At 47.8% G+C, this 61,943-nt stretch overlaps 2 protein-coding genes and 1 pseudogene across 2 annotated transcripts; 1 reads left to right on the forward strand and 2 right to left on the reverse strand.

The window, feature by feature from the left end:
* Window positions 1–37,884: 37,884 nt before the first annotated feature.
* On the reverse strand, window positions 37,885–44,238 carry LOC123044275 (nuclear transport factor 2). Its single transcript, XM_044466975.1, has 10 exons — window positions 44,103–44,238; window positions 41,738–41,778; window positions 41,521–41,658; window positions 40,559–40,865; window positions 40,178–40,494; window positions 39,865–40,045; window positions 39,660–39,781; window positions 39,519–39,584; window positions 39,212–39,275; window positions 37,885–38,766 (listed from the first exon to the last, which is right to left on the reverse strand). Exons 2-10 carry the CDS (start codon window positions 41,774–41,776, stop codon window positions 38,117–38,119), a joined length of 1,884 nt encoding a protein of 627 aa, XP_044322910.1. The 5' UTR covers window positions 41,777–41,778; window positions 44,103–44,238; the 3' UTR covers window positions 37,885–38,116.
* Window positions 44,239–44,321: 83 nt separating this feature from the next.
* LOC123044276 (U3 small nucleolar RNA-associated protein 18 homolog) lies at window positions 44,322–46,926 on the forward strand (annotated as a pseudogene).
* A 1,509-nt stretch (window positions 46,927–48,435) lies between these two features.
* Window positions 48,436–53,649, reverse strand: LOC123044277 (protein LONGIFOLIA 1). The gene is made up of 5 exons (XM_044466977.1): window positions 53,085–53,649; window positions 51,981–52,048; window positions 50,191–51,894; window positions 49,963–50,080; window positions 48,436–49,338 (listed from the first exon to the last, which is right to left on the reverse strand). Exons 1-5 carry the CDS (start codon window positions 53,257–53,259, stop codon window positions 48,551–48,553), a joined length of 2,853 nt encoding a protein of 950 aa, XP_044322912.1. The 5' UTR covers window positions 53,260–53,649; the 3' UTR covers window positions 48,436–48,550.
* Window positions 53,650–61,943: the final 8,294 nt, after the last annotated feature.

Genomic DNA, 61,943 nt, shown 5'->3' on the forward strand with positions numbered 1-61,943 from the left:
GCTCGCTCTGCTCCTTCTCTAGCCACCTGCCACCCGCCCCGCGCTTGCTCTGCTCCTGCTCCAGCCGCCCGTCGCCCGTTGGGGAAGTACTTCTCCGGCCCGTTCCTCGCCGTCTTCGCTTCATCGACCTCTGGGGGAGCTCCGCGGCGCACAAGCAGCAGCTGCCGAAGGAGCTTGGCGGGCTCAGCAGCGATCTGGAAGAGCTCCACGGGCGCCTAGCGAGCACGTCCAGCATGGCCGGAGCATGAGCACGTCAAGCACGGCCAGGGGCGGTGCGTGCGCATTGGCGAGCTCATGGCGCGGGGGCGGGGGAGCTCGGGGCGAGGCGGCGGGGCACGTTGCTGCGACCTCGGGCCAAAGTTGTGGCGCGTGCGAACGACACGACGAGCTCAGGACGGGGCAGCGGCACGCTCGGGGTGGGGCGGGACGGCGGCGAGCGTGGGTTGAGGCAGGGGTGCGCACAGCAAGTTCGGCGCGCGGATGTGGCACGCGCGAGCGGTGCAGTGGCCAGGTCGGGACAGGGCTGGGGTGCACGCGCGGGGCGGGGCCACGGTGAGCTCGGGTCGAGGCAGGGGCGTGCACGGCGAGCACGAGGCGGCGGCGCGCGCCAGGCCTGCGCGGCGAGGGAGCTGTGCTGTGGGGCGTCCGCGTTGGCGAGCTTGGCGGCGGGGCGTGCGCACAGCAAGCTCGGTGGCAGGGCCGGGCACGGGCGTCTTGCTTTGGCGAGCGTTGGGCGGTGGTGAGTTCGGGGTGGACAGTTTGGGGTCAAGGCTACGCGTGCCGCATTGGGCGCGGATGCGTCGACCGACCGTCCGCCCCCGGACCTCCGCCCTTTTCGATACCCAAACAGACGCGGTGGAGTTGGCCTAAAGGAACGAATGAAGTCGCTGTCATTTGATTTGACACTCTGGGACAAGGAGGTCTTTGGGAATGTAAAAAGAGAGATTCAAAAATTACAAAACGACCTGGCTATCTTACGCGCGATCCCAAGCAGGACGGGACCTTCACAAGCGGTGACGAAAATCTATGACAGATTGGTTGCATTATTTCATAGAGAGGAAATTTTATGGCGACAAAGGGCCCTGAATGGTTGGCAAGCGGCAACAAAAATACATACTATTTCCACATGCGGGCCAGCCGGCGACGGAGAAAGAATCAAATCAAAGCTCTCCAACTTCCTGATGGTTGGGTAACGGAGGATGTACATGAAATGGAAGTGTTAGCGACTAATTTTTATAAAACCTTGTACAAGTCTGAGGGAGTGATTGATATGAATCGGGTTTTGAGTACGGTCGCGCCCAGAGTGACACCAGATATGAATGAATTGCTTAATGCACCATATACACAGGAGGAGGTAAAAACAACATTGTTTCAAATGTTCCCGACTAAGGCTCCGGGGCTAGATGGGTTCCCAGCCCATTTTTTCTAGAGACATTGGGAGGTTTGTGGTGCTGATGTCACTACGGTAGTCCTTCGTATTATTAATGGTGAGGAATCAACAAAAAGCTTCAACGATACAGTTTTGGAACTAATAGCAAAGGTAAAAAAACACTTTATTGTCGCAATTCAGACCAATCTCTCTATGTAACGTACAGTACAAGATTGCTTCAAAGGTCATATCAAATAGGTTGAAGTTGGTTTTGCCTGACATAATATCAGAGGAGCAGTCTCCTTTTGTCCCAGGTAGACTCATCACTGATAACATCATTGTGGCATATGAGTGCCTGCATTTCATGAAGAGGAATACTGTAAAGAGAAATAGAAGTTGTGCTCTAAACTAGATATGGTGAAAGCTTATGACAGGGTCGAGTGGGACTATTTACAAGCAATAATGTTGAAACTTGGTTTTTCAGAGCAATGGCTCCATATTGTCATGAGCATGGTAAGATCAATAAATTTTTATGTATTGTTCAATGGCAAGAAACTAGAAGAGTTCAAACCATCATGTGGCATTCGACAAGGTGATCCGATATCCCCATGTCTTTTTTTGATAGCAGCAGAGGGAATTTCGTTCCTCCTAAAATATATTGATGAGTCATCTAATTTGAGTGGTCTTAAAGGTGGCCCCTTCATCTCCACCTATAAACCATTTACTCTTTGCAGATGACAGCCTGCTGTTTTTCAGATGGGGCACACGAGATCAGCCAATTGCTGACCACTTATTGTCAGGCGTCTGGGCACAGAATAAACTATGATAAATTCTCAATATTCTTTAGCAAAGGATGTCCAGATAGCATTCGAGGTGAAGTTAAAGATATATTACAGGTGCCAAATGAAACTCTTAGTGCAAAATATCTGGGCATGCCTTCTGATGTTGGCTACTCAAAAAATGGCGCTTTCAAATATTTGAAGGATTATTTGTGGAGCAAAGTACAAGGATGGATTGAACAAACAATGTCCAGTGCAGGAAAGGAGGTTCTGGTAAAGTCAGTGGCCCAGGTGGTTCCGATTTACTCAATGTCTTGTTTCAAACTGCCACGCAGTCTATGTGAACATCTAAATATGTTGATAAGAAAATTTTGGTGGGGCTGCAAGGATGGAAAATGTAAGCCCAGTTGGGTCTCCTGGGAGGCGATGACCCAGCCAAAGAGCATGGGGGGCCTAGGCTTAAGGACTTCAAGGTATTTAATCTAACCTTATTAGATAAACAGGCATGGCATATTTTACAGACTCTAGAAGCTTTGAGCGCAAGAATCCTAAAGAGCGTTTACTTTCCTAACAACAATATCTTAATGGCTGAACTGGGTGGCCATCCAAGCCAAATTTGGTGCTCTATTCTTGAGGGAAGAGACATCTTGGCGCGGGGTTTGATTAGGAGAATTGGCAATGGTGAGTCAACAAATATTTGGTCTGACAACTGGATACCTAGGGACGTGATGATGAGGCCATTTGGGCAAGGGATGAACAACCCCCTGTGCTAGTTTCCTCTCTTGTTGACCACACGACAACAACATGGAATCTGTCCATGCTGGAGGAAGTTTGTCTACCGATCAATATTGCAGCCATCATCAAAATCCCTCAATGTGCTGCCAATTCGCGCGATAGCTGGGCTTGAAACTTTGAAAAAGTTGGCTCTTTTTCAGTTAGGTTGGCTTACAGAATGATGGTTCATACCAAAATGAGGAGAGGCGCATGGGTTGACAAGAGAGTCGGCTCACCTAGTTCCGATAGAGATGAGCAATCATGGAAACTCTTGTGGAAGATACAAGTTCCAGGAAAAATCCACATGATTTTATGGAGGTTAGCCCGCCATTCTATACCAACAGAGGACGTAAGGGCCAACAGAAATATGTCCAATTCGAGCATTTGCAGTCTTTGTGGAACGGAGGACTCATGGCGGCACTCTATGCTTGAGTGCTCGATGGCAAGGTGCGTCTGGGCTCTAACAGATGGAGAACTTGCAGAACACTTGTGCGAGACAATGGAACCTAGTGCGAGGCAGTGGCTCTTCTCTATGATTGATACACTGTCGCGCACTGCTTTTATGAAGCTATCGGTTACACTTTGGGCAATATGGTGGGCCGGAAGGAAAGCTATCCACGAGATATTCCAGAGTCCGGTCTCAACTCACCAGTTTGTTTGTAACTTCATAAGGAAGCTTAATTATATGGCGGTTAGGAGTGTAAAATCTCCAATAATGGGCAATACTGGGTCCGCGCGACCAAGGGCACCACCAGTAGAATTCATGAAAATCCATGTGGATGCCGGTATCACTAAAAATCGGGATAAGGGAGCTGCATTAGCCGTTTATAGGGATGAGGATGGCAACTTCATGGGGAGTTCTTCCTTAGTGATATAGGGAGTTAGTGATGCTGCAATGATGGAAGCCATTGCTTGTCGTGAAGCCCTCTCGTTAGCCGAGGATTTGATGATACAAAGCTTCATGGTAACTTCAGACTTGAAGCAAATTGTGAATGACATTCACAAGGGGACAAACGGCACCTACGGCAAGATCATTGCTGAGATTGAGAATAGGGCTCAAATGTTTAATTGTAGTTTTACCTTTGAAGGCCGAGCGGCGAACAACGACGCCGATAGGTTAGCCAAGTTTTCCAATTCTCTTGATCAGGGGAGACACATGTGGATGATCCAACCCCATGATCCTTTTGTAATACCACTTTGAGTGTACTATGAGCAATAAAACTTGGTTATACCCCTAAAAAAGCTAGGGAATGTAACTATAATCCCTAAAAATTTCAGGTCCAAACTTGAAATGGGGATTGAGGAAAAAAGTGAAATCTAGCATGAATAGTGTAAGAAAAAAAGACAAAAGCAACATTGACACTATTCACAACTGGATTTTACTTTTTTATTTCTCAATGTGCATTTCAAGTTTGGATATGATACTTTTAGGAGTTGTAGTCACATACCTTGTGAACATTCATATTTTTTTGAATTTTTTTGATACATTTAAGAATGATTTTTTTGAATTTGGCGCACCGGGAGTACCCCAAGGATGGGAATACCTGATACTTTTCCCGATGTAACCTATGCCAACATAATAGCACAGACACGCAGGGGTGCCGGCGCCCGGGCAACCAGTGTGCGGTATTGTAGCGGTGTCATGGGGAGGAGCACCCGTAGTCAGGCCCCGGGACGTAGCCATATCGGTGAACCTCGTTAACAAATCTCGGTGTCATGCTCATGTGATTGCTTGGTCCTTGGTAGGTCGACTTTCGTCTCAAATTAATTCTAGCAAGGGTTTGGCTCCATCTTTTTTTTTCGAGTTTCACTCGTGTATTTCTTTGGATCTTTGACTAATGATGTTGGTAACTGGCAACTATTTCCCCCTCCATCGTGGAGATATGCCCCACAATATACTAGCCAACAATGATGCAGAAGGAGGTGTAGTGTTGGCAAGCTCCTGTTGAGCAGTGGCGTAGCCAGGATTTTCGGACAGGGTGGTCCAATTGATATATAAAATATTTACATCAAAATATAACATACCAATATATTTAGCAGAGGTAGAGCTATGTGTGTTATGATGAGGGGGGAAATGCCCCCACCCCCAGCTTTGAATTTATTTTTGAAAAAAAAGGGAGGGCTTGGATGGGAAATTTTGTAGCCTTTGCCCCCCCCCCCCCTGTTGGGGAACTTTCAAATTTTTCCTATGATCACGCAAGATCTATCTAGGTGATGCATAGCAACGAGAGGGGAGAATGTGTCCACATACCTGATGTCTACTACACAACCTTCTTCTTGTAGACGTTGTTGGGACTCCAAGTGCAGAGGTTTGTAGGACAGTAGCAAATTTCCCTCAAGTGGATGACCTAAGGTTTATCAATCTGTGGGAGGCGTAGGATGAAGATGGTCTCTCTCAAACAACATTGCAACCAAATAACAAAGAGACTCTTGTGTCCCCAACACACCCAGTACAATGGTAAATTGTATAGGTGCACTAGTTCGGTGAAGAGATGGTGATACAAGTGCAATATGGATGATAGATATAGGTTTTTGTAATCTGAAAATATAAAAACAGCAAGGTAACAAGTGGTAAAAGTGAGCGTAAATGGTATTGCAATGCTACGAAACAAGGCCTAAGGTTCATACTTTCACTAGTGCAAGTTCTCTCAACAATAATAATATAACTGGATCATATAACTATCCCTCAACATGCAACAAAGAGTCACTCCAAAGTCACTAATAGCGGAGAACAAACGAAGAGATTATTGTAGGGTACAAAACCACCTCAAAGTAATCCTTTCTGATCGATCTATTCAAGAGTCCGTAGTAAAATAAAATGAAGCTATTCTTTCCGTTCGATCTATCATAGAGTTCGTACTAGAATAACACCTTAAGACACAAATCAACCAAAACCCTAATGTCACCTAGATACTCCAATGTCACCTCAAGTATCCGTGGGCATGATTATACGATATGCATCACACAATCTCAGATTCATCTATTCAACCAACACAAAGTACTTCAAAGAGTGCCCCAAAGTTTCTACCGAAGAGTCAAGACGAAAACGTGTGCCAACCCTGTCGACGTTCTGGGAACGGGGGTCCCCAGACTTGCCAGGTGGCGGCCGCTCGTACCAGGGCCGCGACGACCTCTGCAAACGACCACGTCGCGGAGACCGGGGATAGGCCGCTTCTTCGGTGGAAGCGGGTCAGGACCCTCTCGGGGGGCCTTTCCCTTCTCTTCCGTAGAAAACCAGCGGATCGGCACCATTGGCGTATGGTGGAGCAAGGGCGAGGAAGAAGAAGAAAGAAAGTAGCAGGAAGGGATGGACTATGGAGGCTCTCGCCCGCCCGTACTTATAGTCCGGAGGAGGCCAACCGTCGGCCACCATGATCTCAGGTAATCATGACCCGTTTTTGCATGCAGGGACTTGTCAAGTCGAGCGGTTGCCGAGGCAACGTGGGGAAGTGGAGACGGCCACGTCCAATCAACCGCCACGCAGCGCCCAAGGCCGCAGGCTGATGGGGCCCGCGGCGCTCCGTACTTGCCCCTTCGCTTCTCCGCTAAGCCAAGTCCGAGCGCGCCTTGGGCCCGGGGGCTACTATTGGCGTTCTGGGAACGGGGGTCCCCAGACTTGCCTGCCTGCGGCCTGCGACGTGTCTCAAGTGGAGGCCCAATATGGCCCATCTTCATCAGCACAAAACTCAAGACCCTTGCGAGGGGCCAAGCCTCGCGGGGCGGTCGACACAAGGCTTTCCTCAGGAGCAGCCTCGCCAAGCAGGCTCGCGAAGAGGCAGAAAGATCAAGGCAGGGTACCTCACGAGGTGTTCATGACCCAAGCCAGGACGATCGAGACCAGGGCGCCAGGCGGACGCCGGCCTGCGCAGTGTCCTTGTTTCCTCTTTGGTGCAAAGGGGGCAAGCATAGGCACGGAGTACCGAGGCATCAAGCAAAGGTTGTCGTTTCAGTGCAACGAGACCAAGACCAGCAGAGCGGCAGGATGGAGGTCACCATGGAGCCCAAGACGGCGTCATCACCAGTGCTTTTGGCAGCCGAAGACCAACTTTAGTCAGGATAACTTGTACTAGATGTTCCCCTTCAAAATGGCCGTTGTTGGCGCCCTTCCCTGTCAATATTTGGGAAGAGGACTAGGGCCTCTATAAGTAGAGCTAGCCACCACAGGGTAGAGGGGGTGGAAGATTTAGGAAAGACAGAGAGAGAGGCGATCAAACTCACCCAAGCAGTTCATCGCACCAGCTCAAGAACTCTTCTCACGAGGCAGCTCTTCCCTTGTACTGTTCATCATCAGCCCCTGAGGCAATCCACCACACCACATATTGTAGTAGGGTATTACACCACAACGGTGGCCCGAACCAGTATAAATCTTGTATCCCTCGTGTTGTTCATTGTTTTTAGCCTAGATCTCATGAGATGATCGGGCATAGGTCAGTAGGGGAGAGATCTTCGTCCGCACCCCAGAGTTCGAACCTTAAGGGTCTACCGGAACCCGACATTCGACATTTAGCGCGCCAGGTAGGGGTGCGCCGGAATCTTTCTTCCGCTGCTTCGTGTTCGATCTTCCGTCGTGTACATGGCTGACGCTCGTCGGGCTCGCGCCGAGCGTCGGGCTGCTCTCGCCGCCCGCGTCGCCCAGACGTCCCCTGTCGATGGGCGTCCCCGTTGTTCCCTGTCGCCCGCCGCCAATGCCACCACCGGCCCGGCGGGGAACGAGCAGCAGGCCTCGTCGCTGCATCCCTTGGTGCGGCAGGAAGGCCGCACCGCCACCCCGTCGCTGACTCCAGCTGGTTCGTCCTCCCACGCCCGTCGCACCCCCACGGACGCGCACGCCGCGTTGCTCCTGGCACGTGAGCTCCTGCACTACCGCCCCGTCGACGACATCTACGAGGAGTGGCTCGCTCGCATCATCGAGATCGTCAGTGCTGCAGGGGGCTCCCCTGCGCCGTCCCTCTCGCTGCCTCGCCCTCCGTCCTATGCAGGAGGCACAGATCAGGAGGTGCCTCCGCCACCTCCTCCCCAAGAAGGCGCCCTGGCCCCGAGGCGCGCGGCCCCACGACGAGACCCACCGCATCCGGCGCCGGCACGTCAAGAAAGGAGCTGCCAAGAAATCCCTCGTCCCCAAGAAGGTGCGCGCGTGCTCCAGGCACCAGCGCGCCACGACCGCGTCCCTGCACCAGCACGTCAAGACCCCGCGCTGCTTCAGGCAGCGGCACATGGGAATCTCCATGAGCAAGCCCTGTATCAGCAGAGAGTTTCGGTGGTTACCCCAGGCTGCCGCGCCTTCACCACCGAGCTGCACAGCATCGCCTGGCCGGGCGAGTTCAAACCTGACCTACCTCCCCGCTACGACGGCACTGCAGACCCCATGGAGTTTCTACAACTCTACGAGTTGGGGATCGAAGCCGCCAACGGGGACGAAAAGGTCATGGCGAACTGGTTTCCCATGGCGCTCAAGGACGGCGCCCGCACCTGGCTCCTGAACCTGCCTCCTGGCACAATCTCCTCCTGGGACGAGATGTGCACTCGCTTCATCGCCAACTTCCAGGGCACTTGCGACCGTCCACCGGCCGTGGGTGACCTGCGCCGCATCAGGCAGCACCCCGGAGAGACCTTGCAAAAGTACATCCAGCGCTTCAACAATGCTCGCCTCAAGATCCCCAAGGTGACTGAGGAGGCCATCATTTCTGCGTTCTCTGATGGCGTCCGTGACGTCAAGATGAAGGAGGAGCTGGCGATCCACGAAGACCTGTGTACGTCTTTGGAGCTGTTCAACCTGGCGACCAAGTGTGCAAGGGCTGAGGAAGGATGCCTCTCCCTTCTCGAGCTCCCAGCGGCAGACCCAGAAGAGAAAAAAGCCAAGGCCAAGGATGTGAAGCGCAAGGGAGTAGCTGTGCTCGCGGCAGAGCCGGACACAAAGCACAGCAGGGACTAGCCAGAGTCGTCCAAAGGCAGTCGGTATTGTGTGTATCACGATCTCCACACCCACAACACCAATGAATGCCAAGAGCTCAGGGCCGTGCGAGAAGGCCGTGTCGGTCGACGCCCCGAGCGCAACGATCGGGGCTATGGCCGAGGCGGAGCAAGAGGTGGAGGACGATGGGACGACCGTGGTCCTCTCCAAGGGTGGCGTGACCGGCCTCGAGAGGACCGCTGGCATGACCAGCCTCGTGAGGGAGCTTGGAGAGACTAGCCTTGTGAGGATCACCCGCAAGGCAACGCAGGGCTCCCTCCTCTGCCGCCACCACCAAGGAATGAAGACCATCATCAGGACGAGGGGGCTGGGGGCTTCCAGGAGCCTCGTGCAATCGCTTGCATCTTGGGCGGCGCCCAGGCCCCAGCCTCTCAGTGCATCTTCAAGCAGTTTGCTCACGAGGTGAATGCAGTCCTCCCCAAGCTCGAGGCCACGCGCCCTCTCAGGTGGTCAGCATGCGCCATCATGTTCAGCTCAGCGGATCAGCTCAAGTGCGCGGCAATGTCCGATGCTCTGCTCCCCAGTCATCAGCAATGTGCAAGTCATCAGGACCATCATCGACGGCGGGGCAGGGCTCAACGTCTTGTCCGTCGAGACGTTCAACAATCTCCAAGTGCCATATGATCAGCTTTAGCCAACCAAGCCTTTCTCAGGAGTCACTGATGGTTCCACTGTGCCGATAGGGCAAGTCCGCCTTCCTGTCACCTTTGGATAGTGCAACAACTACCGCACTGAGCTCGTTGATTTTGACGTCGCCCACATTCGTCTGCCATACAATGCCATCCTTGGGTATCCGGCCCTAGCCAAGTTCATGGCAGTGACTCACCATGGCTACAACGTCCTCAAGATGCCAGGAAGTGGCAGGGTCATCACGGTCCCCTATGAAGAGAAGGACGCGGTGTGCTCCCTCAAGCGCACCTTCCAAGCCGCGTCAATCGAAGACCCAAACAGCAAGAATGGAAACCTCCCTGGAGCAGCTCCCAAGAAGAAGAATACATCACCTGGCTCAAGGCCTCAGGAGGAAGGCCCCTCCGGAGGCGTCATGTCCGGACCTGCGCCCATCCAAGGGGCGCCACCCTCCATCGCATAGGAAGGCACGCTTGGCGCCCTCCTCGGGCAGGGCTCGGGGGCTCTCTCCTAGGGAGCCACCGACTTTGCCAAGATCACGAGGGAGGCGCTCGGGCACCACTTGGAGGCGTGCTTCGCGGCACGTTTCCCTCAGGAAGGCGTAAGACAAGGAGGGCCCAACCCTCAGGAGTTCATCACCAAGGCCGCTCAGGAGTTGGAGGAATCGAGAGTCATGCACGGCAACCGCCGCCTGCCCAGAGTAGCTCCCCATCCAGGCACGGATGGCGGGCTGCGTGTCTGCATCGACTACCCAGGGCTCAATCGAGTCGCATCTCATGAATGCTTCTGGCCTTCTCGCATGGGGCGTTGCACGGGTCCACCGCACAGCTACGTTCGCATGCGCTTCGGCTTGTCGAACACGGCTGCAGCCCACCAGCACTTGATGAGAAGCATTCTTGAAGCTCAGGTGGCCAAGCATCGCGTGTTTCAGGAGGAGATGGAGATGGACCTCACCGAGTCACCCGGACCTCGCGAGCCTCCCTAGGCTCAGAGCCCCGAGGGCTCGTGAGGATTGGCTTCCTCACCTTGCATCATCAGCTACTCTGACACTCGCTCTGCAATGGTATCAGGTGACTTCTTTCAAGTTTCATTTCAGCTGGGAGCGCCCTCAGGGTCGCATCATTCCTAGGTCGTGTGGGTCCGTCCCTGCGGCATGTATCCGTTTTGCTTGTGCCTTCTATTTACCTTGTGGGGGGCGCCCCTCGGGCTGCATCATCCCCAAGCCGCTCGGGCCAGACCCAGTGGCATTTGCTTTTCTCTGCATCTATCTAAGTTGATTTACTGCTTCATACTTAACCTGCTTGAGATAATCGCCTGCTCGATTGACATCTACCCTTGAAGCTGCTCGCTCTGGCATGGCGCTTGCGCATGGGTCCGTCCCTGCAATGTTGACAAACCTGAGTGGTCGAGCTCTGGCCACGGCAGCCCCGCAAATGCGCTACCTCACCAGGCCCTCAGTGCTGCAATCACTCCTTCGGAGCAACCAACGGCTGGTTGGCAACCGTAATGGCAGGCCTCGCTTTCCTCGTATTGGTGTGCAGGATCTACTCAAGGGATAAACGTGGGGAGGGGTGTCGTGAGCTCCCTCCCTCTCTCTCCTGCGCAATCCGCTTGCACGTTAAAAGGGGGGCGCCTGAGGATCGCGACTCACGGTCTCTTACTGGCTCTCCAGCCCTCACCCCCTGGCCTTGACCCACGGCATCGCGACCTGTCATACCAGCGGTGGCTGAGCTCGCTCGAGGGCCGGGACCTGAGGACGTAGAGTGCGAAGGAAAGTGCGGGGAAGAGGGGAGAAGATCACAAGGAACCGACCCATCAACACCCTAGCTGCCGACGCGCAGGCCCGGCACCTCGCTGGAGAACTACTCCAAGCTCATGATATAAGTCACGCTTCAGAAAAAGCTAAATCAACGCGATGCTAATCCCACGACTAGTGCAGCTCTGTCACGGCGACGCTGCCTTCCTTTCTCTCCCAGCGGAGGCTGCTTGAGCGCTAAGAGGGACCTCCTGAGCATCGCGACTCAGGGGCTCTTACTGGACCTCAGGCCGCTCACCTCCTGGCCTTGACCACGGCATCGCGACCTGGCATACCAGCGACGGCTGAAGCCTGCCTGGGGACCGGGACCTGTCAGCATAGAGCGCCAAGCCCTTGTGAGGAAAGAAAGGGGGGGCCAAGCCGGAACAGGATACGCACCTCGCATCAATTCATAATAAGGACATAATATTCACAAAAGACATGGCAGGCGCCTTACATACCCCCGTGGGGTGTCACTTCGATTCCTCACAGGGAACAAAAGGTGCTAACCTAAGGAGCGCTAACTGTGCACGCATCCGGAGGAGACGCCATCATCAACAGTGGGCCGCCAGGCGTCGGTGCCAACTCCATCAAGATCAGCTGCGTCGATGGCCAGATGCAGCCGCCCTGCTCCGAGCACGATGCGAGCTCGGGGGCTCATAGCTATCGTCGCTCATCTCCGGGGTCACGTGAAGCTCGGCGGAGTCGCTGGATTCTCCATCTCCTCCGTTGCTGCTTGTGGAACTGCTGGGGAAGCGATGGGCGGGCCCGGACCTCACCACATCGACCCCCCGGCAGCCTTCCTTGGGGCAGCACTCCAGCCGGCGTCCTTCCGTGTCGAAGACCTTCAAGAACATCAAGGAGGCGCCGTCGTATTCAAGAAGAATTACGAGGGCACCCCCTGTCCGGCAGACCCGGGCGATCTCGCCCCAGCCTCGGGTCATGTAGACCTTGCCCGGAGCGACGACCGCAACCTCTGCTCCGGTCGCAAGGGTGCTGCAGTCAGCGTGCTGCAGCCAGAGCTCCAGAGATCCACTCGGCGGCATCTCGAAGGCAAAGGAGGGAGGAAGGCGAATCCAAGAACGAGGAGGCATGGCGGTGTGGAGAACGAGCTCGCGAGAAGAGCTCTCGACATGGACTTCGGGGGTTACTATGCGTACTGCCGTGACTCGCCGGCGATGTTGCTCGGCGGCTTCTTCTCCGGGGCCCTCAATTCGGGCATACAAGGGCAAAGGAAACCCAGGCGGCAGCCACTCGTACCAGGGCTGCGACGACCTCTGCCAAACGACCACGTCGCGGCGACCGGGGATAGGCCGCTTCTTTGGCGGAAGCGGGTCAGGACCCTCTCGGGGGGCCTTTCCCTTCTCTTCTGCAGAAAACCGGCGCATCGGCGCCATTGGCGTATGGTGGAGCAAGGGTGAGGAAGAAGAAGAAAGAAAGTAGCAGGAAGGGACGGACTACGAAGGCTCTCGCCCGCCCGTACTTATAGTCCGGAGGAGGCCAACTGTCGGCCACCATGATCTCAGGTAATCATGACCCGTTTTTGCATGCAGGGACTTGTCAAGTCGAGCGGTTGCCGAGGCAGCATGGGGAAGCAGAGACGCCCACGTCCAATCAACCGTCATGCGGTGCCCAAGGCCGCAGGCTGATGGGGCCCGTGGCACTCCGCACTTGCCCCTTCACTTCTCCGCTAAGCCAAGTCCGAGCACGCCTTGGGCCCGGGGGCTACTGTCGGCGTTCTGGGAACGGGGGTCCCCATACTTGCCTGCCTGCGGCCTGCGGCGTGGCTCAAGTGGAGGCCCAGTATGGCCCATCTTCATCAGCACAAAACTCAAGACCCTTGCGAGGGGCCAAGCCTCGTTGGGCGGTCGACACAAGGCTTTCCTCAGGAGCAGCCTCGCCAAGCAGGCTCGCAAGGAGGCGGAGAGATCAAGGAAGGGTACCCCATGAGGTGCTCGTGGCCCAAGCCATGACGATCGATACTAGGCGGGCGCCAAGCAGGCGCCGGCCTGTGCAGTGTCCTTGTTTCCTCTTTGGTGCAAAGGGGGCAAGCACAAGCGCGGAGTACCGAGGCATCAGGCAAAGGTTGCCATTTCAGTGCAACAAGACCAAGACTAGCGGAGCGGCAGGATGGAGGTCACCATGGAGCCCAAGACGGCGTCATCACCAGTGCTTTTGGCAGTCGAAGACCAACTTTAGTCAGGATAACTTGTACTAGATGTTCCCCTTCAAAATGGCCTTTGTTGGCGCCCTTCCCGCTCAATATTTGGGAAGAGGACCAGGGCCTCTATAAATAGAGCTAGCCACCACAGGGTAGAGGGGGTGGAAGATTTAGGAAAGACAGAGAGAGAGAGGCGATCGAACTCACCCAAGCAGTTCATCGCACCAGCTCAAGAACTCCTCTCGCGAGGCAGTTCTTCCCTTGTACTATTCATCATCATCCTCTAAGGCAATCCACCACACCACACACTGGAGTAGGGTATTACACCACAACGGTGGCCCGAACCAGTATAAATCTTGTGTCCCTCGTGTTGTTCATCATTTTTAGCCTAGATCTCACAAGACGATCAGACGTAGGTCAGTAGGGGAGAGATCTTCGTGCACACCCCAGAGTTCGAACCTTAAGGGTCTGCTGGAACCTGACATCTGACAAACCCCTATGCATAAGTTCACAAGGTCACTGAATCAGCAAGTTGATCACCAAAACATACATCAAGTACATCACGTGAATATCCCATTGTCACCATAAGCACATGCAAGACATACATCAAGTGTTCTCAAATCCTTAAAGACTCAATCCGATAAGATAACTTCAAATGGAAAACTCAATCCGTTACAAGAGAGTAGAGGGCGGGAAACATCATAAGATCCAACTATAATAGCAAAGCTCGTGGTACATCAAGATCGTGCCATATCAAGAACACAAGAGAGAGAGAGAGAGAGATAAAACACATAGCTACTAGTACATACCCTCACCCCCGAGGGTGAACTACTCCTTCCTCGTCATGGAAAGCGCCGCGATGATGAAGATGGCCACCGGTGAGGGATCCCCCTCCGGCAGGGTGCCGGAACAGGGTCTCGATTGGTTTTTGGTGGCTACGGAGGCTTGCGGCGACGGAACTCCCGATCTAGGTTATTTTCTGGAGGTTTCTGTATTTATAGGAATTTTTGGCGTAGGTCTCATGTCAGGGGGGGTCTCCGAGTCGTCCACGAGATAGGGGCCCACGCCCAGGGGGGTAGGGTGCCCCCCCCTCGTGGACGGCTCGGGACTCTTCTCGCCCAACTCTTTTACTCCGGAGGCTTCTTTTGGTCCATAAAAAATTGGCACGTCAATTGAACTCCGTTTGGTATTCCTTTTCTATAAAACTCAAAAACAAGGAAAAAACAGAAACTGGCACTGGGCTCTAGGTTAATAGGTTAGTCCCAAAAATCATATAAAATAGCAATAAATGCATATAAAACATCCAACATGGACAATATAATAGCATGGAACAATCAAAAATTATAGATACGTTGGAGACGTATCAGTACCCTCGTAGACCGAAAGCGGAAGCGTTTAGTTAACGCGGTTGATGTAGTCGAACGTCTTCGCGATCCAACCAATCCAAGCACTGAACGTACGGCACCTCCGCGTTCAGCACACATTCAGCTCAGAGACGTCCCACGTACTCTTGATCCAGTTGAGACCGAGGGAGAGTTGCGTCAGCATGACGGTGTGGTGACGGTGATGATGAAGTTATCGGTGCAGGGCTTCGCCTAAGCACTACGACGATATGACTGAGGTGTGTAACTATGGAGGGGGGCACCGCACACGGCTACAAAATTGTCAAATTGTGTGTTCTAGGGTGCCCCCTACCCCCGTATATAAAGGAGAAAGGGGGGAGGCCGGCCGGCCCCTGTAGGGCGCGCCCCAAGTAGGATTCCTACTAGGAATCCTATTCCTAGTAGGTTTCCAACTTGGGGAAGGGAGGGGGAAGGAAGGAGACGGAGAGAGGGAAGGCAAGGGGGGCGCCTCCCCCTTCCTTATCCTATTCGGACTCAGGGTGAGGGGGCGCGCAGCCTGACCTGGCCGGCCCCTCCCTCTTTCCACTAGGGCCCATCGAGACCCATTAGTTCCCCGGGGGGTTTCGGTAACCCTCCGGCACTCCCTTTTTATCCGAAACTTCTCCGGAACACTTCCGGTGTCTGAATATAGCCGTCCAATATATCAATATTTATGTCTCGACCATTTTGAGACTCCTCGTCATGTCCGTGATCACATACGGGACTCCGAACAAGATTCTTCGGTACAACATATCACATAAACTCATAATACCAATCGTCATCAAACGTAAAGCGTGCGGACCCTACGGGTTTGAGAACTATGTAGACATGACCGAGACACATCTCCGGTCAATAACAAATAGCGGAACCTAGATGCTCATATTAGTTCCTACATATTCTACGAAGATCTTTATCGATCAAACCGCATAACAATATACGTTATTCCCTTTGTCATTGGTATGTTACTTGCCCGAGATTCGATCGTCGGTATCTCAATACCTAGTTCAATCTCGTTACCGGCAAGTCTCTTTACTTGTTCCGTAATACTTCATCTCGCAACTAACTCATTAGTCACAATGCTTGCAAGGCTTATAGTGATGAGTATTACCGAGAGGGCCCAGAGATACATCTCCGAAACATGGAGTGACAAATCCTAATCTTGATCTATGCCAACTCAACAAACACCTTCGGAGACACCTTTAGAGCACCTTTATAATCACCCTTTTACGTTGTGACGTTTGGTAGCACACAAAGTGTTCCTCCGGTATCCGGGAGTTGCATAATCTCATAGTTTGAGGAACTTGTATAAGTCATGAAGAAAGCAGTAGCAATGAAACTAACACGATCATAATACTAAGCTAACGGATGGGTCATGTCCATCACATCATTCTCCTAATGATGTGATCCCGCTCATCAAATGACAACACATGTCTATGCTTAGGGAACATAACCATCTTTGATTAACGAGCTAGTCAAGTAGAGGCATACTAGGGACTATATGTTTTGTCTATGTATTCACACATGTACTAAGTTTCCGGTTAATACAATTCTAGCATGAATAATAAACATTTATCATGAATTAAGGAAATAAATAATAACTTTATTATTGCCTCTAGGGCATATTTCCTTCACCCCCCCCCCCAAACACTCATGGTTTGTCTTTTTCCCTCTGCGGGAAGATATAGGGTCTGTTTGGTTTGGCACTCCGAGCAATCCAGCAAAAAAATTGGCATTGACTTTAGTGTTGGCCTCTATTTGGATCTCGTCTAATTTTTTGGTTCGTCCTAGCCCCAAAAGCTTTCCCTATTGGTTTTCTTCGCCAATGACTGGCGGCAGAATCCCCCGCCAATTATTTGACATGCCAATATTGGCATATAGCGAGCACAGGAAGGATCCAAACTAACCCATCGTCTTGCTCCGCCATTGCATGCTAGTATAGACTTTATCAATAGAATGTATGAGTAAGTTTAATTTTTGCAACAATTCTACAATAAAAACCCCTCATATTTAAACCTTGAAGGCAAAATCAAACTTTGAATTGAAAATGGAAATCATACTTTAAATTGGAAAGGTGTGAACTCAGTAGAGTTCCTGCCTCAGTGTTTAGCTCTCTGCCTCGTTGACACACTCCTCTAGCTTATGCCTACATGGCGCAATGCGTCATCGGCTTCTGCCACGCTGGACGCTAGAGTTCGCTGTCGTGGTGTGGTCAGTTGGAGACTTTGAGTGGTCAAGTTCATCCTCTAACATACAAGAAAACTTGCTTTAAGAATACGAGGGAACGTTTCTTGGGTAAAGTGTACACCTAGGGCGTGTTTGGTTGGCGTAGTCTACAGTAGCTGCATTGCATAGCCTTCTTAACTTAGCCTGGTTATGTTAATGCAGCCTCAAATGCACCATCCGCAAGTTGTTTGGTTGCCTGCATGCCTTCTTGCCTGCATGGACTGAACCACACTGCCTTGTGTTTGGTTGCCTGCATGTTAGCGGACAAACCCAAGGCATGGTGTTTGGTTGTATGCAACGCCTGGTGTGTGGTAACCTCTTTGGCTAGTTGGTGAGGTTACCAGCACACTTCGACACAACCATGTAGCACACATCATAAGCAGAGCAGAGTATAAACAGAGGATCGACTACTTAACAACATATTTCAGATAAGCAGTACCACACTTCAAAATAGTTCAACGCATAAACCATAAACAGTTCAAAGCAGACTCGATAGTACTTAGGAAGGAGGTGCCCGGGCCCTAGTCCTTGGTGGTAAAGGCTTCGTCATGCTTCCCGCACTTGTTGACGACCTCAATGCCATCATCGTCGAAGATGATGACCTTGAGGGTGTCGGGAGTGAGGAGTTTGAACGTCACCATGCAGCCGATCTTGATGTGATGAACGGCTGCGTAGGTGGTCCATCCCTGATTCAAGGTCACCCTGCCGTTCATCAGCTTCACCGTCACCTTCCAGGAGCAGCCGGTGTTGTTCCTGAGCTTGAACTTCGTTGGCATCGCGACGAAGTGCTTGGTGAAGTCCAGGGGCATGGGGATGCACTCAAGCTTCGGTGTAAGGATGACCTTGCAGAAGTGAGTTGGACCATCCTCCTCATGATAGTGGTCGTAGTTGCAGCGCTTGTTGCTAGGCGGCTCCTCCATGCGCTCATCGTCGCCAACCTCAGGCGTCTTCGGGTCTTCCTCGACGGGTGGGCGGCAGCACAACCTCCTCAGGAATTGGATGAAGGGGCTACTTTCCCTTGTTGTCAACGGCCGGGAGCACATCCGTGCCCATCTCATTGCTCTCCTCGATCTGCACACAATTCATGGAGTCAAGCACAACACAGAGTTCGTGGCTTATTGAAGAGCATGTAGTTAAAACGGCATGACTGTCACTCTTCTCCTCCTCTCCATCGTCCCTATATTTACTCATCCTTCCCACCACTACTTACCCACCCCCTCTCTTCTCTCACTGTCAACCTTCCTCCTCTCCATCGCCATGAGCTCTAGATCCAGCTCCAACGCCAACCCCTTCCCTTGGGGTATTGGCTGGAGGGCCTTCTTCCTCGGGTGGTCTGTTCGTGACAGCACCAAGTTCGAGAACACCATGGAGGTGTGCTCGAACTTCGGCTCCATGCCTGACATGCAGAAGGAATATGATGCAGTGCTCATGAGGGGCACTGCACAAGAGCTGAAGACTGTAGGACCTTGAGAAGAGGTGTCTAGAGGGGGCTGTAGACACTAAGTATCAAAGTTGCAGTTTTTAGGTTCTTTAAGTTTAAGTGGACTCCTTGCTCTTGTGCTTCAAATGATAGTCTCCCCAACACTCAACTCTCTCTCATAGGATTTGGATCTGGTGGAAAGAAGATTTGAGTGGAAAGCAACTTGGGGAAGGCTAGAGATCAAGATTCATATGGTAGGAATGGAATATCTTAGCCTCAACACATGAGTAGGTAGTTCTCTCTCAGAAAATGTATGTTGGAAGTGTAGGTTCAGTCTGATGGCTCTCTCCACGAATGAAGAGGAGGTGGAGGGGTATATATAGCCTCCACACAAAATCTAATAGTTACACACAATTTACCAAACTCGATGGGACCGAATCAACAAACTCGGTCGGACCGATTTAGTAAATCTAGTGACCGTTAGGATTTTCGGTGGGACTGACATGCAACTCGGTAGGACCGATATGGTTAGGGTTAGGGCATAACGTATTCTCGGTGAGACCGATTACACAAACTCGGTGAGACCGATTTTGGTAATTAGCTAACCAGAGAGTTGGTCAGGCAAACTCGGTGGAACCGATTACTCAAACTCGGTGGGACCGATTTTGGTAATAAGTTAACGAGAGAGTTTGCATTGTAATCTCGGTAGTACCGATTGCTCAAACTTGGTGAGACCGATTTTGGTAATGGACATACATAGAGAGATTACAATCCCATCTCGGTGAGACCGAGATCCCTATCGGTAAGACCGATTTGTCTAGGGTTTGTGGCAGTGGCTATGACATCTGAACTCGGTGGCGCCGGATAGAAAGAATCGGTGGGGCCAAGTTTGACTTTAGGTTTAGGTCATATGTATGGAAGTGGGGAAGTAGTTGAGGGTTTTGGAGCATATCACTAAGCACTTGAAGCAAGAGGCTCATTAAGCAACACCTCATCCCTTATTGATAGTATTGGCTTTTCCTATAGACTCAATGTGATCTTGGACCACTAAAATGTAAAATGAAGAGTCTTGAGCTTGAAGCTTGAGCCAATCATTTGTCCTTAGCATCTTGAAGGAGTTCCCACATCCTTTAGTCCATGCCACTCCATTGTTGAACTTATCTGAAACATACTAGATAAAAGGTTAGTCCAACAAGAGATATGTTGACATTAATTACCAAAACCACCTAGGGAGCACTTGTGCTTTCAATCTCCCCCTTTTTGGTAATTGATGACAACATACATCAAAGCTTTAGATAAATATATAAAGAATAGCAAGTAAAGCTTTGGAAAGACATGTAACAAGCATAGGCTCCCCCTACATGTATGCAATCATGTGAATATGGAATATAGAGTCATGTGAGAGCATAACCATGATAGAGCAGGCAATGTGTTACATGTATCTTGGCCATATGCATCAGAGCAAAGAATATTAAAGAAAATACCTTCATGCCCATGAGTCCTTCTTGCAAACAGTATGTACATCATCAAGAATTCCTCATACACATGATTGTGATGCATATACTTACCTTGTAGTCTTGAGTTGGCTTAGGATGGAATGAACCTGTGAAAATAAGGTTAGATAACACAGATGCATCTACTAGCCAGAGCAAACAGAAGAAACCACAAGAATACCAATACTGGGATGACATGTAGAGATTGAGTACTAAGTACCACAATGGATTAGACATGTCCCCAAGAGTAAAGATATGCAATGAATTTAAATGATTTCTTTCCCTTATATGTCTTGCTCCCCCTGACTCTAGCATGGGATACTGGGAGAAGATAGGGAACAGAAAATCGGAGCTAAAAGATATAAATGAACAGAGCTAATGCAAATAAGCACATATGAACATGTCTTTCCCCTCAAGAAGACATGTGGCATCTCTCCTCTTGAACACCAAGCATCTGGGATCCTTGAGAAATACTTTCTACTTGAGTATTCTCTCCCCCTGGAGATCTCTTTCTCCCCCTGTGGAGGTGATACTCTCTCTCTCTCTCTCTGATGTGATCTCTCTAAGTGATAAGCTTTGATGTGATCTCTCTCTCCCCCTTTGACATCAATTTCCAAGAAGGGTTTGATCCTTGAGACACAGTACAAAGCATTTATATAAATGTAATGCTTGTAGAGGACAAGATTCATTGAGTGGAGCTGGATCAGAAGAAACACAGAATAAGTGGCAAACTGTTTTTCCTATTGTGAAATCGGTGGCACCGAGTGGTATGCTTCGGTTGTACCGAAAGGATTCGGTTGGACCGAAAACAACAAATCGGTGAAACCGAGTTCATCGCAGAGAAAACACTTGTCACCTCAGCTCACTAGACTAGTAAGATCTCACAAGGATTTGCAAGGAATTTACGGAATGATATGCAATGAATTGGATGCAGAAAATGCAGAGCAAACAGAAAGAAATCTAGATGAAGTTTTTTTTTGAAAGAGGAAACAAATATGCATGAGACAAATGCAAAAAACTCAGAAAAGAACACAAGAGAACTTCATCTAGAGATGGTCGGCGACAAAGTCACCTATGTTAGAGTATATTGACTTAGGAGTCAAGTGAAATCACTTGACCATAGGTCATACTCATCGTTTAAGCTAAAAATGGGGTTGCCATTTTTCGTTTAAGCATCTTGATGTATTCACATCTTGTCGAGTTGCTTTAGCCCATGACTTGGAGTAAAGCTTCTCTAAGATGGAATAACATACCTTGGTTGGTGGTGTTGTCCATGTAGTTGAACTTGTGTGGGTTGCTCAAGGTTGGTGTAGCTCATCAAGAGTTGGGAGCACCACTTGGAATTTGAGTCCATCTACCTACATGGGTTAGTTCTTGCAAGGATGAGCACTTGTGTATCCAAAAATGACAATCATGAAGCTCAACGTAGAATTTGTCAAAGGATATGTTTGAATGGTTCCGTGCTTCCTTGTCTTCAACCACCATAGTGTAGAAACTTGGTGATGTAGAGATTGCTCAAGATGTGAGTAGATTACAATCTCATGGAGTTTGATCCAACCAAGTACCTACATGGGTTATATAACATGCAAGATGCAAATATATCCAAGACATAAGATTTTCATCATAAGAGAAATATCAAGGATTAGTCATAAGCTCATGTCTTGCATGTATCCAATGGAGTTTCTACTCCAAGTTTGAAGCATCTATGATGTTCAATTCTCCTCTTAACCTGCAAAACACTTTCTCATCAAGAGGTTTAGTGAATATATCCGCTAATTGCTTTTCGGTGCGAACATGCTTAAGATTAATGTCACCCTTAGCAACATGATCTCGAATGAAATGATGACGAACTTCAATATGCTTAATTCGAGAATATTGTACGGGATTATGACCAATTTTGATAGTACTTTCATTGTCACAAAGCAATGGAACATGTTTCACATAAATCCCATAATCTTTAAGAATTTAGGTCATCCAAAGTAATTGAGCACAACATGAACCAGCGGCAATGTATTCCGCTTCGGCGGTGGATAAGGATACCGAGTTTTGTTTCTTGGAGTACCAAGACACAAGAGATCTACCAAGAAATTGACAAGTACCCAAAGTGGACTTTCTATCAACCTTGTCTCCGGCATAGTCCGAGTCGGAGTAGCCAACAATATTGAAAGAGGCCCTCTTAGGATACCAAATGCCAAAATTTGGTGTATGGATTAAGTATCTCACTATCCTTTTCACGGCCTTAAGATGACATTCTTTGGAGCAGCTTGATATCGTGCACACATGCACACACTTCGCATGATATCGGGACGTGAAGCACATAGATATAACAATGAACCAATCATAGAGCGATAAACCTTTTGCTCAACCGGTTCACCATTTTTGGTCAAGTCAAGATGTCCACTAGTAGGCATGGGTGTAGACATACCTTTCCACTCTTGCATATTGAACTTCTTGAATAAGTCCTTGGTGTACTTCGTTTGAGAAACAAAAGTACCTTCCTTAGTTTGCTTGATTTGCAACCCAAGAAAGAATTTGAGTTCACTCATCATAGACATCTCAAACTTCTCCGACATTAGCTTCCCAAACTTTTCACTAAAATGAGGGTTAGTTGTGAAGGAAATATGCCCTAGAGGCAATAATAAAGTTATTATTTATTTCCTTATTTCATGATAAATGTTTATTATTCATGCTAGAATTGTATTAACTGGAAACATAATACATGTGTGAATACATAGACAAACATAGTGTCACTAGTATGCCTCTACTTGACTAGCTCGTGAATCAAAGATGGTTAAGTTTCCTAGCCATGGACATGAGTTGTCATTTGATTAACGGGATCACATCATAGGAGAATGATGTGATTGATTCGACCCATTCCGTTAGCTTAGCACTTGATCATTTAGTATGTTGCTATTGCTTTCTTCATGACTTATACATGTTCCTATGACTATGAGATTATGCAACTCCCGTTTACCGGAGGAACACTTTGTGTGCTACCAAACATCACAACGTAACTGGGTGATTATAAAGGAGCTCTACAGGTGTCTCCAAAGGTACATGTTGGGTTGGCGTATTTCGAGATTAGGATTTGTCACTGCGATTATCGGGGAGGTATCTCTGGGCCCTCTCGGTAATGCACATCACTATAAGCCTTGCAAGCAATGTAACTAATGAGTTAGTTACAGAATGATACATTACGTAACGAGTAAAGAGACTTGCCGGTAACGAGATTGAACTAGGTATTGGATACCGACGATCTAATCTTGGGTAAGTAACATGCCGATGACAAAGGGAACAACGTATGTTGTTATTCGGTTTGACCGATAAAGATCTTCGTAGAATATGTGGGAGCCAATATGAGCATCCAGGTTCCGCTATTGGTTATTGACCGGAGACGTGTCTCGGTCATGTCTACATTGTTCTCGAACCCGTAGGGTCCGCACGCTTAAGGTTTCGATGACAGTTATATTATGAGTTTATGAGTTTTGATGTACCGAAGGAGTTCGGAGTCCCAGATGAGATCAGGGACATGACGAGGAGTCTCGAAATGGTCGAGACGTAAAGATCGATATATTGGACAACTATATTCAGAGTTCGGAAAGGTTTCGAGTGATTCGGGTATTTTTCGGAGTACCGGAGAGTTACGGGAATTCGCTGGGGAGTATATGGGCCTTATTGGGCTTTAGGGGAAAGAGAGAGGAGAAGTTGGGCGCCCCCCCCCCCCAAGGCCTAGTCCGAATTGGACTGGGGGGAGGGGCTGCGCCCCATCCTTCCTTCTCTTCTCTTCCCCCTTTCCTTGACTCCTACTCCTACTACTTGGAAGGGGGGAATCCTACTCCCGGTGGGAGTAGGACTCCTCCTTGGCGCGCCTCCTCCTGGCCGGCCGCCCCCTCCCCCTTGCTCCTTTATATACGGGGGCAGGGGGCACCCCATGACACACAAGTTGATCTTCGTGATCGTTCCTTAGCCGTGTGCGGTGCCCCCCTCCACCATATTCCACCTCGGTCATATCGTTGCGGTGCTTAGGCAAAGCCCTACGTCGGTAGAACATCATCATGGTCACCACGCTGTCGTGCTGACGGAACTCATCCCCAATAATTTGCTGGATCGGAGTCCGGGGATCGTCATCGAGCTGAACGTGTGCTGAACTCGGAGGTGCCGTACGTTCGGTACTTGGATCGGTCGGACCGTGAAGACGTATGACTACATCAACCGCGTTGTCATAACGCTTCCGCTTTCGGTCTACGAGGGTACGTGGACAACACTCTCCCCTCTCGTTGCTATGCATCACCATGATCTTGCGTGTGCGTAGGATTTTTTTTTGAAATTACTACGTTCCTCAACAGTGGCATCCGAGCCTAGGTTTTATGCGTTGATGTTATATGCACGAGTAGAACACAAGTGAGTTGTGGGCGATACAAGTCATACTGCTTACCAGCATGTCATACTTTGGTTCGGCGGTATTGTTGGATGAAGCGGCCCGGACCGACATTACGCGTATGCTTACGCGAGACTGGTTCTACCGACGTGCTTTGCACACAGGTGGCTGGCGGGTGTCAGTTTCTCCAACTTTAGTCGAACCGAGTGTGGCTACGCCCGGTCCTTGCGAAGGTTAAAACAGCACCAACTTGACAAACTATCGTTGTTGTTTTGATGCGTAGGTAAGAACGGTTCTTGCTCAGCCCGTAGCAGCCACGTAAAACTTGCAACAACAAAGTAGAGGACATCTAACTTGTTTTTGCAGGGCATGTAGTGATGTGATATGGTCAAGACATGATGAGATATAAGTTATTGTATGAGATGATCATGTTTTGTTGAAGTTATCGGCAACTGGCAGAAGCCCTATGGTTGTCTCTTTGTTGCATAAGATGAAAGTGCCAAATAATTGCTTTACTTTATCGTTATGCGATAGCAATAGTTGCAAAAGCAATAGTTGGTGAGACGACCATGTGACGACACATTGATATAGATCAAGATGATGAAGATCATGGTGTCATGCCAGTGATGATAGAGATCATGACAGTACTTTGGAGATGGAGATCAAAGGCGCAAGATGATCATGGCCATATCATGTCACATATTTTGATTGCATATGATGTTTATCTGTTATACATCTTATTCTGCTTTGATTGACGGTAGCATTTTAAGATGATCTCTCACTAATTATCAAGAAGTGTTCTCCCTGAGTATGCACCGTTGCCAAAGTTCGTCGTGCCCAGACACCACGTGATGATCGGGTGTGATAAGCTCAACGTCCATCTACAACGGGTGCAAGCCAGTTTTGCACATGCGGAATACTCAGGTTAAACTTGACGAGCCTAGCATATAACAGATATGGCCTCGGAACACGGAGACCGAAAGGTCGAACGTGAACCATATAGTAGATATGATCAACATAGTGATGTTCACCATTGAAAACTACTCCATCTCACGAGATGATCGGACATGGTTTAGTTGATTTGGATCACGTGATCACTTAGAGGATTAGAGGGATGTCTATCTAAGTGGGAGTTCTTTAGTAATATGATTAAATGAACTTAAATTTATCATGAACTTAGTCCTGGTAGTATTTTGCAAATTATGTTGTAGATCAATAGCTTGCGTTGTTGCTTTCATATGTTTATTTTGATATGTTCCTAGAGAAAACTGTGTTGAAAGATGTTAGTAGCAATGATGCGGATTGGATCCGTGATCTGAGGTTTATCCTCATTGCTGCACAGAAGAATTATGTCCTTAATGCACCGCTAGGTGACAGACCTATTGCAGGAGCAGATGCAGATGTTATGAACGTTTGGCTAGCTCAATATGATGACTACTTGATAGTTTAGTGCATCATGCTTAACGGCTTAGAATCGGGACTTCAAAGACGTTTTGAACGTCATGGACCATATGAGATGTTCCAGGAGTTGAAGTTAATATTTACAACAAATACCCGAGTTGAGAGATATGAAGTCTCCAACAAGTTCTATAGCTAAAAGATGGAGGAGAATCACTCAACTAGTGAGCATGTGCCCAGATTGTCTGGGTACTTCAATCGCTTGAATCAAGTGGGAGTTAATCTTCCAGATAAGATAGTGATTGACAGAGTTCTCTAGTCACCATCACCAAGTTAGTAGAACTTCGTGATGAACTATAGTATGCAAAGGATGACAAAAATGATTCCCGAGCTCTTCGTGATGTTGAAATCGACGAAGGTAGAAATCAAGAAAGAGCATCAAGTGTTGATGATTGACAAGACTACTAGTTTCAAGAAAAGGGCAAAGGGAAAGAAAGGGAAACTTCAAGTAGAATGGCAAACAAGTTTTCACTCCCGTGAAGAAGACCAAAGCTGGACCAAAGCCTGAAACTGAGTGCTTACACTGCAAAGGAAATGGTCACTGGAAGAGGAAATGCCCTGAATATTTGGTGGATAAGAAGGATGGCAAAGTGAACAAGGGTATATTTGATATACAGGTTATTGATGTATGCCTTACTAGTGTTTATAGGAGCCCCTGAGTATTTGATACTTGTTCGGTTGCTAAGATTAGTAACTCGAAACAGGAGTTACAGAATAAACAGAGATTAGTTGAAGGGGAAGTGACGATGGGTGTTGGAAGTAGTTCCAAGATTGATATGATAATCATCGCACACTCCCTATACTTTCGGGATTAGTGTTAAACCTAAATAAATGTTATTTGGCGTTTGCGTTGAGCATGAACATGATTTGATCGTGTTTATTGCGATACGGTTATTCATTTAAAGTTAGAGAATAATTGTTATTCTGTTTACATGAATAAGACCTTCAATGGTCATACACCCAATGAACATAGTTTGTTGGATCTCGATCGTAGTGATACACATATTCATAATATTGATGCCAAAAGAAGCAAAGTTAATAATGATAGTGCAACTTATTTGTGGCACTGCCGTTTGGGTCATATCGGTGTAAAGCGCATGAAGAAACTCCATAAAGATGGATTTTTGGAATCACTTGGTTATGAATCATTTGATGCTTGCGAACCGTGCCTTTTGGGCAAGATGACTAAAACTCCGTTCTCCGGAACAATGGAATAAGCTACTGACTTATTGGAAATAATACATACCGATGTATGCGATCCAATGAGTGTTGATGCTCGTGGCAAGTATCGTTATTTACTGACCTTCACAAGATGATTTGAGCAGATATGGGTATATCTACTTGATGAAACATAAGTCTGAAATAGTTGAAAGGTTCAAAGAATTTCAGAGTGAAGTGGAAAAATCATGTAACAAGAAAATAAAGTTTCTACGATCTGATCGCGGAGACAAATATTTGAGTTACGAGTTTGGTCTTCAATTAAAACAATGTGGAATAGTTTCATAGCTCACGCCACCTAGAACACCACAACGTTATGGTGTGTCCGAATGTCGTAACCGCACTTTATTGGATATGGTGCGATCTATGATGTCTGTTACTGATTTACCATTATCGTTTTGGGGTTATGTATTAGAGACAGCTGCATTCACGTTAAAAGGGCACCATCTAAATCCGTTGAGACGACACCGTATGAACTATGGTTTAGCAGTAAACCTAAGCTGTCATTTCTTAAAGTTTGGAGTTGCGATGCTTATACGAAAAAGGTTCTCAACCTAATAAGCTGGAACCCAAATCGGAGAAGTGCGTCTTCATAGAATACCCAAAGGAAACTGTTGGGTACACCTTCTATCACAGATCCGAAGGCAAGATATTCGTTGCTAAAAATGGATCCTTTCTAGAGAAGGAGTTTCTCTCAAAAGAAGTGAGTGGGAGGAAAGTAGAACTTGATGAGGTAACTGTACCTTCTCCCGAATTGGAAAATAGTTCATCACTGAAATCAGTTCCAGTGATTCCTACACCAATTAGTGAGGAAGCTAATGATGATGATCATGAAACTTCAGATCAAGTTACTACAGAACCTCGTAGGTCTTCCAGAGTACGGTCCGCACCAAAGTGGTACGGTAATCCTGTTCTGAAAGTCATGTTACTAGACCATGATAAACCTATGAACTATGAGGAAGCGATGATGAGCCCAGATTCCGTGAAATGGCTGGAGGCCATGAAATCTGAGATGGGATCCATGTATGAGAACAAAGTGTGGACTTTGGTGGACTTGCCCGATGATCGGCAAGCCATAGAAAATAAATGGATCTTCAAGAGGAAGACGGACGTTGATAGTAGTGTTACTATCTACAAAGCTCAACTTGTCACAAAAAGGTTTTTCGACAAGTTCAAGGTGTTGAATATAATGAGATTTTCTCACTCGTATCGATGCTTAAGTCTGTCCGAATCATGTTAGCAATTGCCACATTTTATGAAATCTGGCAAATGGATGTCAAAACTGCATTCCTTAATAGTTTTCCTAAAGAAGAGTTGTATATGATGCAACCAGAAGGTTTTGTCAATCCTAAAGATGCTAACAAAATGTGCAAGCTCCAGAAATCCATCTATGGACTGGTGCAAGCATCTCGGAGTTGCAATATACGCTTTGATAAGTTGATCAAAGCATATAGTTTTATACAGACTTGCGGTGAAGCCTGTATTTACAAGAAAGTGAGTGGGAGCACTACAGCATTTCTGATAAGTATATGTGAATGACATATTGTTGGTCGGAAATAACGTAGAATTATTCTGCAAAGCATAAAGGAGTGTCTGAAAGGAGTTTTTTTTCAAAGAAAGACCTCGGTAAAGCTACTTACATATTGAGCATCAAGATCTATTGAGATAGATCAAGACGCTTGATAAGATTTTCAATGAGTACATACCTTGACAAGATTTTGAAGTAGTTCAAAATGGAACAGTCACAGAAAGAGTTCTTGCCTGTGTTGTAAAGGTATGAAATTGAGTAAGACTCAAATCCCGACCACGGCAAAAAATAGAAAGAGAATGAAAGTCATTCCCTATGCCCCAGTCATAGGTTCTATAAAGTATGCTATGCTATGTACCAGACCTATTGTACACCTTGCTCTGTTGGCAAGGGAGTGCAATAGTGATCTAGGAGTAGATCACTGGACATTGGTCAAGAATATCCTTAGTGAGGACTAAGGAAATATTTCTCGATTATGGAGGTGATAAAAGAGCCTGTCGTAAAGAGTTACATCGGTGCAAGCTTTTACACCAATCCAGATGACTCTATGTCTCAATCTGGATACATATTGAAAGTGGGAGCAATTAGCTAGAGTAGCTCCGTGCAGAGCATTGTACACATAGAATATTTGCAAAATACACACGGCTCTGAATGTGACAGACCTGTTGACTAAGCTTCTCTCACGAGCAAAACATGATCACACCTTAGTACTCTTTGGGTGTTAATCACATAGCGATGTGTACTAGATTATTGACTCTAGTAAACCCTTTGGCTGATGGTCACATGACGATGTGAACAATGGGTGTTAATCATATACATATGTGAATATTGGTGTTAAATCACATGGCGATGTGAACTAGATTATTGACTCTAGTGCAATTGGGAGACTGAAGGAAATATGCCCTAGAGGCAATAATAAAGTTATTATTTATTTCCTTATTTCATGATAAATGTTTATTATTCATGCTAGAATTGTATTAACCGGAAACATAATACATGTGTGAATACATAGACAAACATAGTGTCACTAGTATGCCTCTACTTGACTAGCTCGTGAATCAAAGATGGTTAAGTTTCCTAGCCATGGACATGAGTTGTCATTTGATTAATGGGATCACATCATAGGAGAATGATGTGATTGACTCGACCCATTCCGTTAGCTTAGCACTTGATCGTTTAGTATGTTGCTATTGCTTTCTTCATGACTTATACATGTTCCTATGACTATGAGATTATGCAACTCCCGTTTATCGGAGGAACACTTTGTGTGCTACCAAACATCACAACGTAACTGGGTGATTATAAAGGAGCTCTACAGGTGTCTCCAAAGGTACATGTTGGGTTGGCGTATTTCGAGATTAGGATTTGTCACTCTGATTAGCGGGGAGGTATCTCTGGGCCCTCTCGGTAATGCACATCACTATAAGCCTTGCAAGCAATGTAACTAATGAGTTAGTTACAGAATGATGCATTATGTAACGAGTAAAGAGACTTGCCGGTAACGAGATTGAACTAGGTATTGGATACCGACGATCGAATATCGGGTAAGTAACATACCGATGACAAAGGGAACAACGTATGTAGTTATGCGGTTTGACCGATAAAGATCTTCGTAGAATATGTGGGAGCCAATATGAGCATCTAGGTTCCGCTATTGGTTATTGACCGGAGACGTGTCCCGGTCATGTCTACATTGTTCTCGAACCCGTAGGGTCCGCACGCTTAAGGTTTCGATGACAGTTATATTATGAGTTTTGATGTACTGAAGGAGTTAGGAGTCCCGGATGAGATCAGGGACATGACGAGGAGTCTCGAAATGGTCGATACGTAAAGATCGATATATTGGACGACTATATCCGGAGTTCGGAAAGGTTCCGAGTGATTCAGGTATTTTTCGGAGTACCGGAGAGTTACGGGAATTCGCCGAGGAGTATATGGGCCTTATTGGGCTTTAGGGGAAAGAGAGAGGAGAAGTTGGGCGCCCCCCCAAGGCCTAGTCCGAATTGGACTAGGGGAGGGGCTGCGCCCCCTCCTTCCTTCTCTTCTCTTCCCCCTTTCCTTGACTCCTACTCCTACTACTTGGAAGGGGGGGAATCCTACTCCCGGTGGGAGTAGGACTCCTCCTTGGCACGCCTCCTCCTGGCCGGTCGCCCCCTCCCCCTTGCTCCTTTATATACGGGGGCAGGGGGCACCCCATGACACACAAGTTGATCTTCGTGATCGTTCCTTAGCCGTGTGCGGTGCCCCCCTCCACCATATTCCACATCGGTCATATCGTTGCGGTGCTTAGGCGAAGCCCTGCATCGGTAGAACATCATCATCGTCACCACGCCGTCGTGCTGACGGAACTCATCCCCAACACTTTGCTGGATCGGAGTCCGGGGATCGTCATCGAGCTGAACGTGTGCTGAACTCGGAAGTGCCATACATTCGGTACTTGGATCGGTCGGATCGTGAAGACGTACGACTACATCAACCGCGTTGTCATAATGCTTCCGCTTTCGGTCTACGAGGGTACGTGGACAACACTCTCCCCTCTCGTTGCTATGCATCACCATGATCTTGCATGTGCGTAGGATTTTTTTTTTGAAATTACTACGTTCCCCAACAAGTTGAACCAAATATAATATCATCAACATAGATTTGGCACATAAATAGTTCTCCATTAACCCTTTTAGTAAAAAGTGTGGAATCAATTTTCCCAATTTCAAAGCCTTTTTCAATAAGGAACTTGGTCAAGCATTTATACCACGCTCTAGGAGCTTGTTAAGACCATAAAGAGCTTTGTGAAGTTTGTAAACATGATTGGGTTTCTTAGGATTGACAAAGCCGGGAGGTTGCTTAACATAAACTTCCTCCTCTATTTCACCATTTAGAAAAGAACTTTTAATGTCCATTTGGTACAAGGTGATATCATGGTGATTAGCATAGGCAAGTAAGATGCGAATGGACTCAAGTCTAGCAACGGGAGCGTAAGTCTCACCATAGTCCATACCTTCGACTTGTGTGTAGCCTTGGGCGACGAGACATGCTTTGTTGCGAACTACTTGTCCATCTTCATCTTGCTTGTTACGAAACACCCATTTGGTACCGATGATGTTGTGGTTGTTGTCGGGCTTCTCAACCAATGTCCAAACTTGGTTCCTCTCAAAGTTGCGTAGCTCTTCATGCATAGCATTTATCCAATCCGGATCTTCCAATGCTTCTTTGACCTTCATAGGTTGAATGCTAGAGATGAAAGAATAGTTTTCACAAAAGTTAGCTAAACGAGTTTTAGAGCGGGTGATTCTCCCGGTTTGAATATCATTGTAGATTTGCTCGACGGGATGGTCTTTAGCAATTCTTGCTCGAACTCGTGAGAGCTTTTGCTTGATTCTTGGTTGAACTTCTTCTTCATCTTGTTCTTCTTCTTGGCCTTCTTCATTGTTGACGTTGTCGTTCTCTTGTCGTGGTGGAGAAGGAGGTTGTTGACGTTCATCTTGATGCACTTCCTCGTTTTCTTCATCTTGGTGTGTCCCACTTGTGGATGCTTCCGTATCAACTCTTGGTTCACCTTGTCGTGAAGTAGAAGCTTCCACTTGGACGGACGAGGTACTCTCCTTCACCTCCGTTGGACGAACCTTCCCAATAGACAAGTCTTGGATTGCTTCCGAAGGATCTTTGTCTCCTACATCAATTGGCAATTGTTCTACTTGCGAGCCGTTAGATTCATCAAACTTCACATCTACCGTCTCTTCAACCTTTCGGGTGAAATTGTTGTAGACACGATAAGTGTGAGAGTTTGAGCCATAACCCAGTAGGAAACCTTCATGAGACTTAGGAGCAAATTTAGAACGACGATGCTTATCAAGAATGTAGCACTTTGAGCCGAATACTCGAAAGTATCCAACTTGGGGTTTGTTACCGGTGAGGAACTCGTATGCCGTCTTGCCGAGTAGCTTGTGAAGATACAAGCGATTTGTTGCATGACAAGCTGTCTCAACCGCTTCTGCCCAAAAGTGCTTCGGTGTCTTGTACTCAGCAAGCATCGTTCTCGCCATTTCGATGAGCGTCCGGTTCTTCCTCTCAACAACTCCATTTTGTTGAGGTGTGTACGTAGCCGAGAACTCGTGTGAAATCCCTTCTTCGTCAAGAAAGGTGTCCACATTTGCGTTCTTGAACTCTGTTCCGTTATCACTGCGAACCTTCTTGATCTTCACTTCAAATTGATTTTGGGCCTTCCTAGCGAAGTTTTTGAAGATCTTTTGGACCTGCGATTTATCATCAAGAAAGAACACCCACGTAAATCTTGAAAAATCATCAGCTATAACTAGACTAAATGAATTTCCACCGAGACTCTTGTAGGCGTTGGGACCAAAGAGATCCATGTGAAGTAGCTCGAGTGGCCTCCTTGTGGTGATGATGTTCTTCACGGGATGCCTCCCTCCAACCTGTTTACCTGCCTGACAAGCGCTGCAAAGTCTATCCTTATCAAATATGACATCGTTAACTCCAAGGATATGATTTCCTTTAATAAGCTTGTCAAGGTTTCTCATACCAGCATGACCTAGTCGTCTATGCCATAACCAACCTTTTGAGGATTTAGCAATGAAGCAAGTTTTAGGTTGAGCCTTTTTAGAGAAATCAACAATGTAAAGATCACCTCTACGTATACCGGTAAAGACCATTTTATGATTGTCTCGACGAAACACTTGGCAATCTACTTCAGTAAATAGGACATTGAAACCGAAATCAGCAAATCTAGATACTGAAAGTAAGTTGTAGCCAAGAGATTCAACGAGCATAACATTCTGAATGGAGCTATCATGTGATATGGCCACCTTACCGAGGCCAACCACCTTACCCTTTGAGTTGTCACCGAAAGTGACATACTTTCGAGGACCATCGTTTTGAGCAAGCTCACGAAACATGTCTTTATCTTCGGTCATGTGATCGGTACATCCACTATCAAGAACCCATTCCTTTCCTCCTGACATATATCCCTGAAGATTTGCCATAAGACCAAAGTGTCTCATTGCATCATCAAGATCGAAGTCACTATCATCATCCTCATCATAGTATCCATGTTCAACATCGTCATGTGGTGGATCAAATCCTAGAGAGGGTGATTCGTTAGAGTGAGTTCGACAATGATATTGCTTATGAATTTTTATAGCTTCGGAAATAATATCAGTACTAATTCCAACATCTCCTTTGGCACGCATAAGGTTTGTAAGCTCAAACAAACAATCACCAAACATAGGATCACTAGAATTCATCTTACTCAAGGCAATAGACTTATGGAGAACTTCATCTAGATTTTTCAAGGAATAATTTGGAAAGCGTTCCTCAAGAAATTTCCATATAGTGTAGGCACACTTAAGAGTAGGCAAACATCCAATCAAGTTTCTAGGCAATCCTCTAATGATAAGTTCGGCAGTTCTAAGATTGCGGATCATGTCAATTGACTCATCAAGGGTAGGATGCATAGGATCAACATGAGGTGCACAAGGGCTAGCAATGTACTTGTTCAAATGATATTGATTGAAAATTACAAGCATCTCATTTTTCCACTCACGAAAATACTCTCCATCAAGTATAGGCACTCTATGTCTAAGACTCCCCAAAGTAGACTCATCCATCTTCCTCCAATGGTGATTAAACCAAGGCAATGGAGATCAAGACTCAAATATCACTTGTAGGACCTTGAGAAGAGGTGTCTAGAGGGGGGTGATTAGACACTAAGTATCAAAGTTGCAGTTTTTATGTTCTTTAAGTTTAAGTGGAGTTTAGGCACAAGTTTAACATTCACAATACATAACAAGCAAGCATGCAAAGAGTATATGAGCAGCGGAAAGTAAAACATGCAACTTGCAAGAATGTAAAGGGAAGGGTTTGGAGGATTCAAACGCAATTGGAGACACGGATGTTTTTGTCGTGGTTCCGATAGGTGGTGCTATCGTACATCCACGTTGATGGAGACTTCAACCCACGAAGGGTAACGGTTGCGCGAGTCCACGGAGGGCACCACCCACGAAGGGTCCATGAAGAAGCAACCTTGTCTATCCCACCATGGCCGTCGCCCACGAAGGACTTGCCTCACTAGCGGTAGATCTTCACAAAGTAGGCGATCTCCTTGCCCTTACAAACTCCTTGGTTCAACTCCACAATCTTGTCGGAGGCTCCCAACTGACACCTAGCCAATCTAGGAGACACCACTCTCCAAGAAGTAACAAATGGTGTGTTGATGATGAACTCCTTGCTCTTGTGCTTCAAATGATAGTCTCCCCAACACTCAACTCTCTCTCATAGGATTTGGATCTGGTGGAAAGAAGATTTGAGTGGAAAGCAACTTGGGGAAGGCTAGAGATCAAGATTCATATGGTAGGAATGGAATATCTTGGCCTCAACACATGAGTAGGTAGTTCTCTCTCAGAAAATGTATGCTGGAAGTGTAGGTTCGGTCTGATGGCTCTCTCCACGAATGAAGAGGAGGTGGAGGGGTATATATAGCCTCCACACAAAATCTAACAGTTACACACAATTTACCAAACTCGGTGGGACCGAATCAACAAACTCGGTCGGACCGATTTAGTAAATCTAGTGACCGTTAGGATTTTCGGTGGGACTGACATGCAACTCGGTAGGACCGATATGGTTAGGGTTAGGGCATAACGTAATCTCGGTGAGACCGATTACACAAACTCGGTGAGACCGAGTTTGGTAATTAGCTAACCAGAGAGTTGGTCAGGCAAACTCGGTGGAACCGATTACTCAAACTCGGTGGGACCGATTTTGGTAATAAGTTAACCAGAGAGTTTGCATTGTAATCTCGGTAGTACTGATTGCTCAAACTCGATGAGACCGATTTTGGTAATGGACATACACAGAGAGATTACAATCCCATCTCGGTGAGACCGAGATCCCTATCGGTAAGACCGATTTGTCTAGGGTTTGTGGCAGTGGCTATGACATCTGAACTCGGTGGCGCCGGATACAAAGAATCGGTGGGGCCGAGTTTGACTTTAGGTTTAGGTCATATGTATGGAAGTGGGGAAGTAGTTGAGGGTTTTGGAGCATATCACTAAGCACTTGAAGCAAGAGGCTCATTAAGCAACACCTCATCCCTTCTTGATAGTATTGGCTTTTCCTATAGATCAATGTGATCTTGGACCACTAAAATGTAAAATGAAGAGTCTTGAGCTTGCAGCTTGAGCCAATCCTTTGTCCTTAGCATCTTGAAGGAGTTCCCACATTCTTTAGTCCATGCCACTCCATTGTTGAACTTATCTGAAACATACTAGATAAAAGTGTTAGTCCAACAAGAGATATGTTGACATTAATTACCAAAACCACCTAGGGAGCCCTTGTGCTTTCAAAGACGTTGATTCCTCACCCAGCGAAGGGCGCGATGGTAGTCGACATCATTCATTGGGCCATGAATCCGGACGTCTCCGATGATGCTAAATAGAGGAAGAAGTGGTCCAAGTACAAGAACTACTGGGCTCCTAATGACCGTCGTGCCGCAGTGTACTGGGAGATGGCAATCGTGCCGCCGGCGGTCATCGATGGGGAGCCTAAGGAGGAGGAAGAACCGGTGCAGATGCCAGCGAGGGCGCCGGAGCCAGGCTGTCATACCTGGCAGATCGACCTCGACTCCGCCGAGGACGACGACGATGACCCGCTGCCCCGCACGGCGATGAACAAGAAGATGAAGGCCATCCAGTCGACCCGCCGCTCCGCACGCCCGTGACGGCCGCCGCAGTTAGCCGGTGTCCGTTGTGTACCCCCAATCCCCCTTCTATTCCATCCGCATTCACCTCTATTCCGATCTTGCATGAACTAGTATGAAGTAGGATGAACTAGGATGAACTCGTATGAACTGCCATGCTTATCTACCTCTATTCTTCATTTCCCTCTTCACCGTGGATCGAATCTATCGCCGGATCGTACGAGAAAAAGTAGTGCATGACGAACAGAGAAGTGCTTACCACCATTGCCATGGGCTAGGTGATGATCCGCTCGCCGGTGATGGAGTCCGGTGGTCTTCTTGCTCTCCTCCGATCCGCCGCCGCCGGTGAGAGTTGGGAGAGTGGAGGAGAGTAGGGATAGGGAGCGGTGAGGGGCGGTGAGGCTAATAACTGCCGGCGCTTCGGGAAGCAACGCGGCTTCTCGAGCGTGGCCGCGCGCGTGCAGCCGCCGCCGCCCACGTGCACCGCTCAGGCCTAGCCCTGGAGAAACTGCCGATTCGGGCGTTTCCAGGGAGCTAAGCCCCGGAGTGCTTTAAGGTTCGTGCCATGAGGGCGAACAGTAAAAGCAGGCAACCAATCGGCCCGTTTGTGTCCCGGCGAGCCAGGTGGGGCCTCATGTAGGCAACCAAACACGCCCGTAGAACATAGGAAGGAACGAGTGAGCTAGTTATCGGATTGTGCGATCATAGTTTTTAGGCTTAGGCCTTAGACGTGCTCTGTGGCCTGATTAGTTTTTCTTACAGGTATATTGAAGTACCGGGCCGATATACAGTGTGGTCCATGGACAACCCTATCCACCCTCGAGCTACGCCACTGCTGTTGAGGGGTGGATCAAGGCGAATGCCGATGGAGCTACTACGAAACAAGCTGACAGAGGTGGAGCAGGTCTAGTTCTCCGTGACCACAACGGGGCTTTTCTTGCAGGGGCATGCCATTCCTTTCCACACGTTGGTGATCCGGAGGCCGTTGAGGTACTGGCTTGCAGAAGAGCAGTTCAGGTAGCACAGGAGAGAAATGTTCAGAGGCTTCACGTAGAGCTGGACAGTCAGAAGGTGGTTCAGATGCTAAACCAGCCAGGGAAGAATTTTAGCTCACTGGGGGCCGTGGATTGAAGAGATTAAGGAAACGTTTCAATCCTTTGTTGAGGTAAAGGCTACGTGGGTACGACGTTCCGCTAAAGTTGCCGCGCATAAGTTTGCTAGAGGAGATGATCTTTGTACGGTATGGTTTTCAGTTCCCCCGGACTTTTGTTGGATGTAATTTCGAATGAACACCCAAACATTTAATTAAATAAAGCGGCAACATTTTCCATAAAAAAACAATAATGCTTTGTTTTGTGTTGATGCATTTGAAAGACTAGACGTACTAACACTTCAGGTCTTTATTGATTGAATAGTAGTATACCCAGCCACACATGACGGCCAACATTTTTTTTTACTCTCAAAAAAACATAAGTGAAATAGCGAATTTTTAGCTGTCGTAACATAACACACATCCTCAAGCGAGTTCCAGCCTGCCATAAAAGAATTGTGCTAAAGCCCCCAGAAACTAACACCAAACAGCGTCAATGATTTAGGATTCGCACAAATACCAAACCACATCTATATAAAATCTCCGCATGATGTTTACAGGTCAGAGCATTCGAAAATGCGGGTAGCAACCAGCCACAAAAGAGGCACCAGCCGGAACGAGGTATCATCAGGTTGAACATGCGAGAGAATGCGGATGATTTGATCCTAAAGGAGTACGGGGTGCGAAACAGTATCAATGGGCGAACACTCTAGTTCCCTACTCTGCTGGATTGCACACACTATGCGGTAACTGCTATTTGCTTGGGACCATTGAAGCGGCCAGGCCTCCCATTCGCATTCCCGTTCCCGTTATGGACGGGGCGTGGCTGATGGTGTCCGTTCCCATTCTGGCGGTAGTCATCTCCGTTCTGGCGGTAGCCGTCCCTGTTCTGGCGGAAGCCATCTCCGTTCTGGCGGTAGCCGTCCCTGTTATGGCGGAAGCCATCTCCGATCTGACGGTAGCCATCCCTGTTCTGGCGGTAGTCATCTCCATTCTGGCGGTAGCCGTTCCCGTCCTGACGGTAGTCATTCCTGTTCTGACGGGTGTCATTCTGGCGGTAGTCATTCCCCTGCTGTCCTCGACCATGGCCTGAGTACTCGTTCTGATTTCTGTTATCATTCCTCATGTTATTGCCATCACGGTAGTTGTTACCATTGTTCACAAAGCCCGCTCCCCGCCCTCTGAAGTTTTCACCATCACGGTAGTTAATGTTGTTCACAAAGCTCGCTCCCTGACCCCTGAAGTTGTCGCCATCACGGTAGTTGCCATTGTTCACAAAGCCTGCTCCCTGTCCCCTGAAGTTGTCGCCATGGTAACCACCTCTGTCTGGCAGGACCCGACTGCCCCGGGCATTGCCATTGTACTCACTATGGGTGACTCCATTAACAACTGAAAGTTTTTTTGGGGGGAATTAACAACTGAAAGTTATAATCCAAGCATGCAAGGCCTAGAAACCAGCAAAAATATGACTTGCAACGATGGAATTAAACTAAAACAAATATGCAAAGGAGGCAGCATTTACTGTACACATGGATCAGTTATCAGCAGCATAACTTAATCGGAGATGGGAAGGAAAACAAATTGCAATTTAATTTGTTCTAACCATCCAGATGCTATCTTATACTACCTTCGTTCGAAATTAAGTATCGCTGATTTAGTACAAAGTTGTTCATTTTAATTTTTTGAGAGTAAGGACTTCTTTTCAGATGGAAAGCAAGGACACACCAACGGTTGCATATGACATGTCCACCTGTGAAAGCTGGACTAAAACTATGGAAGAAATCGTTCTATTTTAGTTGCATATATGATGTGCCGATATCAGGATGCAGCTCACCTCGTTTTGGAGTTCGCTTCTCCTCGACATAAGACACATACGAGCCAAAACGAACTTTAAATACCTAAAAGTCAAAACGAGTATTAGTTATAGAGCTCTTGCAACATCTTGCAGATACTTAAAATGCTGAAATGATGATGGACAAGTAGGCCAAGTTACAATTAGACCTCCACTATTTTAGACAATGTAGCTAAATGTGCTCCAGCAAACTTAAAGTTGCACAAACTGAAACAGAATGCAGCAGCGTAGCTAAATTTAACTTGTAAAGTAATAGCGCGAATTGAGAAAATACACTGGGAAAACAAACCTCGATTGCTGCATTCATTGATTTTTCAGACTCAAATTCAACAAAGCCAAAGCAGAACCCATCAGCCTGCAATGCAAAACTAATGTTAGCAAGCATATGTTTCATAGAAACCAAGCCTACATTCATACAATATTAACTAACCTGACGGTGTACAACTTGTATACCACGAGGCTTGATTGAACCAAACTTACTGAACTCAGCCTCAACCATTTCGATAGTTGCATTCCAAGGCAAGTTCTTCACAAAGATTGAATACCCTTGGTCTGCAAACAAGGTAGTGTTATAGTTCAGTACAACAAAGATATGTGCTTCAATTTTCTATAAAACAGATGGAGAAAGCACCAACCATCAGAAATATTTTGGTCATTTGGAGGCGCAGTATCAGCTGCATGCGTAGTTTTTGCAGGAACAGACGAAGATTTCTCCACATTTTCAGCTCTCTTTACTGTTGGATTTGGTCTAGGTTTGGGTTTGGGTTTGGGTTTGGTAATGGGTGCTGGCGGTATGCTCTCATTTGTGGCCTTAACCTATCATGCAAGTCACAGAAGCCAGTAAGCAAGCATAACAGATCGTGTAATTATTATTCCACATCCAGAACTCACTCAATTCTGGCAGTACAATTAGTGGGGGAAACTGCAGGAACACAAGAGGAAACTTACGATCGATGCATAAGTCTTCTTAATAACATCCTTCTGAGCTGAAGCAGGAGTAGGTGCTACCTCAGGTATCTTAATAGCATCATTCTTAATTTGAGAATTTTCATTTCCAAATGAATTTATGACTTTGTCCTTGCTAGAAATACTCTCTACAGATGGATCCATGACTTCATCATTGATGGAAATATTCTCTGCCGATGGATTTATGACTTCAGCATCCACAGGAATCGTCTCTGCAGATGGATTTATGACTTCACCATTGGTGGAAATATTCCCTGCAGATGGAAGCTCTGGGTCCACGCTCTCCTTGACAGATGTTTCTGGTCAAATATTGAAATGTCAGCAAGCTATGAAACGATCAGTTCGAATATGAAATTCCATTACCTGGTTCAGCTGGAAATGGGGCAATCTGAGTGTTTCCATTAACATGGTCAACTAAAGCTTCATTTGTCTCAGCCAATGGCATCTCCGGCACACCTCGAAGCACATCATTCAAAACAAAATAGCCTCCATTTTCTTGTGGAGCAAGGAAGAATGACTGAACAAATCTATGCTTCACAGTATCAAGCATGGTAAGAGATCCAGTAACCAAAATGAGCACACCACCACCGTGGGAGGGCTGAGTATCTACATTATCTAACTGTATCAAACATCCCTTCATATCTGTAGATAAGAAGTGTTGATTGATAGCCTGGTCAAGCACATGAAACAAGTCAGTTATAACAAATCAGGTGACTAGGCATGGATAAACAAGTAGCATGTATAAAGTGATATGACCATGTAGCTGATTGTACAATACATATTAGAAAAATTAAATAAGAGAGCTGGAAAAACTATACTTACTGCAGGCAAATGATATTACATGGATGATCTTTAACAAACATTACCTTCAGAACATAATGGCATGCGCGCCCTTTAGATAATCAACCGACTTTCATCAATACGTGTGGCCTATAGATTTGATTAATTGCACAATACCACCACTACCGCTACTACTACCTGCCCAATTTACAGTAAAAAAAGCACTCTGCGTAGGCGACCACATGAGAACATGGAAGTAGTATCCTGTTGTGAATTCCCACACCAAAGCAGCCTGATGATCACAACATGCTAGCAAAATGTACCTTAAACAAACTAGCTGTTATTTGTCCTCAGCTATTCTAATTCTAAGTGGCAAATCATAGAAGTGAAGTCCATCAATAGCATGGACGAAAACAAGCTCTGGTATAAAATAAGTGAACAGGTGTGCCCTGAATTCTAGTTTCCACCTAATCGCGTTTAATCTATACAACTTATACATAATAGTAAGATCATAGAATACTACTGCTGTACTGCCGAGAACTTACGTATGTAGTGGTTATAGATGTCAATGGACCATCAGAATCTGGTCGACCAAGGATACTTTCATCATGATAGAACTTATGGACATGCTCTGGCGACGAATTCAAAACTCTGTAGTATTGTTGAGCAAACGCATTCCCAATCTGTCAGCAAGACCAATCGTGTTTAGCAATACTGCTATAACTCTAGATTAATAATAAAAAAGATGGAGAAAAACAGTACCACGTCCGGATGAACGTAATTCCCAGTTGGCGTAGACATTGCTGCACAACAGATTACACTGATTAGTACCTCATGTTTTGAGGCGAATGAATATTGTGCGACGATCGAGCAGCATAAAAAGGATGTAGCTATTCAAAACCTATAGTTAATCAGAACGGTTCACAGTAAATTGTAAACATTGTTGCAAGAAAACAAACTGTTGCCTCAAAGGAATATACAGTAATTGGCTGAGCAACCATTTATCAACACCCAAACCATTGGCAAACAACTATCAACAACTCGGTAGCACAGTGATCTTTGTCCATCATGAATGGATGCTGACTCATATTTCACGAATTAATGGCACAACTTACATAGCATGTATCAGTGTATCACATATATCACTGTAGCCACAGACAATTGGTACAAATATAGCACAATGACAATAACTATCAGATTGAGAAATTTTGGATACAACAATTGGCATTTGAACTCATAATTGTCTCCCAAATTTCTGCCAATCATCGCATAAAACAATAAAAATTTATTCAGCAGACTCAACCTGAGCCTATCAACATTGGAAATAAAACAAACCATCACAAAAGTTAGCTTTAATTGCTTTCTACACAGGAAAATTGACGTCCATATAGAAAAACCAACTCACAATAAGAAAATGATTGAAATTTCAGAATTGAAACAGTAAACTAGCTAACAAAATGAACAAACTACACATCAAACCACTCACTATACCAGTTGCACACAAACCTATCGCATTGCAAAAACTATGTTCCACAAGGCAAAATCAATACTAGATGTCTGCAGCAGGGTGCCATGAAACACTCCCACCAAAATCTGAAACCATACAAGACTCATAAGCTACCTATCTAAATTATAATGACCACAGCAAAAATTGCATTTGATTTGCAGTGCTAGGCTGTTGATACTCCAAACCAGTCAACAGCCAACATTAGTTTAATAGCGACTGAGAATCTAGTCTGTCTAGATAAATAAAGGCGACAATTTCATACAAACCATTACGTAAACCCCATTACATAAACCCCAGCCGGCAAACCATACAATACATCAATTTTGTCGTGAAAAGGAGGCCCTTTCCTTCACCCAAGCAAATAAACCACATGAAAGCCTGTCCATAACTGCTACAAGAACAATTTATTAAACAACCACCCAGAATAATCTAGACATAGTTTTAAACCCATCAAACCTGACCACCGCATCGACGGACAAAAGCCACGCCATGACAAGGACAAGCATGCACCGAGCAAGCCAAGTCGATTGCACGGAAAGCGTAAAATAAGAACTTGGAACAATGCCAATAACTATCAGATCCCAGATATAGCACAATGACAATAACTATCAGATTGAGAAAAATTGGATACAGCATTTGGAACTTGAGCTCATGATTATTTTCCCAGTTTCTCCATATCATCACACAAAACAATAACCATTTATTCAGCAGACTCAACCTGAGCTTATCAACACTGGAAATAAAACAAATCATCAGAAAAGCTAGCTACAACCTCTTTCTGCAAAGAAAATTGACTACGGTTCAGAGTAACATCCATATAGGAAAAAAAACAACTCACAACAGGAAAATGACTGAACTTTCAGAACTGAAACAGTAAACTACCTCCAGATAACAAAATGAACAAACTATACATGGAACCATCAACTAGACCTGATGCACGTAAGCCTATTGCAATGCAAACAAAGAATGTTCCACGACGCAAAAGCAATACTAAATGTCTCTGCAGCTCGGTGCCATGATGGAGCACTCCCACCAAAATTCTGAAACCACAAAAGACACATGAGCTATCTATCTAATGACCACAGCAAGAAATGCATTAGATGACATTTTCACACACCGTGTCCTGATACTCCAAACCAATCAACGGACAACATCAGTTTAATAGCGATTGAGAGTATATAGACAAATAAAGTTGACATTTTTCACACAAAACATCATTACGTAAACCCCGGCCAACCAGCAGCCCACACAATACGTCAATTTCGTCGTCAAAGGGAGTCCCTTTCCTTCACCCAAGCACACAAACCACAAGAAAGCTTGCCCGTAGCCGCTCCGGGACCAATTCATCCAACAAACAACCCGGAACAGCACGGTGCTAATCCCCAGGCGACGCGGTTTAAACCCGGATTCCGCCCAGACCCGCAGCATTACGACGCACCAAACCCTACCCCCGCGCAGACCAACGAGACCCGCGAGGTCCCTCGAGCCGCGGCACGACGAGGAGGACGGACGAGCGCGCACCGGGCGAACCGAGAGCCGGCGGAACGGAACGGACGGAACGGGGAGCGTAAAAGAGAAGACACCGAGACGCGCGCGCGGGGAGAGGAAGAGGGGCACTACCTTCCGGACGGAGCACGGGCCGACGGCTGCCGCCGCCGACGACGACGGCCACGGGGGGGAGGGCAAACCCTAGCGGAGCGGCTGGGCGACGCGGGTGGCGGGCGGGCGGGGCAGTTGGACTCGATCGAGGAGGCGGAGCGGGAGAGAGAGAGAGGAAAGGACGGAGCAGGAGGCGGAAGGGGTTTATAACGGGAAGGGTTTTTGGTTAGTGGGGGGTCGCGAATGTTCCCGCTGCGTCTCACTGGCTTCTGGGCCCTCACTCGGCAGCTTGCGGTCGGACCGGACCCGATCTGCGGCTGGGCTGCGTCGGTCCGGCCCGCGAGTCCGACTTTTCGTTGTTTACGACCCCGATGTCGCTCGTCTTTGTTTTCTTCTTCTTCTAGAACCCTCCTATCCTGGCGGCGCGGCGGCGGCGCTCCCCTCCCTCACTCTTGACGGCGGCGCGGCGGCCATCCACCTGACCCTTCTCCACCACCAAGCCCGTACGTCCTCTTCTTCTCTCCTGGGTAGCCTAGCTCCTGCTCTGGCCTGCACGGCTGCACCCAAGCTCCTCCAATCCGCCGCCGCAGCCGTTACCTTAGCGCCTCTCACGCGCGTCGCTTACATCGCCGCCCGCCCCCGTTCTATCTTCGTCGCGGCATCGCGTCCCTGCTGTCGCCACCCCGTCCGCAGTATTGGACATTGGTGTTCGAGGTACGCGCTTTTACCTTTTAGTCATCCAGTGATTCGTTCAAAAATTTAGTCATCCAGCGATGTGATTGCTTAAGCCCAAACTAATGAGCCACCGAAATTGTGTGCCGGTGCCCACCATTTTGGCTTGGGGCATAGGCCCAAGTATCCTAACTTGCAAAATTAGTAGAAGCTTTGTACATTTGTGGATTAGCAATGTCTCATTTATTGGTGTTATTTAGCAGGCTGTTGTTCCTTGGGTAAGGATGAAGTTGCTATCCCGAATGGGGAGAAGTAGTGGGGTTGATGATGATGGTGACGACTGACGAGGGCATTGTTTCCCCCATTGCTTTAGATGCAGAGGCTGGTCCCAAGACATAGAACCCCAGTAAGGACAGGAAGCAAAAGAGGGCTAAGGAGAATCACAATAAGTCTTTGAAGAAAAAGAAGGCCAGGGCATTGGAAGCGAAGCAGAACCAAGAGGCGGAGAAGATGAGGCAGCTGGAGAGTTCACTGTTTGGGTCGATCTATGAGCCACTGAAGTTTGGCACTGAGTTTGGGGCTGCGGTGTCGGATCATGACAGGGATGGTCCTTTGTTCTTCATAGATCGGTCTGCTGGTAACAGTGAGGATGACTTGCCTGTTTATGAGGAGGACTTCGGCAGTGAAATTGATGAAGATGAGATGGTCAGTAAGGGGAGGAAGCCTGCGTGGGTAGATGACGAGGAGGAGAGGACTTAGGTGGACATCTTAAAGGTTGCAAGATTGAGGAAGTTGAGAAAGGAGGCTGATGAGTGTGTGATCTCGGGCAGAGAGTATGAAGCTAGGTTGCATGGTCACCATGCCAAGTTGAACCCCTTCACTGGCTGGGCAGATATGGGCCCTAAGGCTCCTCTCCCTGGGGTTTATGATGATGAATCCGATGAGGATGGCGGAGTCGACAATATTCTTCGGAACAACGATGAGCTTGTTGTCAAGGGTACTGCTAAGCTTTTACCTGGCATGTTGGACTTTCTCAAGGCTTGTTGATGCTAATGCGCAGGAGCCATCTACTGGTCCTATCAATTCCGTGCAGTTTCATAGGAATGGACAACTGATGCTTGCTGCTGGCCTGGATAAACATCTGAGATTTTTCCAGATTGACGGGAAAAGAAAACCCAAGATCCAGAGCATATTTATCGAGGATTGTCCGGTTCACAAGGCATCCTTTCTACCTGATGGCTCTGAGGTGATCCTTTTCAGGCAGGAGCAAATTTCTTCTACTCATTTGATTTGGTGAAAGCTGCTGTTAGTAAAGATTGGACCCTTGACCGGACGTGAGGAGAAAAGCCTGGAAAACTTTGAGATATCACCTGACTCAAAAACCATTGTGTTTGTTGGAAATGAGGGGTACATTCTTTTGATATCTTCCAAAACAAAGCAGCTCACTGGAACCCTCAAGATGAACGGAAATGTGCGTTCATTGGCTTTTGCGGACGGTGGGAATCAGCTACTAAGCAGTGGCGGGGATGGCCATGTTTACCACTGGGATCTTAGAACGAGGAAGTGTATGCACAAGGCTACCGACGAGGGCTCCCTGACAGGCCTTTCTCTCTGCACCTCTCAGGACAGCTCCTATTTCGCCACAGGCTCCAGCAGCGGCATCGTGAACGTGTACGGCAGGGACGAATTCCTCGCCGGGAAGAGGAAGCCGCTGAAGACGATCGAGAACCTCATGACCGAGATCAGTCAGATGAAGTTCAACCACGACGCCCCGGTTCTGGCGATAAGCTCGGGGAAGGAGCGGAACGGGATGAGGCTCGTGCACGTCCCGTCTTTCGCCGTGTTCCAGAACTGGCCAGGGCCTCGGTTCAGCCTCCAGTACCCCCGGTGCCTGGACTTCAGCCCGGGCAGCGGGTTCCTCTCTGTCGGACATGCTGGCGGAAGAGTTTTGCTGTACAAGCTGCACCACTATCAGAACGCCTAGGACGACTCGCCTGGAGATTCCAGTTTTGACACTGTATTTTTCTGCTTCCTGAAAACCGACTGTCATCTGCTGCGTGACTCTTCTTAGCCCCTTCCTGAAAACCTGTTCGTTCTTTTTGTCATGCAAGTTGTAAAACTGCTACCTGTTCAGTGTTTGTATATATGCGGCTGCCTGTTGAGTTCAGAATTTCTGCACGCCGTTTTGAAAGTGGGTACTTGGGTATGGGCGTATGGCTGGAGGAAAGATGGAGGAGCAGTGCATATACATTGGTCTATGTTTTCTAGCTGATGACTGATGTTCGTGTGCTCCAAGTAGATGCTCTCACCGTGGTCAATGGGTCTGTGATTCTTAGGTTGGATAGCTCGCGTGCCTTGGACGCCAGCGTTCTGCTCCAGAGATCTACGGTGCTATGTAGCTCGCCGCGGCGCCACGCCCACCACGTGCTCGACGCAATGCCTACGCGAGGTGTGCATATCGCCCAGGGCAGCGGAACGGCGTGCTCGGCTCCACTGCAATCGACCACCACCAGTGCCGGTTCCTATTCCAGAGGACCGGGCGAGCGAACCACGAGCGGCAGCGGTGGCATTCCATGTGGCGTCCGTCTTCCTCCACCAGGCCCGGCCCCGGTACGGCCGCCGCGATGACGCGGTTCCACGTGCGTCGCCATGATCAACCTCTTGACCTGTCTAACAGTGGCGTTGAAATCTTTACAGTGCCAAATTCCCCTTGCCTGCCCAGAATGATCACCGCGGCCCCGGAGCTCCGCCCGCCGCGGCCGGCCCCCCCAGGTACGCCTTCGTCTTGTCCTCTCGAAGAAACGCCTGTCCCCTCCCGTGCATTCCCCTAGCTCCATGTGTCCGGTGCCCTCTCCTGTTCATTCCTCTCTAGCCGGTAGTACAAATCAATTAACACCCTGCATCATGTGTCCGGCGTCCTGGATGATCGGGCACTGACTGTAGTACAGTTCTCTTGTTGAGAGCTCGACGACGTGTCGTTGCGCCGAGGTGGGGGGGTGTGATTTTCGCCTGTACAGGGCCTCAATTTCCAACCTATGGATGTTCATTTGTATCCATATATAAAATGCATCAATTCATTTACTGTGAGACGATGATCGGTTCAAGGGACACCGTCCTCGTGCGAGTGTGGGGGTAGGGCTGCCGTAGAATTTTCTTTGTCATGTACAAACAGTTTTGGGAGCTAACCACAGGCCTGAAACTTCTAGTGGGCTTATCACACCCATCTGGCAGGAAACATCTTGTTATCTACTCCCTCCGTTCCTAAATAATTGTCTTTCTAGAGATTTCAACAAGTGACTACATACGGAGCAAAATGAGTGAATCTACACTCTAAAACATGTCTACATACATCCGTATGTTGTAGTCCATTTGAGATGGCTAGAAAGACAATTATTTAGGAACGGAGGGAGTAGTAGTATAACAGTGCGCGATCTTCCTGGCATGCAGGAGCCAAATGGTCCCTTCTTATCCAAAATAGATGAAGATTGTGTAAGAAACTGTTGCTTCATGTGATCGCGTATTATGGAACAAACAGTAGTTGTGCAATCAAGAAATGGAGAACATGATCTGATCAAAGTAAGTATGTAACACCTACTAAAGTCTAAAAATAAGACTTTCTATAAGTGCATAACTGGTATTCAACTGCTTGCTTCCTCTAGTGTCAATGCCCGCGAGACCAGTGTTCCAGGAATAATTATATTTCTTCTATATAATTCAGTCTTCAGAAAAACACAAAGGTTACATTTATACTAGTGGCTAAGCTTCCTAATGGAAACAACAACTATCGCCAGTCGTATTCAGTTTATACTACTGAAAGACAGCTGCCTACGCAATTTCCATTGTCCAGCTTGCATCCTCTCTGTAGCCTCGCCACCTATGACCTCGTCAATGAGGTCCCGGAAGATGGATCTTTCAATGTCCAAAACCATGCCTTGTAGCTCACCTTCAGGGCTACCCCAATCTTTCATCTCATACAATGCATCCTCAGATAACGGTATGTTTTCATCCTCATCCTCTTCGGAGCATTTCGCTGCCGAACTCTCGGATAAGAGCCTGTCGACCTCTGTGCACAACTCCTTGAATAGACGCCACCCACTTAACTTCCTTGATCGAAGAAGTTTCGCCGTTCCACTTGCAGAGCTATACATGTTCATCTTCTGAGCTATAATTTCATTTACCAGATCGAACACAATTCTGCGATGAAGCTTCTCCATGTTAGGGTCAGAACTCTTCTTGGCTCCGGTAACAGCTTGAGTCGCTGAAATGAAGTGCGGCTTTGTTTGCTCTAGAATGAGGAAGAGCTCTGGATTGATCGGGCAACTGGATGGCGAAAGTTGTGCAGGCATCGCTGCGAAGCTAAGTTCCTTGTGCAGAAGACCAGATGCTAAGAGTATCTCGTAGATATACTGGTGATCTTTGGAGTTTGCAGCTTCATCGTTCATCGATTGCAATTGTTCAAGTTTCTGAATGAGCGCCTCCAGGTTTTCTGGTTTGATCTGGCTGGCTTCACTGCTCGTCTTCGACTGCGGCGTGTCCGGCAGGCTGTTTGAATTCCAGCATTCGTCTGAAGTATGCGTCTCGCCATCTGAACAATCAGAAAAAGGATGTACACATATTAAGGAACCAATGCTTGACACAACCACAGAAAAATAATGTACCAGACAGAAATACTGAATCTGCTACAGACAGTTAAACTGAAACAGACATGTACATGGATCAGACTGGAGATATGGATTCACTGTACTGTTCTGTCTACATGATTCACTGAACCACACACTAGGTGCATCTGTAAAGGGGACACTAGTGGGCACATCTACACTAGCAATGCATAGACACCAGAGGACATGCATCATGCTGCTGTATGAGCGAGTGCAACATGTGGGGCTCGCGAAAATAGCACTGTTCAGCACCAGCACATCAGATGCAACTATCAATATGATGTGGTTCCTCCCACTCGCAGGACCACGAGCTACCTCTGGTAGCCTTAAATGCAGATTATCTGTCACTAGCGGCATTGGTATGCTTACAGCTAACTATGTTTGTCCTTTGCATAGCACTGTGTGCTTCTGAATTGAATGGGACCAAATAGTAGGATCTATTATGCCATTGATCTTACAGCTGGTGGCTATCGATTATTAACAAATTGGTGGTCTATCTATTTTGTCATTGCAAAGGAATATGCAGGAAAAATGCTAGATCAACTTCTCACCTTTAAATGAATCTGAGATACTTTTATGGTAGAAGGATGTGTCGAGGACCGACACGGGGCTCAGGGCGTTCTCCAGTGAATGGATCTTGTGATCTGAACCCAGGATTGAAGAAGGGCTCTGAAGAAAATGAGAAGTTTCGTTAGTTAGTGTTAACAATGAGCATATGAAAAAAAAATTAGAGCTGGCTGGTTTCTTTCATATATGATTATATATCTATTTATCTGTACCTTTTGGCTCGGCGTTTTTGGGTCAATGAACGATGATCTAGCAGCCAGAGGATTTTGACAATCCATTATACTGACGTCAATCTGCTTCGCCAAGCTGATCCTTCTTCCTGGACTCTGCGATACCTCATTGTCACGGTTGCTCTTCACTTGAGAAGGCTTTGATCTTGTTCTTCCTCTTGGGGATGCTGCTTCATTTGCCTTCTTGCTTGGAGACTTTGGTGAGACCGGGGGACGAGACCGCCTCTCCGACTCTGCCTTCCTCTGCACTAACCTGGGGCTTGATGACCCTGCAGGTCTCGGCGAGCTCGCTCTGCTGGTAGGTTCGTCGGACTTGGATTGAGCCCTTGCAACGCGAGAATGGATCTTCTCATTTGTGCTGGCTTCGCTCTTGTCAGTGAAGGATGAATCTCTGGGCTGCAGCTTCCTGAGGCCTCTCAGCCCTGCAAGGGGAGCAACCCCAGGCTTCTCGGTGGTTCTTGCTGGCTTCATGACTACAATGGGAGACTGGAAGCTTCTGGAACTGGTGGTGGCTGAATCCTCTTCTTGGCTCTGAGAGGCCACTGATGCGGCATCACCATCGTTGTTCTGGTGCTTAGCATCCTTTGCATGCAATGCACCCAGAATTCTGAGAGCTCTGAAGTCTTTGTTGCACTCGGAGAACTCGAGCCCACCAAGCCTTCTTTCTATATCGGCATAGAGAGATGCGGTTCTTGGCCTCACCTCAGCGTCTCGGCATTGTGAAGCCTTGCTGTTGGTGGCGCTGCCGCCTCTCTCCTGCTGCCTCCAGGGAGCAGCTTCAGTGAGAATTCTTGGAGGAGGTCTTGTTTTCAGTGCTGAAGGCTCGTTTTTCGGCAGCGAACCACACGCATCCTGGCAATCTCTCCTGGGCGAACGCGATGGACGCTCGCTCCGTGTGGCTTGTGCTGCTGTTCTTGGTGATCTTGCAGGCTCGTAGCTATCAGCGATCAGCATCCCCATAGCATCTGGTGCTTCTTCCAACCCCATGAGCTTGGCGATGACACTGTTGGAACGCCTGTGGCCTGGGGAGTCTTGAGGCTTCAGAGCGTCTAGGAGAGAGTCATCGGTTCTCCTGTAACTGTAGCTCTTCAGACGTGAACTTGGGCTCAGAGACTCTTTCCTGCTGTCCAAGGACAGCCTAGGAAGCTCTTTGGCCCTTGTGGAAGGAGGCTTCTTGGCTTCTTGGGTTTCAGCCGGTCGCAGGAGCCGCCGGTCGTCGCATGAGAAGCGCGACTGCTCCGGGAAACGCCTGCTGGACTCGACGACGTTTGCGGGGACGGCCTTGGTGGTCCTGTCGATGCTGATGACGTAGGTTCCGTCCATCGATTTGGAGAGCAGCAATGGCCTTGGCGAGTCCTTGTACTGCGCGTTCCTTCTTGCTCCATTCGCCGTGGTCATGACAGTTAACCCTCCCGAGTCCCGGTTGATGGAGTCCTTGACGATGTCTCTGAAACCGACGTTCGGCTGTGCGGTCTTGGTGTCCATGTCAGCGCCCTTCAGACTTGGTGAGCTCTTCGGTGACCTCTGCGGAAAGAGTTCTTCGCTGATGTACGGTAGCTCCTGTTGGGCTGATTTGCTGCCGTCGATCGACGAGAAGGATGAGCATGAAGAGGAAGAACAAGAAGCTCTTGATGACTCTATCGAAAGGCTACTGTTCTCGGTCATGCTTTTGCTGAGTGTTTTCTCCTGCAAAATAAACCGAAAGGTCAGAGCCTCTCCTTGGTTTTCCTGCCAATAAAATTAAGTTGATTTAGTCCAGATGGGGGAATCACCAGAATGATTTTGGGGGTACTCGAGCACTGCACTGGAACATTGCTGCTGCTTTCTGGTGGAGTACGGCCTGGACAAAAATGAAAGGACATTAGAATAGTAGTCTAAATTTTAAAACAGAGAAAACAGAGCAGTTTATGATCCCATCATGGTAATAATAACAAAATGGATGGATTTGATGGGATAAAAGGTGATGCCTTTTTGTTTCTATTCACCATTATTGTAACATGAAAAGAAAATTTATATTCAACTGTTAACCTGTCATCTCCTTGATTAATCTACCATCTCAAGAATGTTTCTTAAATCAAAAGTTCAGCTGTCCTCTTCAGTTCCATTAGAAAAGAAATTCAGTAATCAACTGTTGGGCTGTCCTCTTCACTGAAAATAGTAATGCTACTTCTGGATACAGAAATACACACAATTGCCTGTCACCATGTCAATGCCCGGCTCATATAGTGCTAAAAGTGGTTAGGCGCTGTCATTGAACATTCTTATTTTTAATGAAACGCTTTTGAGATCAGACTCATCAGATTCTTCTTTGCTGTTTATGTACTGCTGCAGCTCTAGATGTTCTCCTTACAGTTGTAGCAGCAAACTTTTTGAGCTTTAGCCTTTTGTCTCTTGTCAGCAAAAAATGCTTGAAATGAAATCAGCATCTTCAAAACTTGTTTTCCAACCTAAAAACTTTGGGAATCTAATCTACCGTACTTTTGGCAGCAAAGAAAGTTTCTACCATTGTAGTACCGTTTTATTTACCAACCATTTTGGTGGTTGTTTCTTACTGGACCTTGTTATTACCCAACTCTGGATGGCAGTCTGAAAGGACTTGTGTTCAGTGAACGCAACAAGCAATCTTTCTGACAAAGGAAAAAACCACTTGATGGCTTTCTGGCTGGCATCTGGTCAACGATGGCAGAACGAGTTGCAGCGCGCGATTCAGAGAGCGATTAAAAACTCGGGGACTATCCGCTAGTTAAACCGAAGATGAAACCGTAAGCAAGAAGAAGATTACGCTAGAGCTCGACGGCGGTGTGAATGTGAATGGAATGGACACTAGATGGAAGGAAAGCCAACGATGGAAATGGTGAGCTAGGCGCCGTGGTTACCTGCGGGCAGTCTCTTCTGCTGCGGCTGTCGCCCGCCGGCGCCGGCGCGGCGCGCGGTGAGCATCCGCTGGCGGTCGAAGATCTGGAATATGCCGGCCATGCAGCCCATCTGGCGGCGGTCGAACTCCGGCATGTCGTCGGCGAAGGCGTTGAGCACCCTCCTCGCCACCGGCATCTCCCGACGCTCCCAAACCGATCAAACGCCGGCCCAAACGAGACGGCCGCCGCACATTCACCGCCCACAGCAGGCCACACGCGCACTGTGCGGCAGCGGCACCGACCGGAGGTAGCAAAAGCAGGAGAAGGTTCTGAAACCAGCAGGAGAAGAAGAAGAGGCAGAGCAGCTGCGGGCAAGAAGCTAGCGGCGGTATGTGGATGGATGCAGGTGCAGATATAGAAGTGTTGCAGGCTCTTGGGATGGGCGTTGTGAGTTCGGAGGAGGAATGTTACTACTTATGATGATGATTGCGGCTCATACATGCAGAGGCTGGCTCGGTTCTCGTGACCTGTTGAGGGGAGAGGACGGGTTGGATGGAGGGAAGAGGGAGCGAGGGGGGGCTCGGGGATTTTAAGAGGGAGGCGGGCGCTGGGTGCGTGAAATAAGAGCGGGCAGGGGTGGGGGGCATGGGGTGCTGGGGTGGGTCAAGCCGTGTCTCTGGTCCTGCCTGCATGCGCGCGCGCGTCCATCACAAGCCCATGTGCGCGCTGATCATTGCGGGTGGCCTGCCCGGGCGCGCGCACCGGCGTGGGTGCGCGCGAGCCGGTTCCGCCGGCATGTGCTCTGTGTCAGCCCGCACAGCACCGCACAGGAGTTTTCGTCGAGCCGGAGCACCGGAGCACGACGCCGGCCGGCGGGGCGGCGTTTAATTCCCGTGACGACGCGGGCGCCGGGCCAGAGCGTACGTGCAACCACCGGCACGGCGCGCCGACCGTGTACCGTGCCTGGCTCCGGGCGCTGGGCACGCAACGTACGTGGCGTACTCTCCATTGGGTGATGTCGCTAGGTTCTTGCTGGCCTCGACGGATAGGATAGAATGGGTGGATCGACAGCTCACCGGTGGGGCGTGCCCGGTCGGCCGTGCTGCGCTTCGCTGCCAAACACGGCGAGGGATGACGGGAGAACGACGGGCCGGCCCCCCGCGGGCACGACCTGCCTGGCTCCTGCTGCCATACGTATACGTACGTCAGTATGACTGGGATACATATACGTATACGCACGTACGGCCGCTACGGGCTTCCGCCATACGATATACCTCAGGTCTGGCTGGATCCGCATTCCGCAAGTGCATCCATGTGTGTGTGACAGTGACGCCGTGAGAGCGCGCCTAGCCCATGGGTATTTACCCCAGGAGGTAAATTTTCTCTGCGCTTTGTCGTGAGTCGTGACGGGAACCTGTGCGGTGCACCAGCGTACTTCTCCGTGCACGCACGCACGCACGCTCTGTGCAGATGTATCACGGTGAATCGGTGATCGCTTTTACTGCCGACTGCGTGTGGGACCCCTGGACCTGGATTCTTGCATGGTTGGGTTAAAAGCTCTGCCTTTGGCAAAACTCTCGATTCCCGCCATCCAACACAGAAGAGGAGATCTGAAGATGGATGGATGGATGTATTCGAAAGCGCGTTTGGACAGGACAGTTATTACGAGGCAGCATGTACGTACGGCCAACTAATGGAGTTTAATGCGATTTCAACGAAAAAGCTCGCTCCAAATTCGAGTAACGCGGTGTTAGCAGTGATGCAGTGTATCGTTTGCTGGAGTGTGGGGAACGGCTTCGAGCCTAAGCTAACACGAGGTAGGTTAATTGACCTCGCATCGGTGCTGAGTACGCTCACAGTGATAAGGTGTTTTTCTATGTGTTTTTTAGGGTTTGTATCCTTCTCAGAGACGAGTCGGCGGCGGCTTTCTGAGATAAAATAAAATTCTCCCTGCATAGCCCTTATTCTGTCGGTGCTTTTTGCATCGTTGGAGGGCATGTGAAGGTTTGTCTCTAGCGGATCTCGTGGGATTCAGCCAACGCTTGTGTTCGACGGATCCATGTGGATCCGGTCTTCGTTCGTCAATGGTCATGTGTCTACTAGTCGGATCCTTCCGACCTACGATTCCCTTCACCAATGGCGGTTGTTGTTCTGATGCGCTGGTCATGTAGCGCATTAGCATGACGACTTCCTGATTGTCTACTACAACAATGTTTGCCCGTCTTCGATAGCGAGGGGCAATGACGGCGATGCGTCTTCGGCTCGCTTCGGCGCTTGTAGTAGTCGCTAGGTGGTCTATGGACATGGATGTAATTTTTACTTCTGATGTTCTTTGTACTAAATTGACAGTTCATGAATCGACCGGAAGTTTTTCCAAAAAAAAAAAGGTGTTACACAAGCTAATTTCCCCGTTACTGCTCAAATCTAGCTTGTGTAATTGACCAGTAATAGTAGTACGCCATGCGTCGCCCACCGATAAGGTGACTGGTTTTAGGCCAATCAATAAGAAGCATGGCTGCAACCGCGAGCACTCTCATGCATGGCGCTGCGGACTGCGGTGGTCCTCGATGTGTCGCCGCCACACGCACACACACAATGCAAGTCCCAACGCCAAGATCCACCGATCCAGACGCGCGCGCTGGAGCCGGGTAGACGACGACGCCAGGGATTCATCAGCCGGGACGCGCACAAGCGGCACTACACCATCCCGGCCTGCTAGTTGCTGTCGCCATGCCGGATACCAGTAACTTTCTGCGGCAGCAAACTAACCACCCTCTGCAAGTAGAGTATTTGTTGATTTCTTCCCTGCAAACTCAAGCAAGCTAGCCCGCCTGTGTGTGTGTGTGTGTGTGTGTGTGTGTGTGTGTGTGTGTGTGTGTGTACCGCGGTAGTTGTTGTCTGTGCATCTGCATGCACCGGCTGCGCCCAGCTCAGAGGAGGGAGGAGCAGCAAACAAAAACGCAAGCTAGAGAACATGCGCATTGAGGCGCCGGTCGGTGGGGCCCCGGGACCAGTGTAGGTGGATCTGGGAGCACCATGGGCTGCTGCTCTGCTGCTTGCTAGTAGTTGTGTGCTCTGGGAGTTGGACCAGCCAGTAGCTAGCTAGCATTGCTTTGCTTGCTCCGTGATCGACCATCTTCTCTAGGTGTTCTCTTATCCTCGTGGTAAATTAGTGTCAAGGAAAAGCTGTGCTCAAGCCAGGTGGGTCGGCCAAATGATTAGCTTGCACAACTATCAAACATGGGTTAGTAAAACAAGCCAGCCCTAGATTTGCACTACTAGGCGCAACCATTTGGCAAACACAAAACAAAAAATCTACGCTAAATGTGAAGAGTTAAAACAAAAAATCTACGCTAAGGGCTCCTTTGATTCGAAGGAATTTTATAGGATTTCTGGAGGATTGAAACTCTTACGATTTTTTTCTATGTTGATCCTTTGATTCATAGGATTGGATCCCATAGGAATTTTTTCTATGGAATCTTCTGTGCTACATTTCATAGGATATCTAACATCCACTTCAACCTTTTTTTACAATTTTTTTGTTTTTCCTGTGGCTTCAAACACTCATTGTTAATCTTATAGGATTCAAGTGGGCGTGCCACTCCAACCCTATACTTTTCCAATTCCTATATTTTCAAAATCCTACGAATCAAAGAGGCCCTAAATGTGAAGAGTTAAAACGTAAAACTGCAAGGAAAAAAAGGCATATTAGATGACCAAGAAGAAAGTCCCGGTTGCCGAGTTTGAATAGATTCCTAGCACCGGGATTTCAAAACTTGGGAATTCAATGGTGGTGTGGCCTTGTTTAATGAGGTAGGAGGAATCTCTCCATATTAAGGGCCAGTTCTTTTGGGCAATTCTCCCAGAATTGACCCCCTCCCCAGCTTCTTCCAGAATTGCCATTTAATATTTTTTTACAATTCCTAGCTAGTTAAGGTTTAATTAGTTAGGAATTGTAAACAAATATTAAGTGGCAATTTTGGAAGAAGCTGGGGAAGGGGTTAATTCTGGGAGAATTGCCCAAAAGAAATGACCCTAAAGGCGTTCGCTCGTTAGATTTCCCGCCAGCTATGCTTTCGGGTCCTACTACGTGTGAAGGAAAGTGAGCAACGTCTCTTCCATCCCGCCAATTCTATTAATTTCGTCCCCTAAATTTTGTACTGTACGTAATGTTCGTCGCTGCTGACTACTACTCGGATGGCGATTCTTCTTCTCAAGAATAAAAAAAGAAGGTGTTGTATTTATGAACACATAGGCATGGTTGTATTCAAGGACACCTGATAAACCTAGAAAACTGAAGGATAAGTTCGTGCTGAACTAACAATGCGCCGGTCGGTCAGCGGCGAATAATAGGACGTGTCTACCGAGCGGCTGGGGGCTCGATAGGAATCTGTGGCGGCCTCTCCATTTTTAGTATGTTTTTGTCTTAATCAAACAAATTAGGAATTATTTTGTCCTCCTAGCCAGAAAAAGACAAAGACTACACGACATGTTTAACCAGAATTGCAAAAGCACACACACGAACATGTGTGAACGCATTTAATTCAGATTTAAAAAATTTAGAAAAGCTATAACTTTTGAACGAAAAGTCGAAATTAAGATCCGCTTTCACTGCTGAAATCCTCGCGATGTGCTCTTCGAAACTAGATGTCACATGGATATGTTTCGATAAATGTTTTTTTGTGCAATTTTGTCCCCGTTTTGTGCAACTGGCTAGTTGTTGATGTGCAACTACCTAATAGTCGATGTGCAACTTTTTCTTTATCCATGGATGTGCAGTTTTCAATGATGACACCTCACCTCAAACTACCCACTATCAAGTGAGATGTGCAACTATGTCTGCTGCCCCCAGCCAACCGCTTAGTAGTTGATGTGCAACTTTTCTCCTCTAGTTGGAAGTGCAATTTTTACTGTTTGTTACCTCGGCCAACTGCCAAGCAGTGGATGTGCAACTTCGAAAACTGTCCTCCCAGCCAACTACCTAACGGTTGATGTGCATGTGTAACTTTCCTCATATCCGTGGATGTGTAGTTTTCATTGCTAGCACCCCTTTCCATCCAACCCAGCTAGTGAGATGTGCATCTTGAGGGTCTCACCTGTAAACATTAATGTGTGTGTAACTAGACTACATTACCACGCCAATTGAGTATACGTGTGTAACTAGTCCTGCCAACTAAACATCAATGTGTGTGCAACGAGACTACATTGTCACGCCAACTAAGCATATGTGTGTGCCAATAGTTTTGCCAACTAAACATCAATGTGTGTGCAACTAGACTACATTGCCGCGCCAACTGAGTATATGTGTGTGTAACTAGTCCTGCCAACTAAACATCAATGTGTGTGCAACTAGACTACATTACAAGTCAACTGAGCATTTGTGTGTGTAACTAGTTTTCCTGCCAACTAAACATTATTGTGTGTGCAAGTAGACTGCATTACAAGCCAACAAACATCATCGTGTGTGCAATTAGTTCTCCTGCCAACTGAACATCAATGTGTGTGTAACTAAATTAAATTATAAGCCAACTAAACATCAATGTGTGTGTAACTAGTCTTCCTGCCAACTAATAAACTACTCCTAGTAATTTGTACTAGTGCAAATTATTGGAATCATTATCGGGGCTTTCGGCTGTTGTTAACACATATACTTGGACTAACGGGTATTCGTTTGACGAATTCGAGCCTGCAGCGCTGCTGCTCTGGCTCCACGGCCGTCGTCTCCCGAGCGACCTGCTAGCCACGCTGCTCCGGCTCCATGGCCGGTGTCTCCATTCTCTAGCAGCCGTCGTCTTGCTCCAGATCGAGGACAAGCTCATTTCCCCCTCCTGTATCCGTGCCTCCTCCGGCCACTCCTGCTACATCCAAGCCCGTTCTTCCTCCTCTCCCAACCACTGCAGCACGCCTAGAACTCACGGCGCCCACTGCTCCCTTCTCCCTTCCTTCGTCCAGAGCAACCTTTGCCCTCCACCCAGCCTCAACAAATCCGATACGGGTGGGTACGCGGCCACCAGATCCCGTGTGTACGCGAGCGGCGGCGCTCGTCCCCTAGTTGCGGCGGCCGGCGCGAGAGGATTGGAGGCGGCCGGCGCGAGAGGATTGGAGGCGGCCGGCGCGAGGTGTGGTGGCGGCCGACGCAAGGGGGACGGGGACGAAGGTTGCGGAAGGGATAGATAGCGACAAACCCTAGTCGTTGTGCGGTTGAGAGCACCCGACCAGGTAGCACCTGGTCCACGCGTGTGGCGATTCGGGTCAGGATCGAGCGGCCAGGAGCCGTCCGCTCGTTCTGTCTATTTAGTGGCCTGCCGCTTTTTAGATTTCAGGCGAATAATAATCAACATGCATGCACGCATGCATCAAGCGGTACCTCGTCCGTCCAACTGGATCCCAACAGCTAGCTGAAGGCGACGAGCCCGCCTCCGAAAACCTGCTTGGAAACCGGTCAGAGACAGACACGCGAGAACAGGGTGTGGACTCTGCAACTGCAACGACACACGGCCGGCCGGCGACGCATGGAGCCACTGCACCCGGCGCAAAAGTCTCTTCTCCCTCTTGGTGCGGAGTGCAACGACCGTGTAAGGTGCGCTGCAGGCAGGCGCCCAACATGGAGAGCGACGCCGACGATGGTGCTGCTCTGCGCTTACTCCGGGACGAGTAATGGAAGCCTCCTCCTGCCGTGTCACGTCTCCGGCTTGCGGGTTGCTTTCCGGGCTGGGCAGGGTCGCTAGCGCCGCAGCTGGCCGGGTTCCTTCGCCTTTGCATGAACCTGTGGCGATCCATCCGTACTCCCATGCATGCATGTTACTGGAACGTACCGTTGTCGATCACTGCAAATGCTCTCGGGAGAATCGCGGTCACTTTCCGCGGCACTGTCGGGAGTGTGAGGATACATGCGTTGCGTGCATGCTTGGTCCAACGCAGTAAATGTCTCCTTTTCTTTCATCTACACGAAATGTAGATGCTCTGGATAGCACCGGAATAGTAGCACCTAGCTCGTGTGTGTGCGCGCTCTTGTGTGCTTGTAGCGTGTAGGTTCTACGTTGGTGGCATGGGGAGAAGAAAACCCAGTAGAGCTGTAGAGGTGTAGGGGTTTTGTTTTGGAAGGACGCGCGGAGTGGAGTGAAAGCGTGCACGCGTGCAGCAAAGTATGTGCCGCGCGGTGGTACAATTTTGACAGGGGAACGATCATGCGTTTGGTGAGCTTTCAATTGCTACCATGGCTGGTTGATGGGTCTTGAGTAATACATGTAATTTCTTTTTTTTTTAATATGCATGAGTCCATTCGGTGTATACAAGATACAGTATATTCATTCATCTGTTTGGTCAAAATGATACTCTGCAAGGAGTGTCTCCACACACACAAAAACCCTATGGAGTATATCCACGCACAGAACCCTACGGATTATGCATAGATCCCATCATGGAAGAAGTCAATCAAGTGATGCAAGAACACAGGAATTAAAGGGGCGTGCCAAATGACCATGATTGTTAACCTAACAATAGCAAAGCGACCTCTCCGTTTCAAGAAAAAAAAACAATAGCAAAGCGACCCATGCAACGCATGTAACCGTCGATATTCCTACGTTGAATTTTGGGAGTGGTTATGTCCCGGTGGACTATTCACGGGTTGTTTCTTGAATTTGTGCAGTGTTAATCTAAAATAATGTCTAAAAAAGTTTTAAAATTTTGTTCACCTGGTAAAAAAATATAATGGTATCTCAATTGACTGAGAAATAACTGATTCTCGGTTGCTTTCCAAATATGTTCATGGCAACCTGAAAGTTGTTCCACCATATTATAATTATGTATTCATCTAGCGCAAAAGTTGCAGCGTTTGTTCTGAGAGTGGGAAAAACAGAACTCTTGCACATATCTCAATGCAAGATCAATGGTCCTCTGTGTTGAATATAATAAGTTGTGCATTTCATCATAGAAGTAATTGTCGCAAGCATTATATGTGCGGTTAAATTAGTACTCCAAAACACTTGTACTCCCTCCGTCTGAAAATACTTGTCATCAAAATGGACAAAAAGGGATGTATGTAGAACTAAAATACATCTACTACTAAATACATCTACTACTAAATACATCTCCTCCAACCAAATAAACCAACCATTTTCTGCATACTCCAAGAAGAACACCAACCGTCTCTAGAAAAGCACGACCCCCTCCTTGTTTAACACGAGATTCGCAGCTGTGATTTTGATTTCTGACAGCGATTAGGGCCAAACAATTATCTCGTCAGTATTTGGTGTGCCGACACGAGCAACGCAAGCTGCTGAAGTAAGCAACCTGCCCCCCTGCAATTGCAAACAAACTAACCTGACATAAATAACACAAGTTGCAAGATCTTGCAGGTGAACATTTTCTAGAGAATCTAGCAGGTGACAGGTGCTGCATCGACATCATAGCGGTATATTTGAACTGACACGGTCACGCCTGAAAAATATTTTCGAAAAAAAAGTAACCGTGTCGACCGGAAAAGTGTTCAAATAAATGTGCATTTGTCCACTAGTCAAAACAATTTGTGATGTTTTCAATGAAAAATGTGTACATTTGTGTGCAGTTAAAATGAATGTACATGGGAGATCCTTACTACAAAAATATTTCCGCGGCGCAGAGTACGTGGTGGAGCTTGGACGTTGGGGTGCAGCAAATTGGCACTGAGCTGGTGCATGGTCATGGTTTGGCGTCGGGCTTCAGCACTTTCCTCTGGCGGCTGGTCGTTGTTGGTTGTGGCGGGGCTCGGTAACAACAAATGTGTGATTTTTCGGAAGAAAGTCATGCATGAATTTTGTTTGTGCCGGCGATGACGATGGCTTTGAGCGTCTTTTCCTCATTGGAGGAATTGCCAAGGAGCTCTGCAGTGGCGGAGCTTGA

Source organism: Triticum aestivum, chromosome 2B, assembly GCF_018294505.1.
Source record: "Triticum aestivum cultivar Chinese Spring chromosome 2B, IWGSC CS RefSeq v2.1, whole genome shotgun sequence".
Classification (NCBI taxonomy): domain Eukaryota; kingdom Viridiplantae; phylum Streptophyta; class Magnoliopsida; order Poales; family Poaceae; genus Triticum; species Triticum aestivum.

Coding starts and splice junctions, on each gene's coding strand:
- LOC123044275 (XM_044466975.1), bottom strand. CDS start 41,776: ATGTCTACGCCAACTGGGAATTACGTTCATCCGGACGTG. Junction 40,046..40,177: donor AGAAGACTTATGCATCGATC/GTAAGTTTCCTC, acceptor CTTGCATGATAG/GTTAAGGCCACAAATGAGAG. Junction 39,276..39,518: donor CAATGAATGCAGCAATCGAG/GTTTGTTTTCCC, acceptor TTTGACTTTTAG/GTATTTAAAGTTCGTTTTGG.
- LOC123044277 (XM_044466977.1), bottom strand. CDS start 53,259: ATGCCGGTGGCGAGGAGGGTGCTCAACGCCTTCGCCGACGACATGCCG. Junction 50,081..50,190: donor CAAAAACGCCGAGCCAAAAG/GTACAGATAAAT, acceptor CATTTTCTTCAG/AGCCCTTCTTCAATCCTGGG. Junction 49,339..49,962: donor TATCTCAGATTCATTTAAAG/GTGAGAAGTTGA, acceptor CTGATTGTTCAG/ATGGCGAGACGCATACTTCA.